The 72,089-nt window shown below is 40.5% G+C and overlaps 1 protein-coding gene and 1 pseudogene across 3 annotated transcripts; both read left to right on the forward strand.

The window, feature by feature from the left end:
• Nucleotides 1-2,934: 2,934 nt before the first annotated feature.
• On the forward strand, nucleotides 2,935-38,651 carry CRCP (CGRP receptor component). Of its 3 annotated transcripts, none has more exons than XM_053929725.2 (6): nucleotides 2,935-3,091; nucleotides 12,883-12,919; nucleotides 14,498-14,596; nucleotides 17,718-17,812; nucleotides 30,570-30,627; nucleotides 36,705-38,651. In XM_053929725.2, the coding sequence occupies exons 1-6, from the start codon at nucleotides 3,084-3,086 to the stop codon at nucleotides 36,852-36,854; spliced, it is 447 nt and encodes a 148-aa protein (XP_053785700.1). In that variant the 5' UTR covers nucleotides 2,935-3,083; the 3' UTR covers nucleotides 36,855-38,651. The 3 variants fall into 3 exon arrangements, with proteins under 3 accessions (XP_053785700.1, XP_053785705.1, XP_053785710.1); XM_053929735.2 differs by lacking the exon at nucleotides 36,705-38,651 and adding an exon at nucleotides 32,940-35,815 and having other exon boundaries at nucleotides 2,960-3,091; XM_053929730.2 differs by lacking the exon at nucleotides 30,570-30,627.
• Nucleotides 23,950-29,524, forward strand: LOC112314704 (DAZ-associated protein 2 pseudogene; annotated as a pseudogene).
• Nucleotides 38,652-72,089: the final 33,438 nt, after the last annotated feature.

The raw sequence follows: 72,089 nt of genomic DNA on the forward strand, positions 1-72,089 counted from the left end.
TGGTCTCCCTTGGAGAACCTGGAGCTTAGCCGTTTTATTGTGGGGCCTGTGGAGGCAATAACCTGAGCATTCCAGAAGGTTTGGCCTTGTGTGCTCATCCTGCACTCAGCTCAAACACCCCTGGCTTTGTGACGCCTCTCTGCCTCATTAGTCATTTCCTCTTCTGCTCCGTCGCGTCTAAACACAACATATTGCAGTTTTTGATATCCAGAGCTGGTTCCTCAAATAGGCGGTCCGGTAGCCAGGCAGGGAGCGTGTATGATTCACATTGGTATCACCACTACCGAATGGGCTCATGAGGTTTGGAGTGAAAAACACATGAGCGTCTTTAGCACTTCTTTGCGGGGGTCACTCTCCTCGGGGGAGGTACAAGGGACTCTCCGCATGAATCAGGCCAGCAGGGCCTGGGATGCTATTTTATTCAAAAAATGTTTAAAGTAAATTAGTTGTTTTTAAAATAATATTTTTCTAATTGAAAAATAATATGCATTGAAAAACATTTTTAGAATTTTGAATACGTAAAGTTAAATGTTAAAAAATTCCCCTTCCTTCTTTTCCAATCCAATACCCACAAACACCAGTAAAATTTTTAAAACAGCTTTATTGATATATAATTCAGATTCCATACAATTTGCCTATTTAAAGTACACAGTTTAGCCCTGGCTGGTGTGGCTCAGTGGAGTGAGCACCAGCCTGTGAACTGAAGGGTCACTGGTTCGATTCCCAGCTAGGGCTGATGTCTGGGTTGTTGGTTAGGTCCCCAGTTGGGGGGGAGGTACCAGTCTAAATTTCTCTCACACATTCATGTCTCTCTCTTTCTCTTCCTTCCTTCCTCTCTCTCTAAAAATAGATAAATAAAATCTTAAAAAAATAAAGTACACAGATCAATGTTTTTAGTATATTCATAGGGATATGCAGCCATTACTACAGCCTAATTTTAGGACATTTTTATTTCCCCCAAAAGAAACTCAATAACAATTAGCTGTCACTTCCCATTGTCATCCCTCTCCCAACCCTAAGCAACCACTGATTAACTTTTTGTCTCTATAGATGGGCCTATTCTTGGACATTTCATATGAATGAATCATACAATATGGGGCTGTTGTGTCTGGCTTCTTTCATTTAGCATGTCTTTGAGGGTCATCCAGGCTGTAACATGTATCAGTACTCTGTTCCTTTTTATTGCTAAATAGTATTCCATTGTATTAATATAGGACTTTTTTTTATCCAATCATTAGTCACTATTAACAGGGTAATACAACTTCTTTACTCTTTTCAGATTGTCTGGGTTTGAATCACTGTTGAACAACTTCCTAGATGAGCGACTTTGGGTAAATCTAATCTTTCTAAGCCTGCTCCTATTTCCTCAATAGTAAATTTTGAATAACAGTGGAATTTACCTCATGTAGTTTCATGGTTGTATTGTCACAGTAATTAATATTTGTTGAGCACTTAATTATATGCCAGGCACATTTTAAGGATTACACAACAGATCTATGATTTTTCAGATTAGGGAATGGAGGTTAGGAGAGGCTAAGTAACCTCCCAAGGTCAAACAGCCCTTAAGAAAATGACGGGGGTAAACAATCACAGGCTGACCAACTGCACCGCCTTCACGACACCGTGGAATAACGAAGTGCTTAGCAAGGACCTTGCAAAGAGAATGAGCTTAGTAAATGATAACTGATAGAACTATAAAAAAACAGAAAAAAATAGTAATTAACTCATCATTTAAAGGTACCTGCCACTTAATGTTTTGGCACATTTCCTTCCAGTCTTTAGAAAATATTTCAAACATACCAAAAAAAAAAAAAACCCCACCAAAAACCCAGAAGATAATAGACATCAAACTCCCACCTGTTTTTTTTTTTTTTTGAAGACATAAAATGTAGTAGATAGGTGGCTCTACCTCTCAAATCCTTTGATATTTTTTTTCCTAATTGTTATTTTTTCTTGGACTATTAGGGCCACACTACATTATTTTCTATCTTTAAAAAACCTTATCTTGAGCCCTGGCAGGATGGCTCAGTTGGTTGGAGCACTGTCTTGTTCACCAGAAAGTTTGACGGTTCCATCTGCGGTCAGGGCGCGTACCTAGGATGCGGGTTCAGTCCTGCTTTGGGCATGTATGGGAGGCAACCAATGTCTCATACCGATGCTTTTCTCTCTGTCTCTCTGAAATCAGTAAATATATCCTTGAGTGAGGATTTTTTTAAACCCTATCTTGAGCATTTCCCCCAACATACCAAATATAATACATTTGACTTTTCATGGCCGCATATTATACTGTATGACTGAAACATTTTTTATTAATTCTCCATTGCTGGACATTTAGTCTATCTCCCAGCAAAAAACATCACTACACGTAATCTTTCTTCAAGCACCAGATAATTCCATTTGGATAAATTCCTAGAACGGTCTGAAGGTCAGAGATTGCCTGACGTTAAGGGGTCTTTACGGTGTACTTGTTTTTGCCAAGTAACGCTCAAGGAGGAATGGGAACAGGGAGAAGTTGGGCTGGTTTTTTTTTTTTTTTTTTAACCCTTTAAAGCGTTTTATTCAATTATAACATACATACAGAAAAGTGGACATAAGTGTACAGCCCACTGAATTTTCAGCAACTGAACACACCACGTACCCAGCAACCAGATAATGAAATAGAACATTTCCAGCAGCGCAGAGCTGTCTCACCCCCTCGGCATCACTACTCTCAGAGATGTCGGCTTTTAACATCGCCAAGGACTACTAACCCGAAGACGTCTTTGGAATATTAGCTTAATATTTTGGTATAACCTACACCACCACAACATGAGCTAAGTCCTGTCTCCAAACGCTTGACAGGCTGAAGTACGGCTGGGCGAAGAGCTTGGGGCTAAACAGAGCAGGCGGCCGGGCGCAGATATCCCGTGGGGTCCGCCAGGCTCCCGGCGTGCAGCGCGTCGATCCCGGCGTGCACCGCGGCGCGCGGAGTCGGCGACCCGGGGTTCGGCGGGGACTGCAGGCGCGGACGGCGGGGGCTGAGCGGCGGCGCGGCGAGGGGCTCCTCGCGTGCCGTCGGCCGGAGGCGGCGAGGCGGGGTCGATATGGAAGTGTAAGCCGTCCAGCGCGCGTTTCCGGCTTCCCGCGGAGGCTCACGGCGGGGGAGGGCTCGGTGCTCGGAACTGGGGGGCGTGGGCGCTGGGCATCCCCCAGTCCTGGCCGGGTGGAGAGGGGGACCGGCCGAGAGGCGGGGGAGGAGACTCGCTCTGTCGCTCCGAGTCTTCGCCCGCCCTCTGTCCCCTTGCCTAGGACGGGGGCCTTTCTGTGCGCCTGCTTCCTTCCTCATTCATTTGCTAGCGTTTCGGAGGTCACCGTGGTGGCCCCGGCCCGGTATGCGAGCGGGGACTTAGAAGGTATAAGTGGCCCTTCTAACTAGATGTGTGTTCACCGTGTGTTAGATAACTTATGGTTCCTATACCCAACATGCCTGGTCCAACTTTATTTCTCCCATCATACCCTTGGATTCAGTGTATAGAGCCAATATTGCAAGTCTTGTGCATAACTTTTCTAAAGGATCTTATTTTGTGTACTGTATCAGATTAGTGTACATCGCCGTATAATGTAAAAAGTCTGCCTATAAATAATGCAGCCAACTACCCAAGTGTCATACCAACTAAAAACACCAAATAAACCTTGAACAGTGAAAAAAAAAAAGGCATAAAGCCTTGAGTTCACCCTGGAGGTACCCAGAGGAGAGAAGGATAAACTTTGCCTGGGGCAGTGGGCTCATGGGGAGCCCTAACTCTTAAAAGGCGCTCCCCATCTGAGGAGGAGCAGTTAAGGGAAGAGGCGGGTTCTCGCGGAAGAAAAGTGCTGGAGCCTGGATTGTGACCACAGAAACCGCACATGGGCTGTGTGTGTGTTGTTCTAACAAGTTAACCTCACACGGTCTTTTCCGTGGTTATTCATTGTACTGCATGCAAATGGAAGTTTTTGCAGCTACTCTGCATTTGGCTTTTTGCATGGTAGACATTAGTTCGTAGGCATGCCTATATTATGTTTGTCTTTGGCATTGATTATTCAACACTCACGTTTTCCTTAATGTTCTTTTGTCTCACGTTTAACAGTTATATTTACTACTGTTTTTCAGACTTAAAAAAACGTATATATATATGTGCCTGAAGTGAAAGCTTTATGAAATAACACTTACTGTATGCAGTACACTCTCATATTGGCAAACTTACTCTGAAAGAGTCAGGAGGCGCCCTGGCTGGGGGCTCAGATGGCTGGAGCATCGTCCCATATTCCAAAAGGTTGCCGGTTCATCTTGGGGCCCGTACAGGGGGCAGCCAATCCATGTTTCCCTCTCACGTTGATGTGTGTGCTTCTCTCTCTCTCCCGGCCACCTCTCTTCTTCCCTCCCTCCCTTCCTCTCTTTCTCTAAAGTCAATAAATATATCCTCGGGTGAGGATTTTAAAAAATCAGGAGGATTTGGCTGGAAATAAATGACAAAGATGTATTATTCAGTGGTCTTAGAGGTTGCTAACTGGAAACACAGGCAAAAACTAGAAGTGTTCCCAAGAAGAAGGAAAAGTTGAGTACTTAGAATAAAAGTCATATCCTTGAGAATAATCGGTCCTGCATTCTTAGCCCTGGGATTGGTCCAGGACTGTTGTTACGGAAAAGCCATTGGTGTCCTTGGGGTCCAGCAGCTTGCTGCCACCCTCTAGGCAAGATTCCAGAGGCAAGGGTTTGGTGATAAAGGAAAGGAATCTTTATTCAAAAGCTTCAAACTTGGAATAACAGCTTTCCACATGCAGATAGTCACTTATGCCTGTCAATTAAGGCTAAACTTTAACTCTTTAGTTTCAGCTTTAATCACTTAAGCCTATCAAATAAGGCTAAACTCTTTAACACCTGAGTCCTATCATTCTCCACTTAGTTTTTAATTACCTTATTTCTGTGGGGTTAGTTACAAACTAAGACAACATAGGATACAAAAGCTACACAATTTTGGGAGAATGGCAGAGCTTGTCCCCTCTAAAACACCCAAAGGAGAATAACCCTGCCACCCTCTGCCAGGTCAGCCAGATCCTAGGCTGTGCCCGGAGCTCCTTTCTATACAAGATACTATACGTTGGGAAAAGGCAGGTAGCTGTAGCATGATCACGCAGGCATCCTGGAGGAAGAAGAGAGAAGTGGAGAGCCCTCTAGTTATTTCCATGGGCTCTGGAGGCATTCAGCTTCTCAGCAAATCCCATCCTAGACTGTTTACCATTGCCTTGGTCAGGTCTTCCTGCAGCCTCACTTTCCTCCCGGGTAAAACACTTTATTGGTTTTCTGTTGTACTTAGAGGAAATCCACATTCCTTACTAGGACCTGTAAGATCCTGTATATGACCTCACCTACTCACCAACCATATCTCTTAGCACCGTCCTCACCTGCCAAACACATTCCACTGGCAGTCAGGTAGTTTCTATAACCTTCACAGCCCTTTCCTACCTCAGGACCTTTGCATTGCTATTTCCTTTGCTTGGTATACTTTCCCCCTTGCCCTGCTCTCTTCTTAACCTTTTGATAGCTCAAGTGAAGTGTCCCTTTTTAATGTTAGATTTCTTTTTCGTTTAATCCAAAATAATCCTCCTTTTTTGTCTCCTATAGCACCTTGGTTACTTTTCCTTTAAATAGTTACCATTTGTAATAATAGATGTATGTTTGTTTGTTTGTTTAGTTCCACCTTCATGAGAGTGTAAGTTCCATGAAGGCAGGGCCATTGTCTGTTCAGTAAGTGCTTAGCATGGCATCTGACACCCTAGGAATTCAGCAAATACTTGTTGAATCAAGTATGTAATACTACTTCATTAATTTAACAGGTATAAATTAGCTAGCCTCCTAATTGCTAGGCATATCAGTTTTCATTTTCCTAAGTGTCATGGTTCGAAGCAAGGGTTTTTTCTCCTGTAGCATTTTTTTTTTACTTCTCCCAAGGAGTCCTTGACTTTTTGAAGCTAATTAAGAATTTCGAAGCTAGCAGTTTATGGGAAAATGACTTTTTCTGAGGCAGGCATGTGATTTGGGAGTAGAAGGCCCCCTGACGTGGCATGGCCCGGAGGCCTGACTTCTAGTGTCTGCCGGGCCTCCAGCAGGAGACGCAGCTTCCGACAGTGTGGTCCTTAGGGTCTTTGGTAGCACCCTGAGTCTCTGAGAGGGCAAACACGCTATTCCTCTGTCAGGTATTGCTAGGACCTGGAGCAAGAAGACACCAATGGAAAACTCCCCTGAGTTATTACTACTATTTTTTCTTCAGTCACTGAGTAAATACCTACTGAGTGAATAATAGACACTCACTAGAATTTTTTTTCTTTTTTAAAAAACAACTTTATCACCCTGGCTGGTGTGGCTCAGTGGATTGAGTACTGGTCTGCGAACCAAAAGGTCGCCAGTTTGATTCCCAGCCAGGGCACATGCCTGGGGTGAGGGCCAGGTCCCAGGTTGGGGGTGTGCAAGAGGCAACCCATTGAACTCATCCATGTATCTGTGCACATCGATGTTTCTTTCCCTCTCTTTCTCCCTCCCTCCTTTCTCTCTAAAAAAAATTTATAACTTCATTGATATATAATTAATATATAAAGAACTGCACATATTTAATGTGTACATTTTGATGAGTGTAGACATATGCAAACCCATGATATGATCACCACAGTCAAGGTAAGTGACATACCCAGTACCTCCCAGAATTTTCTTGTGCCACCCCCACCTTCTTATGGCCAGAAAATTTAACATGCGATCCGCCCACTTAACAAATTCTAAAGGACGCATATTGTGTCGTTAACTACTATAGGCGCGATGTTGTGCAGCGGATCTCTAGCACTTATTCATAGAGCGTAACTGACTCTTCGTACCCACTGAACAGCTCCACGTTTTTTATTGTATTTTTTCCATTGCCATTTAGCCCCTTTACACCCCTTCCCCCACAACTGCACATTTCATATCCAAAAAATGTAAGAAATTCCTACAACTTCAAAGCAAAAAACCCAATAACCTTAAAAGGCAACCTAGGGAAGCAGAGAAAATATTTGCAAGCCATATATGTGATATGCATTGTTCCTTTTTTTAAATTGACTTTATTTTTATTGTTGACATTATTATGGTTATCCCCATTCCCCACCTCCCCCTTTGCCCACTTCCACCCAATCTCGTCTCCCTTCCCTCTGGTCATCCCCACACTGTTGTCTGTGTCTGTGGGTCACGCATCTATGTTCATTGGCTAATCCCTTCACCTGCCTTCATCCAGTTGCCCCTCCCGCCTCCCCTCTGGACAGCTGTCAGTCTGTTCCATGTATCCATGCCTCTGTTTCCATTTTGTTTGTCAGTCAGAAGTGTTTTAAAGTTGAAGAATATTTATGCTTTTATTTGGTTGAATGACAGATTTTTTTTTCCATTGTTAGAGAATTTAATACCCCTCTCTTGTAGCTGATAGGATTAATGGACAAAAATAAGTAATATAGATTTGTATCACAGTGTAAATCATTTGACCTGATTGAAGTTTATGGGATACTATATCCAATTACTGCAAAATACACATTCTTTTTAGTGCACATGGAATATTCATAAAGATCTTCAGTTTTCTGGGTCATCAGTAATTCCTAATAAATTCATTCCTTCCCTCCTTCTCTCCCTCTCTTCCCTCTTTCCTACCCCTTTTCTTTTCTTTTTTTTATCCTCACCAGAGGACCTGCCCATTGATTTTAGAGAGAGGGGGAGGGAGGGAGAAAAACATGGATGTGAGAAACATCGATTGGTTGCCTCTTGTACACACCCCATCTGGGGACCAACCTGAAACCTAGGCATGTGCCCTGATGAGGGATTGAACCCGAAACCTTTTGGTTTATGGGAGGACACTCCAATGGAGCTACACCAGCCAGGGCCCCAATAAATTTCAAAGAATTGAAATAATATGCACTATGTTCTCTGACCACAAAGGAATTAAATAAAACATCAGTAATAAAATATCCATTCAATTGCTAACTACTGTTTTTCTTTTTTATTGAATTTATTGGGGTGACATCGGTTAATAAAATTATATAGGTTTCCGATGTACAATTCTATAATACATCATCTGTATATTGTATTATATGTTCACTACCCTAAGTCTCTTTCCATCACCATGTTTTTTTAAAAGATTTTATTTATTTACTTTTTTAAGAGGGGAAGGGAGAGAGAAAGAGGGAGAGAAACATCAACGTGTGGTTGCCTCTCAATATGTGGTTGCCCAGTGGGGACCTGTCCCACAACCCAGGCATGTGCCCTGACTAGGAATCGAACCAGCGACCCTTTGTTTTACAGGCCGGCCCTTGGCCGCTGAGCCACAATAGCCAGGGTCCATCACCGTTTTTGAATGACAGAATTTAAAAATAAAACCTTTCTGAGTATCATTTGGGAACTTATTTTCCTCAGGTAAAAGGATACAAAAATTTCATAGCAAAATTAAGTATTTATATATAGTATATAAGGTATTTATTTGCCTTGGGATTATTTTTATACCTAGAAAGCTTTGTGTTCACTCTTTTATTCTTGAACTTACTATACATAGTTAGGAAAATGGACTGTATTTATCTCTGTACCACCTTTTTGAAATAGTGTCAGAATTTTGTTCATTTTATAGCTGGAAATACTGAGGTTTAAAAAAGTTAGTTAATACGTCTTACAGCAATTCAGTAACAGGCCTGGAAAGAGGATACTTGTTTGTTAGCTCCCAAGAGAATGCTACTGGTTAAATTGTTCATTAATGTGGATGGCTGTCTGGTTTTCTTGTACCAGACTCCAGTTTTCCAGAACGTGATGTGAATCGATAATATAGGTTGAACATAAGAGAATTTGAGCAATTCCATTCGTCACTGCTTTCGTAAGAGTTAACTGTGTGGCAATGAAAAGCACTGTTTACATGGGCTTCTGCTGTGTGTTTCTAAGGAAGGCCTGCCAATAGATCATTTTGTTCTCTTTCAGAATTCGGTCTTTCAAAGTAGTTGTTTACATCCATTAAATTGACTAGCAAGTTAAGCAAATTTTATAGGTTAAATTTCAAACAGCAAGTCAACTTCAGTCAATTAATGAAGTCATAAATTAAGGAAATTAAGTAATGACTGCCTCCCTGTAAGTACAGGTTTTTAGATGGTTTTTAAGATGCACTTGGAATATTTGCTTTAAACACCTATAGATAAAAATCAGTAATATTCTAACTCCTATGAGAGAATATGAAGTTTTGTGTAGATGGGCAGTTTCTAGAAGCCTGACGCTTGTGAATGTATTACAGAGGTTTTATCTATAGAGCAGACAGTTCCTGCCCAGTAGGGATCAACAGCTTGTAAATCTAATGGATAGGTGAGTCAGTTGAGGGATTCTAGTTACTCTAAGAAACACTGGAGGTGGGGGGTGCATTTTATGTCCTCAGTGATAAGTTCCACTAATGTCTTTCTTTAACCTTATGGAATTCTTTCGTTTTACATTTCCACCTTTCTCAACGTGTTAACTTGGAAAATTTCAAACCCACAGAACAGTTGGAGACAGAGCACCACAGTTACCTTTACACCCTTTATGTAGAGTCAGCATTTGTTAACGTTTTGATGAATAAGCTATTTACCTTATCTCTCTTATACATGCAGCTTTCTCCACACACTCGCGCACGCGCGCACACACACACACACACACACACACACACACATTCTCTCCCCCCCACGCACACACTTAACCATTTGAGAGTTGTAGATGTCATTTTACCCAGTTTTATAAAGGTATGCTCCTTTGTAACTATAATACCATTATGATACCCAGGGAGTTCAGCACTGATGTAATTACTGTTATTAAAATACAGCCTATATTCACGTTTCTCCATTTGTCCCAATATTTCTTTCAGCGCTGTGTGTGTGTGTGTGTGTGTGTGTGTTGCCAGTTCAGGATCCAGTCAAGAATCACACATTGCATTTAGTTGTCATGTGTCTTTAATCTCCTTTATTCTAAAAATAGTTTCCTAGCCTTTTTTTTGGGGGGGGGTGACATTGGCATTGTGACAAATGACATTGATATTTGAAGAATCTAGGCCAGTTGTTTGGGAGTATATTCCTCAATTTCGATTTGTCTAATTATATCTTCATAGCTAGGTTCAAATAAACACTGTTTGACAGGATTGCTGTAAGGGATGTGTCTTTCTCAGTGCATCACATCATCGTTATTGGTGCTGTTAAATAGGATAACACGATTAGGCTGATGTTTGTCAAAGAGCACCGTATCCTCTTCCCAGCAACCTGCCACTTAGTGGTTGTTACAATGACTTCTTCAGGATAAAAACCTCTTTAAAAAATTTTTCGCTCTGTCTGGTGTGGCTCAGTGGATCGAGTGCCAGCCTGTGACCTGAAAGGTCACTGGTTCGATTCCCTGTCAGGGCATATGCCTGGGTTGCCGGCCAGGTCCCCAGTAGGGGGCATGTGAGAGGCAACAGATCCATGTATCTCTTGCACATCGATGTTTCTCTCCTCTTTCTCTCTCCCTTCCCCTTTCTCTAAAAATAAATAAATAAAAGCTTTAAAAAAATTTCCCACTACACTGTTCATTTAGGACTTCATAAAAGGCAGATATTATATACTCATTAACATTTTATTGAATAAAGGAAGGACTAATGTATTGGCATTTACTCTGTTAGCTGAGTTAAAAAAATTATCCACTAATAAAAAGTCAAAAGTAAATCATCTTCTGCCAGCCAGAGTTTGCAGGATACAATACCTGTTTAAACATCCATTGTGCTGCTGGTACCAAAACAGAGATTCAGTAACATAAACACGAGAGCCCCGGCTGGTGTGGCTCAGTGGATTGAGTGCTGGCCTGCGAACCAAAGGCTCGCTGGTTTGATTCCCAGTCAGGGCACACGCCTGGGTTGCAGGCCAGGTCCTCAGTAGGGGGCGCTCAAAAGGCAACCACACGTTGATGTTTCTCTCTCTTTCTCCCCCACTTCCCCTTTCTAAAAATAAAATCCTAAAAAAAATAAACATGAGAGTTTCCCTCCTTTGGATATTGGTTCTAGAAAAGGCTGAGAATATTCTTTGGATTCTTGCATTAACATTATTGACTTGGGCAATGAGACAATAATTTAGAAGAGGCAGGGACAGATTCTCCAGGGGAGGAACTATTCTGCATAACATGAGAGGCCATGATTTCGAAATAAAGTTGTAACAGTGGCAACTGGGATGGATCTGTTAGCTTTGAGGAAAAACATTTGTTTTTCCCCAGCCATTTGTTTCAAGCAGACATGTCTTAGTTGCTGTGTATTTGGGGGCACCCAGGGAGTAGTAACTCAATTTCAAGCAAAGATAGGAGGAAGCCTTGTGGGCTGACTTCCTGATTAAGCAAAGATGACATATGATTTGATTTGTCATTTTCAGTTTAAATGAACCATACCACATATACTAGTTGTGCATTGTCCTTCCTGTGGCTGGTCCCTTTTAAAATGATATTCTCTGTGACCTGAGTGCAGTTGTGGTCATTGGGCAAAGCAGCACTTTTGTGAAATCCCAGCCATTTGTTGAATGACTAGTAGTGTTTGGTAAGCTTCACACGCTCATTTCAGTACAGTGCTGACATCACCGTGCTGACCTCGTGTCCTTGTGTTGACCATGTACTTGTCTTGCTTTATTTATTGACTGGGAAAATCACCCATCTGTTTGACACATGTTTTTGAAATTTTGTTTCATGGTTTTCATCATATAGCCTCACTCCTGGTTTAAGAACATATAGTTCAACCCCATTTTTTATTTTATTATCTTTTAAAATGTTTTATTTATTGATTTCAGAGTGAGAGAGAGGGGGAGAGAGAGAAATATCAATTTGTTTTTCCACTTATTTATGCATTCATTGATTGATTCTTACATGTGCCCTGACTGGGGATTGAACCTGCAACCTTCGTGTATAGGGGACAATGCTGTAACTCACTGAGCTACCTGGCCAGAGCCTTTTTTTCTTTTTCCTAGGATAGGGAAGCCTAGAGGGGTTACTAACTCACTAAAACTGATATGACTCATATACCATATAAGTAGGTGAGCCATAATATGAACCTAGATTTGTCTGATTTTAAAACTGCATAATTATCATACTAGAGTTCCTTCAGACTATTGAAAACAAATACTTTCTGATATGACATTGTAGAATGGATCAATTATCATTTAATGTAGGTCACATTGCTGTGTTCATTCATAAACGAAAGATGACATTTCACCTTGATTAACTGTTACACAGGGGTGCCAGGCTTTTGACCACTGCTTAGCACATGAACTGTGCCTGTTGAACTGGAATAGGAGATGTACTTCTTTGTTGTAGCTCTGTGGAGATCTGCAGGATCTCTGACATGGCTGGAATTCCTCGCAGTGATGCTAGTGTTAAGGATCCCTTTTCCTGTGATTCAGCAGGTGGGCTTGGCTGCCCAAGTTGTTAATAGTTGGTGGAAGGCAGATGGTACTGGGAAGAAGTCAGAGCAGTGGAGTGAGACAGCACTGTTTCTCTGGTTAATTCTAGCACCCTCACACTGTTCATTGATCCCCGAGCCCCCAGCGTTCGTCCTGCAGCTACTGCCCCCTGATGTCTGACTTCTCTTAACTTCTGCCGACATAGTTTAGAGATAAGTAGAGTATTTTAATCACCTACCTGGTGTTGGATGTATGATGTACTATGGCTGCAAAAAGGAAGGTATGCTCTGAAATTGTCCATTACCAGCTAGGACTTAGGACATTTCTCCTAAAGGTTGTAGTCCCCAAATTCCTGAACTGGACTACTGAATTTTGACAGAGAAATTATTTCATAGATATTTAATTAACACACAAGGATATGAACCAGACTGATAATTTACCTCTCTTTTGCAGGAAGGATGCCAACTCTGCGCTGCTCAGTAACTACGAGGTAGGTAACTGAAGTATTTTCCTGTCGGATAGTTTGTTCTTTGCTTCTGAAGATTATTGAATTATTTGTGGTTAGAAATGACTGATTTAATTTGGATTTTCCACTTTAAAACAGGACAGATGGCATCATCTGGCAGACCTTGCAATAAGCTTGGTCAATTGCAGTAATTCAGGAAAGCTGGGAAGACTTTAGTATATACAGTAGGCAGCCTTCCTGTAATCTGAGAATTTTAGATCTTCATTTGGGATGCCTTCATGGGATGGGAGCATCTATTTTGGAACTGTTTCTGTCAGCAAATTTTCTATTAAAAAATATATATGCCTCTTCTTAAATTACCACTTTTTACCTATAAAATAACTTTTGTATATCATTTTGATCTTCATCATAGTCTCATAAGTATTAAAATCTTCATTTTGAAAGTGAGAGCTTTGTTGGCTCACCAATATGAATAATTTAGTAAGAACTAACAGATTGGGGATTTTGGGGCCTGAGGGTTGGGTTTCTGGGGAAAGGGAGGAAAGAGAGAAAGAGGTTGGTGAGAGGGGAGACAAAACATTGTTGCCTACCTTTCATTTTGCCTGGATGTTGTTTGGCAAAACCATCCGGTAGGTTAATTCCAGGTATAGAAAGAACAGTGCATAGATACATTTATTGTCAATTTTTCTATGCCAAAGGCTGAACTCATAAGGACTTGTAGGAGATTCTAGCAGATTTAGGAGACCTAAATCTGTGTGATATATATAGAAGGTGGTAGAATTAACACAGTTGGCCATGTTCCTCTCTTCCTGAAGATTCATCTTAAATGGTTGCTGGTCAAGGAAGCCATTGGCTTTTAGGAATGTCCAGTGTAGTCTCTGCTAAGTGTTTGGGTGTTTTATCCATTGAAGAAAGATTGATTATGTTAATTGGGTCTCATGCCACTATTTTGGAAAATGACGGGCAAGAAATTGCACTGTATCTAGTAATGGTCTATGAATCTATACTTCTCTCAGTTTTTCTGGTATTATCTCTAAGACAAGAAAGACTTATACTCCCCACATCCTCCTCAGTACTAATATACATCTGTTTCTCCCTTGTGGGGGAAGTTTACTTAAAAAGTTCTATAGTATTTTTTCCTTCATTATTATTATTATTATTATTATTATTATTATTTTTGGTATACTATATTTTAGCACTTGCCTCATAATTTCTCTTTCTCAAAATAAATTATACTAGATTTTCATGTTAGAGAAGTAGAATGTACTTTTTAAAAAGATTATTTATTTTAGGAAAATTTACTTTTAAATAATCAAAATATTTTTGAGGTCTGAGGTGATCAGAGATATTGTATATATTGGTAGGAAACATTTGAACTATTTTAAGTGAACTAATGAATTTGAACTATTTTATTTAGATAAAAGAGCATTTTTAAATTGTCACATACTTCTTGAATTCATTTTTGCTCTAATGCAAGACTTGCAGGGGGAGGGTTTATGGAAGAAAAGAGGTACTATTTTATTTAGCTTCAAAATTATTGACCTTGAAATAGATACGTTTCTCAAACTTCTCTATGAAAATCTTTTATATATCTCTTCCTAGGTGTTCCAGTTACTGACCGATCTGAAAGAGCAGCGTAAAGAAAGTGGAAAGAATAAACACAGTTCTGGGCAACAGAACCTGAATACTATCACCTATGAAGTAAGCCGAGGCTGCTGGAGGGTCTCCCTGAACCACCATCGAGGGGCGTTGTTGTAGTCTGCCGATGACCACCCACCAAATCAAGACTGCTATCACCTGATTTGAATAGTTGTACTATAACCCCGTTTTTATTGTGTTTATGAAAGTGGGAAGAGTTTGGCCAATTGCGAGGGTTAGCCAAGTACACAATTAAAGGAAATAGTCTCTAAGACTGTCGTCACTTCTAACACCAGTTTCAAATCAGGGATCCCAAGACTACCCACAGATTCAGAAATTTTCTAGAAGTACTCACAGAACTCACTGTAAGCTAACGTATTCACAGTTACTGTTTATTATAGGGAAAGGGTATGGAGTGAAATTGGCCAAGGGAAGAAGCAAATAGGGCAGATTCAGGGAGAAATAGCAAATACAGAATTTCCATTGTCCTCTTAATGTGGTTGTGTGTGACAGTATGCACAGAATATTGCCAACCAGGGAAGCTCAGCTAAGCTTCAGTGTCCAGAGATTTTATTTAGGCTCTACTGCACAAGAATGGCTGAGTGATTAATTACCATGTAGTTCATCTCAGCCTCCAGGCTGAGTGATACCGTATGACCCAAAGCCCTGTGTTAAATCACATTGTTGGGGCTATCCAGCAATGTAAGGCCCAAGACAAAGATACTCCCATTGTAATAGCTATGACATTCCAAGAGACTAGAGATTACCTCCTAGAAGCTGAGGTCAAAGGCCAGACCTCTTCTTCGGGCAATGCCAATTCCTTATTACACAAAAATGTTACTTATTGTTCTAGAAAACTTAGAATGTACCAAAAAGCATCAAGAAAACAAACAAAAAAGTAATTCATAATCTTGATTTCTAGTGGACATTTTGCTGCATTCTCTTTCATCTTTATGCTTTGTCTTTAAAAGAGAAAGTTTAAGCCATATTTGTTATAGGTGATGTCTGATTTTGTATCTGTCATTTTAATTTGCTTTCTTGCTATTTCTATTCTGTTCTGATTGTGTCAAAATCAAAGAGGATTTGATTTTAATTTCTTTAAATTATCTTTTCAAAGATACTATTAAACTTGAATTTAATTATCACAATTCCTTCTAAGGAAAATAAGGAGGTTAGTACTTTTGTCAGCATTCCTCCTCATTTAGTTTTATTAATTTAACCATGTATTTAAAACCCTGTCATTCATTCATGTTCTTTACATTGTGTAGTTCATCTCTTTCAAAGAGAAAAATATTTATTGGTAATTAGTTTTATAAACAAAAATTAAAACTATCAAGTACTTTTAACTTAATCAGTTTAAGCTTATTGCCACTCCTTAGGTTCTTGCTTTTAATTCATGTGCCTTAAGGACAGTTATTGTGGTACTAAATGTTTTGAGACTTTTTATACCTGAGAATATATTTCTAGTGTTTGTTCTTAATGTGAACAATAACTCATCTAGATGCGGAGTTCTTGGGTTCAGCTTTAATCTGCAGGGCTTCATATGTAGTACTTGGTCTGTTAGTGTTTGTTGTGGTGGAAGAGTGTGAGACCAAACTGGTGTTTGCACTTTTGAGAAACTCTTTACTTAGATGCTGAGGTTACTGTTTATTCTTCAGGTTCGAAATTCCTCTCACATTATGTCTAGGTGGGGTTCCCTTTAAAAAATAAATAAAACTTTTATTTTGAAATAATTTTATTCTTTTATTTTTATTAAAAGATTTTAAAGATTTTACTTATTTATTTTTGGAGAAAGGGCGGGAGAAACAGGGAGAAAGAGGGGTGAGAAACATCAATGTGTGGTTGTCTCTCACATGCCCCCAACTGGGGACCTGACCTGCAACCCAGGCATGTGCCCTGTTTGGGAATCGAATACGTGACCCTTCGGTTCTCGCCGGTGCTCAGTCCACTGAGCCACACCAGCCAGGACTGAAATAATTTCATTATTACAGAAGAGTTACAAAGATGGTGTTGAGAGTTCCCATGTACACTTCCCCTAGTTTTCCCTGTGTAAATCTTACAGAACCATGATCCAATTATTAAAACTAGGAAATTAACATTGGTACATATTATTAAACCAAACAAAAGATTTTATTTAAAAATCAATTTTCCCACTAATACCCCTTTTTTTCCCTGTTCAAGGATCCAGTTCAGGACACCATTTTGTATTTAGTTAATGTGTCTTCTCAGTATCCTTCTAATCTGTAACAGGTCCTTAGTCTTTCCTTGTGTTCCATGACCTTGGTACTTCTGAAGAGTACTGGTCAGGTTTTGTAGGAAGTCCCTTGATTCTGCTGTGACATATTGGTTCGTGACTAGACTGGAGTTAATGGCTTTGGGGGAAGAATACCGTATAGGTAATACAGGATACATGATATCAGGGTCTTATTACCGATCCTGTTAACTTTGATCGCTTGGTTAAGGTGCTGCCTGCCTGGTTTGTCCACTGTTAAGTTGCTGCTTCTCCATTTCCATATTCTGTTAGAAAGGAGTCACCAAGTCCAGCCCATATTCATGGGGAAGAGGATTAGATTTTACATCTTGAAGGGAGGAATATCGAAGAATTTGAGGACATATGTTAAAACCATCACAATAATTAATAAAGATTTGGGGGAAGATGCTTTGAGGCTATGTAAATATCTGATTTCACCTTAAGCTTTTGCCCATTAATTTTAGCATTTATTGGTAGTTCTTCCCTGCAGTAATTATTACTAGGGTGGGACTGCTTCATGGTGATTTATTTCCCTCATTTCTTGTATATTTCATAGTTAGAATTCTTCTGTAAGAAAGAGGTGTTACTTTTTATCTATTTAGTCATTTATATCCATAGGGATTCATGGTTATTTATTTTGTTCTTTGGGTTTCTTGTATTTAAAAAAATTGTCTGAAATATGATAATGTAATTGTCAGATTAAATTTTTTCTTCTTCGTTTAAGATCAGAAAAGTTTTCTTCTAAGCTTTCATTAATTATTCTTTCTCTTTAGGCTGTTGGTTTTGTTTTTGAAGAATTCCTAGTATGTGAAGGTTGAGTCTCCTGAAGGCATTTGTTTTATAGAAGATTTTTGAATCGAAATTTTAGAATGCTAAATTATAGCCATTGCTTTCCCTTTTTCTAATTCAAACTTGCTTTTTCCTTTTTTTTAGACATTAAAATACATATCAAAAACGCCATGCCGGCACCAGAGCCCTGAGACTGTCAGGGAATTTCTCACAGCAATGAAGAGCCACAAGTTGACCAAGTAAGTAAAAATTATCTTAAGTAGGAAAAGTGACCTGTAATGAAAATAAGTTTCCAAAGCCACCCTCAGCAACTGTGTGTTTATACTTAGTTGGGTTTTGAAGTCAAATTAACACTCAATGTGCTTTCTGGCTTTTAGTTGATTTTAGCAAAAGAGACACACACACACACACACATTTATTTGTGTTCCACTTATTTATGCTTTCATTGGTGGATTCTTGTATGTGCTCTGCCTGGGGGTCAAACCCACAACCTTGGTCTATTGGGGCAGCACTCTAACCGACTGAGCTACTCAGTCAGGGCCTCAGTGTGCTCCTTTAAAGTAGTATGATGGTATGGAAGATGAGACAACTGAGCCTGCAATATAGGGATCCTTCTAGAGCCAGCAACAGAACATAGTGGGGTTTTTTAATCTTAGACATTGTTTTTTGGAGTCACAGTTCCATGACCTCTCCCATCATCTCCTCTCAGCATTCAGATCAAATTGGTTGAAAAATAGGGTTCACAAATTAAACTGCTTTTTATAAGTCAATCAATTAAGTCATTTGATATTTGGGTTTGTCTAGGGCGAAAATGGATTGGTAATGTCTGCTCTTCTAGTGCCCAATTATTTTTCTTGGTGGCTTTCTTGAATAAGATAAACTTATAGGAATTAAAATCATTAAGAACCAGATAAAGATTTTACTTGAGAAGAAAACTACCCCTAGTCTTTTAGAATTAATACTAGAACTGATAAATTCTAAAAATTTTTGTCATTTTATTCAGGATAATCAATAATTTTCTTTTGGAGGAATCACTTGGTGCTCTCTCAGGCACAGTTGATACGCTCTCAGTGAACTGAGTGCACTTTTCTCCTTGCCTCTCTTCTCCAGATGAACTCTGAAGACAAATATCTTTCAAATGTGTATACATATGTGTGTGTGAGTATGAGTGTGGGTGTGTGTACATAGTTTGTCTTATTTTTAATTATTAAATACACAGAATATAAAATTTATCATCTTGGCCCTGGCCAGTCAGCTCAGTTGGTTAGAGTGCCATCCTGATACGCCTAGGTTGCGGGTTTGATCCCCAGTCAGGGCACATACAAGAATGAACCAATGAGTGCATAAATGAGTGGAGCGACAAATTGATGTTGCTCTCAATCTCTCCCTCTGACTCTCTCCCTCTCTCTGACTCCCTACCTCCCTTCCTTCCTCCCTCCCTTCCATTCTCTCTAAAGTCAATAAATAAAAATTTAAAATATAATAGAATTTATCATCTTAACATTTAAATATATAGTTTATTAATGTTGAATATATTAACATTGTTGTGCAGCCAGAATCCAGAACTTTTTAATCTTGCAGAACTTAAACTTTATATCAGTTAAACAACTCTCCATTTCCCCTTTACCTCAGCTCCTGACAACCATCATTCTATTTTCCGTTTCTATGCATTTGACTACTCTAGATACCTCCAATAAGTGGAATCATACAGTAGTTGTCTTTTTAAAAATATCTGATCCTTACTGGTGTGGCTCAGTGGATTGAGTATCGGCCTGCAAACTGGAAGGTTGCTGGTTCGATTCCCAGTCAGGGCACATGCCTGGGTTGTGGGCCAGGTCGCCAGTTGATGTTTCTCTCCCTCTCTTCCTCCCTCCCCTTTATAAAAATAAATAAACAACATCTTTAAAAAAATCAACATTCTTTATATATGTGTATGTTTACCATTTTAACCATGTTTAAGTGTGAAATTCAGTGGCATTAGGTACATTCATGTTGTTGTACAACCATCACTTGCCATCCATCCGCATAATGGATTAAACAATAACTCCTCATATTTCCCACCCCCAGGCCCCTGGCAATCACTGGTCTGCTTTCTGTCTCATGAATTTGACCTCATATGAAGGAATCATATAGTATGTGTACTTTGGTGTCTGGCTTACTTCATTTAGCATTGTCTTCAAGGTTCATCTGTGCTGTAGCACATGTCAGATTTCCCTTCCTTTGGAAGATCGTACAGTATTCCATTTTAAGTTTATACCACATTTTGGTTATTTCTTCATTCTTTGATGTGTACTTGGGTTGCTTTCACCTTTTGGCTGTTGTGAATAATGATGCTGCTATGAACATGAGTTTACAACCATCTCTTTGAGATTCAGCTTTCAGTTGAGTATATACCCAGAAGTCAAATTGTTGGAGCATATGATAATTGTACTATTAATTTTTTGAGGAGCTGCAATATTGTTTTTCACAGTGGCTCTCCCATTTTACATTGCCACAGCACCGTGCAAAGGTTCCAGTTTCTCCACATCCTCATCATCTTTGCTGTTTTTTTAAATAATAGCTATCTTAGTAGGCAAGAAATGGTATCTCATTATGGTTTTGTTTTGCACTTTCTTCTTAATAATTGATCGATTTGAGACAGAGAGAGAAACATCAATTTGTTGTTATTTATGCATTCACTGGTGGACTCTTGTATGTGTTCTGACTGGGGATTGAACCTGCAACCTTGGCCTATTGACATGGTGCTCTAATAAACTACGCTACCTGGCCAGGGCCTCTTTTGCATTTCCTTAATGATTGGTGATGTTGAGCATCTTTTCATGTACTTATTGGCTACTCATAATCTTATTTGGAGAAATGTCTGTTCAAAGCCTTTTGCCCATGTTTGGATTGGGTTGCCTCTTTTTTCTTGTTGAGTTTTAGGAGTCTGCATCTTAATCCCTATCAGATATATAATCTGCAAATATTTTCTCCCATTCTTGGGTTTCCCTTTTACTCTATTGCTTGTGTCTTTTGATGCCCATTTAAAATTCTGTAGTCCAATTCATCTATTTTTTTTGTTGTTGTTGTTGTTCTCTGTGCCTTTGGTGTCACGTCCAAGAAATTATTGCCAAATCCAGTGTCATCAACCTTTTCCCCTATATTTTCTTTTGAGAGTTTTGTACTTTTGTATCTTTTGTTTAGGCATTAGATCCCTTTTGAATTAATTTTTGTGTGTGGTGTAAGGAAAGGATCCACCTTCATTCTTTTTCACGTGGATATCCAATTTTCCCAGTGCCATTTATTGAAAAGATTGTCCTTGCAGACTCAATGGTTTTGGCACCTTTGTTGAATATCATTGACCATATATGCGAGGGTTTGTTTCTGGGCTCTTTATTCCATTGGTTTACATGTCTGTCTTTATGCCAGTACTATACTGCTTGATTACTGTAGCTTTTCATTTATTTATTTATTATCCTCACCTGAAGACATGCCCACTGATTTTAGAGAGAGAGAGAGAGGGAGGGAGGGAGGGAGAGAGAGAGGGAGAGAAACATCAATCATTTGACTCTCATATGTGCCCTGACCAGGGACCAAACGTGCAACCTAGGCATGTGCCTTGATGGGGAATCAAACCCGCAACCTTCTGGTTTATCGGATGATGCTCCAATCAACTAGGTCACACTGGGCAGGGCTGATTACTGTAGCTTTGTAGTAAGTGTTGAAATCAGGAAGTGTGAGACGTCCAACCTTGTTCTTTTTTTCAAGATTGTTTTGGCTATTTAGGGGTCCTTGGAATTCCAGATGAATTTTGGGATGGATTTTTCTATTTTTGCAAAAAATGCCATTGGGATTTTGATAGGGATTGAATTGAATCTATATTGCTTTGGATAGTATTGACATCTTAAAAATATTAGGTCCTCCAGTCCACCAACAGAGGCTGCCTTTCCATTTGTTTATACCTTCTTTAATTTCTTTCAGCAACATTTTGTAATTTTCAGTGTGCAAGTCTTTTACCACATTCATTACATTTAGTCCTAAGTAAACATAAATGGAATTGTATTCTTTTTCAGATTGCTCATTGTCATTACGTAGAAGCCACACAACTTCTATGCTGAGTTTGTATCTTGTAACTTTGCTGAGATTATTAGTTCTCACTGTCATTTCTTCATACAGGATCATGTCTGTAAAGAGAGATAATTTTATTGCCTCCTTTCCAAATTAGATGCCTTTTATTTATTTTTCTTGTCTAATTGTTCTGGCTAGAACTTCCACTACTGTGTTGAATGGAAATGGTGAAAGCAGACATCCTTGCCTTGTTCTTGATCTTAGAGGGGAAGCTTTCAACTTTCCAACATTATGATACTAGCTGTGGTTTTTATATATGGTCTTTCTTATAGTAGTTTCCCGCTATTTCTAGTTTGTGCATATTTTAACATGAAATGGTGTTGAATTGTGCCACATGCTTTTTCTGCATCAATTGAGATAATTATGTGCGTTTTTTCCGTCATTTTTTTCATGTATGTTACATTGATGGAGTTTTATATGTTGAACCACCCTTGGATTCCATGAATAAATCCCACTTGGTCATCACGTATAATCCTTTAATGTGCTAGTATTTTTTTGAGAATTTTTCATTAATATTTATAAAGGATATTGGTGTGTAGTTTTCTTGTTGTATCTCTATGTGACTTTGTTTATTGGGCAATCTTGGCCTCATAGAATGAGTTAGGAAGTGTTCCCTCTTTATTTTGGATGAGCTTGAAAAGGATTGGTGTTAATTCTTCTTAAATGTTTGTTAGAATTCACCTGTAAACCCATCTGTCCCTGGACTTTTATTATGAGATTTTAGAACATTAATTTAGAGTCTCCGTACTAGTCTAGAGTAGTTCTGTTCAAATTTTCTATTTCTTCATAATTTAGTCTTTTGCAAGTTGTGTGTTCCATATACATGGTCAGGACCACATTATATATTTTTGTGGGAAGATTACTTGTTAGCCAAAGTCATTATTAATCTTTGGTATATTATAAGCTTTAAGGAGGATTTACTTGAAAAGTTGGGGAGGGTGACAGAAGATTCTCCCTTATTGGAAGCCAGTATAAATTATATCGAATTGAATCAGGGAGGTTTCATGTCTGCACATTACAATGACAGTAACTTCCATTTATGGAGCCCATGTAGGGTTCCATGCATTGACATTCTCATTTAATGATTGGTTGGTTGGTTGGTTGATTGATTTTTGTGAGAGAGAGGAAGGGTGGGAGGGAGAGAGAGAAACATCGATTTGTCGTTTCACTCATTTATGCCATCTTTGATTGATCCTTGTGTGTGCCCTGACCAGGGATGGGACCCACAGCCTTTGTGCATCAGTACGACTCTGCAACCAACTGAGCTTCCCAGCCTGGGCTCTTGTTTAATTTTAATTCTTACAGCAACCTGATGGACTGCTGCCACTACATAGACTCTACTGCCAGTGGGGATATCTTCTTGAGTTTATCACTTTACGTTTGTAGTTTAATTTTTTTCTTTTTGGCTGTCTTTACTTTTGATTCTTGAATGATAAAGCAATGTTATTCTACCTATTATGATGAGGTAATTTCATTCCAATTAACCCCAGTAAATCAGCCTCCACCTCTTTGAGTTATTTTTTTCTCCAAACACTTTTTTATATATGTAGTAAGAAGTTTATTACAAGAATTTGGCCCACGTGATTGTAGGGGTTGCCTAGGGAAGTCTGAAATCCATAGGACAGGCTGGCAGAAAAAGCAGGCTGCAACTCAGGCACAGCTGAAGCTTCCGAACACTTTGTTTTTTAAAAGATTTTATTTATTTATTTTTAGAGAGAGGGGAAGGGAGTGAGAAATGGAGAGAAACATCAATTGGTTGCCTGTTCGTGCCTCAACCACAGGGACTGAACGCGCAACCCAGGCATGTGCCCTGATGGGGAAACGAACCCATGACTTTTCGCTTTGCCAGATGTTGCCCAAAAAACGGAGCCACCCCAAAAGAGGGCACTTCCAAACATTTTTAATGGAGAGGGCTAAGATGCAGGAAAGGTGAATTTCTGAGAGCACCAAAGGTGTAGTGGATTGAAATTCCTTTAGTCTGAATGTTTTTTGACCATTGTTACAGGCTTCAATGTTGATAAAAAAGAGACTTGAACAGGTTATCTTTACAATGGAAAGAGCAGTAGCAGAATCCTCAGTGGTGGTGTGGATTGTTGCCTTTCTTAGGTCCACCCGTATGGCTAATATTTGTGATGTTCGAAGTAGTCAAGGGTGCCTGGTCTTATCTTGTATCTGAAATCCTTTTTTAGAAGTGCATGTAAATGGTTCAGAAATTAGAGGTTAGCTCTGAAAAATAGGCCAAGTTCCAATGGAAATGTTCCTGTAGAACATGAAGGAAAGGAAAGGTGAGAAGAGAGCATGTGAGTGTAGGAGAATTAAGGTTTTGGCTGATTTTTACGTACACTGCCTCACTTAATCCTGACAGCCAACTCCTTGTTTTACAGATGAGCGAACTGAGTCTCAGATTAGTTATGTACAAGCCCCAAATCGGGCATATAGTAAGCAGTAACCCGATAGTGAACTCTTTCATTTTAACCAAAGTATTCTATTGTTTTTCTAAGAAAGCTGGTAAGTTTGTGTATCAAGATACTGGACCCATAACAGCATTGTGATTAACAGAGGGGAAGGGGGGGAGGAGGTAGAAGGGAATAAAGGAGGGAATAAATGGTGATGGAAGGAGACTTGGGGTGGTGAACACACAATAAAATATACAGATGATGTATTGTATCATTGTATACCTGAAACCTATATAACTTTATTAACCAATGTCACCCCAAGAAATTTGATTAAAAAAAAAAGAGATAGTGGACCCACTGGGCCCTTTGGATATACTTGCCTCGGCACTGAGAAGGAGCTTTTTCTTCTGGGGAAAAAGAACAGAACTATTCCCTTCTGACAGGCAAGAGAATATTTCACCCTAGAAATTTGAGTTGCCACTGAACCGATATAAATATTTTTTCAATGTTTTATAATGTCACTAATGTACAAGAAATTCGTGTGTATTGCAGAACATTCCATCACCCCCAGTTATTACCTATCCTTTTATAATTAATCCCTTTCCCTATACCCAGTGCCTGGCAAATGATCTGTTTTCTTTTCCTATAGTTTGGCCCATTCCAGAAAGTCATGTAAATGGCATCATAGTACGTAGCCTTTTGAGTGTGGCTTCTTTCACTTAGTTAGCATAATACGTTTGAGATTTATCCACGTTGTTGCATGTATTAGTAGTTTATTGCTTTTTATTTGCTGAGTAGTGTTCCGTTGTATGGAGGTGCTTCAGTTTGTTTATTCACTCACCAGTTGAAAGACACTTGAGATATTTCTAGTTTTTGGCAATTATGAATAAAGCGACTATAAACATTTTATATAGGTTTTTATGTGAACATAAGTTTTCTTTCTCCTGGGTAAATACCAAGGAATAGGATTGTTGAGTCATACCTCAGTTGAACTTTTTAAGAAACTGCCAAACTCTTTCCTAAAATGACTATCATTTTGCATTTGTCCTAGCAATGTGAAAGAGTTCCACTCACTCCATATCCTCGTCAATACTTGGTATTTTTAGTATTTTTTATTTTTAGCTGTTCTTATTGGTTTGAGGTGGTATCTCATTGTGATTTTAATTTGTATTTCCCTAATAATCAGTAATGTTGAACATTTTCTTCTTCTTTTTTTTTAAAGATTTTATTTATTTATTTTTAGAGAGAGGGGAAGGGAAGAAGAAAGAGAGGGAGAGAAACATCAGTGTGTGGTTGTGTCTTGTGCGCCCCTAATGGGGACCTGGCCTGCAACCCAGACATGTGTCCTGACTGGGAATCGAGCCGGTGACCCTTTGGTTTGCAGACCTGTGCTCAATCCACTGAGCCACACCAGCCGGGGCAATTTGCAAATATTTAATCTATGGTTGTCTTTTCATGCTCTTAACACTGTCTGTCTCACAGCAGAAGGTTTTAATTTTGTTGAAGTCACATTGATCTTTTCTGTTTTCTTTTATGCATCCCTGCTTTGGATGTTATTATATAAAAACTGTCATACCCAAGATCACAAAGACTTTCTCTTATGTTTTCTTCTAGAAATGACCCGTTTTAAGTTAATTTTGAGGCTACAGTGTGAGATGGGGTTGAGATTCATGTTTTGGTTATATATAGACTTTACACTCTTTCAGTACCATTTGTTGGGAAACCTATTCTTTCTCCATTTAATTGCTTTCGTAGTTTTGTAAGAAATCTCCTGAGTCTGTTTATTCACTCCGTATTCTGTTCCACTCACCTATGTGTCTCCTTTTGATCATTGCAGCTGTATAGTAAATGTTGGGATCAAATAATATGAATTCTTCAACTTTATTCTTCTTTTTCAGAATTGCTTTGGCTTTACTGTTCCTTTACCTTTTTATATAAAAATTTTAATTGCTTTTTTTTTTGATCCCCTTTACCCACTTCCCTCCCTCCCCCATCTTTTCTGTATGAGCTTGAGTGTTTTTGTTTTATTTATTTATTTATTTTTTAGATTCCAAGTATAAGAGAGATTATATGGTATTTTTATGGCTGGATAATAGTCATTCATATATATATATATATATATATACACACACACACACACACACACACACATATATATATGTAGAAAAGTCAGTTTTCCATATTTTGGCTATTGCCAATAATGCTGCAGTGCCATAGGGGTACATATATCTTTTCAAGTTAGTGTTTTTATTTTCTTTGGATAAATACCCCAAAGTGGAATTGCTGGATCATATGGTGTTTTTAGTTTTTTAAGGAACCTTCATATTGTTTTCCATAATGGCTTCACCAATTTATTGTACATTATCGCCAGTAGTGCACATGTATACATTTTTAAAAAGATTTTATTTATTTTTAGAGAGAGGGGAAGGAAGAGACAAAGACAGGGAGAGAAACATTGATCAGTTGCCTCTCACATGCCCCGCAACTGGGGACCTGGCCTGCAACCCAGGCATGTGCCCTGCCTGGGAATTCAACCTGCAGCCTTTTGGTGCGTGGGATGATGCTTCAGCCAACTGAGCCACCTGGCCACTTTTAATTAAATGGTTCATTCCTGGAGCAGATGAGTGTATGTACATAAGTTATTCGTGACTGTCAGAAGCATAGCTACAGGCAGTGGTTTTCTACAACTAACCACTAGAGGGAGCTAGCAGGCTTCTTTCACTGTGACTGGGGCCTGGCTCCTCTAGGAGGTAGCCAACCGGTGCAGCCCATTGGAATTCATTTGGCCTAGGTGTCTGGTTATCCAGGCTGCTGCTTGCCATGTACCACCATCAAGACCTGTACCATCTTTTGCTAGCCAGTGCAGTTTACGACAGGAATCAGATTTAGTTACTGCTGATGTGCTTTTTAATTTTTATATCTGAATATCTCAGTAGTTTTTCAATAACTAATAATAAAATAGAACAATTATAACAATACACTGAATAAAAGTTATGTGCATGTGGCGTCTCTCTCTCTCTCTCTCTCTCAAAATACCTGATTATACTGTATGTACAGCAAGGATACACCGGACTGAGGGATGATTCACATCCCAGGCAGGGTGGCGTGGGGTGGAGTGATATTTCATCGCATACTCAGAATGGTGTGCAATTTAAACTTATAAATTGTTTATTTCTGGAATTTTCCAGTTAATATTTTTGGACTGTGGTTGACTGAGGGTAAGCGAACTGTGGCAAGTGAAACTGCGGATAGATAAGGGTTGGGGGGGCGACTGAAATTGAGATCTGAGTGCTTAGGGCAAATGAAGGCATATAAACCTAGATAGACTGACAAAGACCGAACTTCAGTGGGTTCTGGAGTGTGAACCTAGGAAGCTGAAGATCATACCAAACCCTGTGGAGACTGGGAGGATTATAAGCAGGATAATAAGATGGCCAGATTTACATCTTATTTAAATTATACTTGTAGGAGTGAGGATAGATTGAAAAGTGACAGAATTGAAGTGGCTTGTAGAAATGGTGAGGAGGGGCAGATATCTTGGGAAAAAAAACAGAGTAAGATTTTTGTGAGTCTATATGGACAGTGGGTGAGAGGGAAGAGTCAAAGGTGGCCCTCAGGTTTCTGGCCCAAGTGTTGGCTCTTAATAAGATGAGAAATACAGAGAGGGGTGGCTTGTTGGGAGGTATAGTCAGATTGCTTTGGGATGTGTCTGTCACGTGTGTCGGAGCTGTCTAGATGGCATGTGGTTACAGAGGTCTGGAGCTCAACTCACGTAGTATGAAAACATGGATTCTTCGTTAAAGCTTATAGTAGCAGATAAATTTATAAGTTTTGAATGAGGATGAAAGGTGGCACCATGGAAATGCTATAGAGGCAAGCAGAATAAAAGAAAACCTAGAAAGAGGTGGAAAAGGAATAGTCAGAAAGGTAAGAGAATCGGGAAATAATGGTGTTGTGGAAGCCACAAGAATAGATAGTTCTAAGGAGGGAGTGATGGGCAATGTTAGATACACAGAGACAGGACGGAGCAGGACAGAGAAGCATCCACTAGAGTTGTCAATGTGGAGGTCACTGGGCCCTTAAGCAAAACAGTTTGGGGGCTCAGCTGGGGCAGGAGCTAAAAGTGCATTGAGTTGGGAGGTGAAGGGAAGAAAGTAGAGACAATAAAAGTAGGCTAACTGTTATGAAGTCAACTCCCTGACCCCCCCAAAAAATGAGCCCGCAGTACATGTGACTATGATTTTGAGTGCTTAGCATCTTGGGTGTAGGAGCAGAGGACTTGCTTGGTTGGTTTGATTCCGCATTGTGTTTTTCAGGGAGCAGCTATGAATGTTTTTGTTGCTCGAAGACTTGCAAGGTCCTTTTTGTAACTGGGAACAGTTGCAGCAGTTCAGAGCCTGGCAGAATAATGACTGTTCGACAAAGTTCTGTTGGTTTAATTGATTTGTAGCCAAGATATCCACTTATTTAGCTATATCTTCTCTCTATTCCTGCTCTTTCTCTGTTCTTTATTTATATTGTTGGATGATGGTGGTTAAAATGAATAATTTTGTTTTGAGTGAGGATTCATATTTTCCACCCCACTTGGGCCTTCAAAACCTCTTGATGACAATTGCTAGTTCCTTCACCCGATCTCTGCAGCTTGTAGTCCTGTTAACCCTCTCCATATCCAGACCCCTCAGATGCTGACTTTACTTCTGCGTCACTGAGAAAACTATCTAAAACGGACTCAGTTCCCTCATGACACCTCAGATTTGCTTTTCCTTTCCACTTTGCTGTGGTCTTGGTAGAGCATGAGCCCCTTCACTGGAACTTCGGACCTCTGTTTCTTTAAGGGTTTTTCCTTAGATAATTCAGCCTCTCCACATGCTTGTCTCCTTAGTTGGTAAACATGCTCCAGTCTCCTTCCAGAACCTGCCCTTCTCTGTGACACTGAGCCAAACCGGACCCGCAGCCCCCACCAACGGCAAAGGTCATTATCCAGCACAGCCAGCCTACCCTGCATAGCCTTCCGGGGATTCAGTGTACCCTCAGACCCTGCTTCTTCCTCACACGCTACCCTGATGCTCCACCTGCGTACCACAGCTTTATCATCTGAACTTTGTGCACCCGTGGCCTGCCACAGTCAGCTCATTTTCCTGGCTTCTCACTGTATCTTCCCCTGGGCCAATCTGTGGCTTTTGGCCCTTTAGGTTTCACAATCCCCATGACTTATTATGGACTTGTTTCCATCCACCCACCTGGTTCAGCAGTGCTGGTGGAAGGAGGGTATGACGCAGCGCCAGATGTGGAGCTGGGGCTGCTGCCGGCAGCATTCTGCCTTCACCGCCAGGATGCCCTCCCAGTGCTGCTCAGCTTGCAGTCGTGCAGGGAGCCAGTGTCCTGGGAACTCAGGGGAAGGGAGGCTTCTTCATGGGCGGCCTAGATGGTGGCTACACCATGTGGTAAGGAACCAAGCCCACCTCTGTGCCGGGAAAACATGATATAACTTCAGCATGTCTCACAATGTAACTGCTTTAGTTATATTAACCTGAAATTGCAGTTTGTTTAAAAATTTTTTTTTATTCAATTAGAGTTGTCCCCATTTTCCCCCCATTACTCTCCCCTGCCCTACCCACCCCCCACCTTCCACATTCAATTCTCCCTCCTAGCCCCCGCCTCCACCCATTGTCTTTGTCCATGGGTCCTCTGTACATCTGCCTTGACCTGACCCTTCCCCTTCTTTCCCCCGTTAACCCCTCCCCTCTGGTCGCTGTCAGTTTGTTCTTTATTTCCTGAAGTTGAAGTTTAGACATATGTTGTTGGGTGTCTTCAGGCACTTCTTTCAGGCACTTCTCAAACTTAATAAGGAACCATGTAATGGTTGTGCCTCAGAGCATTTTGAGGTAGGGCAAGTATACATTCATAATGTGAGTGGGGAGGAAACAGCCCTAAGGATCTTCCTTTAATTCCTCTGGAGTAATACTCTATCATACAGGTCTTTGCTGTTAGTGATAAGACATCAAATTAGGGTTGGAAGGCACTTTGATCTTCCTAAGAGTTAAAGTTGCCAAATTGTTCTGATTGGTTTTTATTAATCTCCTTTAAGTATTTGATTTATAGCACTTGTTTTAAACAAAACATATTAGTTGTCTGCCTTTTCCTTTCCATCTTTGCCCCCACATCCCACCCTCAACCCTAGTCTTCCATTCCCTCTCCCCAGTCTCCATTGAATCATTGGTGCAGGACAGAAATCCCGTCAAAGACGAATTTTCTTCTCTCCTTTTGTCATTGTTTAGTCTTTCAAAGGATTCTCTCAAATCCCCTCTATGTCAAAGCACAGACCCCTTTTTCTTCTGCCTTTGCACCTCCTCAGACAAAAACGGAGGATGCTTTTGGACCCTCCTCAGGTTGTGTTCCTACATGACAAACTGTCTGTAAACATCTTGGTAAAGAATCAAGATCCTTAGGGGTGTGAGAGTTTTAAGTGCTTTGTACTTTTTTTTTTTGACAGAGCTGAAAAACTTCAGCTGCTGAATCATAGGCCTATGACTGCTGTTGAGATCCAGCTGGTGAGTGAAGGAGGCCTGAACTTGGTGTGTGGTGGGTGGGGGGTGGTTTCTGGGTTTGACACGCAGAAAGGGAGGTGTAAAGACTGACAACAGACCAGCCAGGAACGGACATCCCTTGAAAAGACTGTCAGATCACTCCATGTTGTAAGTGAAAGGAAGCCTCACCAATGTGATCCTAGTTAGTATGGACGTAGGTAAAGTAGAAGACTGGAGGAAATGTAATTCTTTCTATAAGGTTTAGGTCTAGGGTTTGGTGGCTTTTTGTCTCACCTGATGTCCTACACGATCCTGGCCATCGCTTCCCTGTAGGGTGATTGCCAACCCAAATGCTGCTTAAAAACATTACCCTCTACATGACTCTGGTGGAATTCATCCCTCACCCCCCCCACCCCGCCCCACCCTTTGACCTACTCTTCTGGAATTTTTTTGTTGTTGTTAGTGGAGCATATGTGCACTTCCCTCCATGCTCTCTTTCTCCCTCACCCTCCTGGCCCAGTCTCCTAAGCCAGAAACCTGGAAGTCATTCTCTTCCTTTTACCTCATATTCGGTTAGTCCCTGGGTTCTAGTGCTCCTGTCCCTCTTAGTCTCCCTTCCCCTCTGCTCCGCATTACTCCTGTCAGCGCTCCTCGTCTCTCACCGTGGTCCGTGCCTTCGGCCTGTGCCCCTCCGGCCCGTCGTCTACACCTCTATCAGAGTTCACTTCCTAAAACCATAGATTTGTTTATTTGCCTGCGTAAAACCATTCAGAGGCACCCCATCATTAGGACAGTCTGAACTGCGGTCACAGCATAAAGCTTCAGAATTGTGGGAGGCAGGTGGAGTAGGAAGTCGAGATGGCATAAGGAGAATGTGAAATGAGGGCCAGTGACTGACACAAACCGAGTGGTTGCCGTGTGGGCATGCTGCGGTAGTCCCCTCTGGTTGCACAGAGCAAAGAGCATGATTAAGCTACAAACATTAGGCAGTCCATTTAATTGCCAATAAAAAACTTTGGCTGCCCTGGCTGGTGTGGCTCAGTGGGTTGAGCGCCTGCCTGCAAACCAAAGGGTCACCAGTTCAGTCCCTGGTCAGGGCACATGCCTGGGTTGCAGGGCCAGGTCTCCAGCTTGGGGGTGTGTGAGGGGTGACAATCGATGTATGTCTTGCACACTGATGTTTCTTTCTCCCTCCCTTCCCCTCTCTAAAAGTAAATAAATAAAATCTTTAAAAAAAAAACAACCCAACAGGTTTGGCTGGAAACTTAATAAAATGAGAATTTTATATAAACTGTTTCCAAAGTCAGTTTTAGAAGTATTTAGCTCTTTGTCAAATTTCATTCAGAAATGTGTGGAAGAAAATGGCCAAAAATATCTGTGATCTTTAGAGTTGTTTAAAAACAAACAAAAAAGAAACCCTTTTTTTAAAGGGTCATGGGGCTTTTAATTTCTGACTAAAACGTATTGTTTTTGTGTTGTTGTTTCTGCCCTTCAAAATGTAATCAAAATTAAATTAGAAAAATTTCTCCCACAAAGGGTGCCTTTCTGGGTAACTGGCCTTTAAGATACATAAAGATTCCTTTTGGGACCCTCTAAGTCTTATGCTTTTGACTGTGTTGGAGATTCAACTTAGAAAAGAGAAAAAACAAACAAAACGGCAAGAAACTAATTCCTTTCCCTCTGGGTTAAAGATCCCATTGCCTTCCTCCTCCAACTTTAATCGGCAACATATGTTATTCATGGCTGCATGACAGATGGAGAGAGATGAGGAGGATTAGTGCAACCTCATCCCAGAGACCATAGAAAGCTCTTTGGTTAGTTGGTAAGATTAGCTGCTGTTAAGAGTGCCTACTGTATGCCAGATGTGGTGGTAGGGGCTTGGTATGTGTCACCCTGATGGCCTCACCGTAGTCTTGGCTAGTGAGTGGCTGATTTGAGTCTGTGTGATTCAGAAGTCTCACTGTGTCCCTCCAAACTGTATGCTGTTGCAGAAAGATGTGTGGGATACCCTTGGACTCTTCATTCTCTTTTCCTTTCCTTGGTAAAAATTGTGTATGTTGTTTCCCAGTAGTTGGACCATTTCATAGCTAGGTTTTTCCCAGCCTAGTATTTGGCAGTAAAAGATAGCAAATCATTTAACAAAGCTTGTAGCGGTATCTCTTCTCACCAGAGTGGGATAAGAAATTAGGTTTTCACATAGAGTGGAAACTGCAAAGGACTTGAGAATTTCCCCATGTTAACCGTACAGCTGTTTATGCCCCATGGGTCCAGAAGTCATCCTTGCATCTACCATTTGTTAGTATTCAGTTTTGGGGGCTGAAGCGTCTCTTTTTCAGGTGTACCTCAGCCATGATTTGTTGCGATCCTCAGACCCACAGCCTGCTGTCTGGGCAGAAATGAGGAAGCCACCCAGCTTCTGTGACTCTGCCGTCCCCTCTGGAGCCTTCTGGTCTAAAGATAGGACAGTGAACGCCATGGCCTCACAGGCCACTATCCTGAACAGCACCTCCGTCTATGCCTTTTACAATTCAGTGATTAAAATGTCTTGAATTATATAGTTTTATAACTTACGAAACACTGTAATGTATGTTTTCATTTGGTCCTGACCATCATATTACTTTCATTTTATATTAGAGAAAATTGAAATTTGCAGAGGTTAAGTGATCTGTTCTGGGACAAATAGCTGAAAGTGTCCGTGACTGTTAGACTTTGAGGTATTTGAGGAGAGGAGGAGGTTAGGCCTGGCGGCTTAAAATGAGAAGCAACCGTTTTTCTAGTTCATCTGCTGAGTTTGACGGCCCCTGGTCAAAGATTGATGTAATCTTCATAGATAATTAGAAACATTTATCATTTATGGTGATCCATCTGCAAATACTTTGGATTTTTAAATTTCATTTGCCTTTATATTCTGAACAACTTGAAACCTTTGGTATCAGAATGTTGAGATGGTGCTTTGCACTTCTTTGTTTCAGCTCTGTTTCTTACGTGTTGGGAAGAAAAGGTGAATAATATAGTTACTATCAATTACCCTAGTGATCTAAGATGGGTTAGTAAGTTTTTGATTTCTGAAAGTTTCTTTTTGTGTATATTTCATTTTGCTTATGTGGCTTGGGTTTTCTTTCTGTGACTGGGAATCTTGGGTTGAAAAGAAAAATTCCTGACTATAATTATCCCTGAGGGCTGTGTGCTATCAAAGCTGCTCTTGGAGAATTTGGCAAAATAGAAAGCTCATCAGCCCTCTGCCGAGAACACAGCTTGCTAACACCTAATCTTGGTGTCGCGTCTGCCACGGTCAGAGATTGGGAGAAAAGAAGGTAGCCTGTTGAAGTTCTCTCTGTGTGGCTTTCTACAATGAAAGGCCTCTTAGAGGTCACGTAACCCAGATCTTTTAAACCAGTGGACTCAGTCTGCCCTGTGCCTCTCAGAGAGGAAATGATAGAAACCTCCCCATAGTGGCGGCCTGGTGTTCTAGGAGAGCTGGGATGCAAAGTCAAAAGACCTTGCCCCTGCTTGCTCTGGGACCCAGATCAAGTTTCCTTATAACGCTGAGCCTCCACTTATCTGTACCTCATCCTGACTTTATGGGCGGCGTCCTGGAGAAGCTCTGGTGGCAGTGATTCTGGGAAAACCCCTGTAAACTGTGGAGCACTGTACCAATCTCGCTGGGAGGTCGTCCCTGCTGTAACACTAGTTCAGCTCTCCTTCACCCTCTTTCCTGAGGCAGGAAACAGTTCGTCAGCAACTGCACATGCTTGTTATTCATAAACTGGGAGACATTCTTCTCTCAAATGGGGTCATCCTTTCTCAGGGTTAAATCAGATTGGTTGTGTCCCTTCTTCCTCCTCCTTCATTCTTCGGAGAGAGTCTGTGTTAGATCACTGCCTTTTACAGGCCCTAATTTTGCATGTCTGATTTTAAAATGGGCTTTGAGGGATTTTTTCTTCTTCGGTAGAGAAGTTACACTTTATTGAGCCTTTGAATGTTTAGAAAATGGACATTTTATTTCACAGCGTGATGGGCAGTAGCTTCATTGGTTCACTCAGGATCTTCCTCACCCAGGAACACCCAGGATTGCTCTCTAGTTGTGGCAACATTTTTGTACTAAGACAAATGAAGAGAGCAATGATTCGGCAGCAGTTTGCAGGATGATCTTGGATGTGTCATCCGACTTCTGTAGTTTCTATACTGTTATTTGTAAAGCAAGGCAATAGACTGATTTCAGGATTGTTACGCCTAGTGTGTCATCTTTTGTAAATCTGCCGGGATTTCTTTCTAGAATTCCTTTTGGATTTAGTTGCCAGGTGTCAGAGATCGCTGTGGGAAGTGCCATAGAAAGGACACTGGACATTTGTAGCTGAAAAAGCTGTTTTTAATAGACAGCGAACGCCACGAAGTGAATCTGGTTAAACAACTGGGCTGCCTGCGTGCCTCTGAGAGGAGGGCTGACATGTTGTGTTCACTAACATACTGAGAATTAGAGGTGAAGCTTAGAAACTGGCTCGTGGCTGTGGCCGTTGCCTGTGTTCAGATTGCCAGGACCGTGTCGGAAACGAGGCTTTAAGGAGACCTTTGATGAGGCGCGTGTGACTGCTTTCCAGCCGTCACTCACCAGACTCGTGTTCTGCATTCTCAGGAGGTGACTAAGGCCAAGTGGTGTGTGTTGGAGTTGGGTTGACCTGACTTGGAATTCTAGTTTTGCCCCTTTGCCAGGATTGCTGAGAGGATAAAAGAAATAATGGATATGAAGTGTAAGGCGCAGTACCAGGCACATGAGCTCCCTAAAGAGCTGTTAGTGGTGGGGTTAATGAAGATTGGAAAAAATATATAAACCACTTGGCACATAGTGGGCAGTCATCAGATGAGCTGTTGATACAGTTTATAAGTTACAGATGAACTTGTTGTGAAATACACAGTATATAAAGCATCATTTCACTCCCCAGAGGTGTTGTCTTTGCATATACAACATATTCACATGTGTATATTGGGATAGAACTGTTAGGGTTTTCTTTTTCTTTTTCTTTTTCTTTTTTTATTCAGTTACAATTGTCTGCATTTTCTCCCCATCCCTCCACCCCACCCCAGCCAGTCCCACCTCCCTCTCCCACCTCTACCCTCCCCCTTGATTTTGTCCTTGTGTCCTTTATAGTAGCTCCTATAGACCCCTCTCCTCACTATCCCCTCCCCACTCCCCTCTGGCTATTGTTACATTGTTCTTAATTTCAGTGTCTCTGGTTATATTTTGTTTGCTTTTTTCTTTTGTTGATTATGTTCCAATTAAAGGTGAGATCATATGGTATTTGTCCCTCACCACCTGGCTTATTTCACTTAGCATAATGCTCTCCAGTTCCATCCATGCTGTCGCAAAGGGTATAAGCTCCTCCTTTCTCTCTGCTGCGTAGAATTCCATTGTGTAAATGTACCATAGTTTTGGATCCACTCATTTGCTGATGGGCACTTAGGTTGCTTCCAGTACTTGGCTATTGTAAATTGTGCTGCTATGAACATTGGGGTGCATAGGTTCTTTTGGATTGGTGTTTCAGGGTTCTTAGGGTATAATCCCAGCAGCGGAATTGCTGGGTCAAAGAGCAGTTCCATTTTTAGTTTTCTGAGGAAATTCCATACTGTTTTCCACAGTGGCCGCACCAGTCCGCATTCCCACCAACAATGCACTAGGCTTCCCTTTTCTCCTCATCCTCTCCAACATTTGTTTGTGGATTTGTTTATGTTGGCCACAGTGACTGGTGTGAGATGGTACCTCATTGTGGGTTTTTTAAATTTTACTTATTTTATTTATTTTATTTTTATTCAGTTACAATTGTCTGCATTGGGTTTTCCTTTTCTTTAAAGAAAAGTGCTAACCTGCAACTCTCTCTTTTCCCTGACCTATGTTGAGCAGTCACAAATTTCAGTTACCCTGAAATTTGAGCTAGCTACTCCCTCTTGTGGAGCAAAGATGAGGAGAACCTAGTGACCTGAGGTGGCTCAGGGACCAGGCCCTGAACTCTGTGCTAAGAGGCGGGGCTGGGACTGGGACCAATGTGGGGTGGCCCAGCCTAGGAGGCTCATTTGTAACCCCTAGAGGCTTTTCTTTCCTCCGGCAGATGGTGGAAGAGAGTGAAGAACGGCTCACAGAGGAGCAGATCGAAGCGCTCCTCCACACTGTCACAAGCATCCTGCCCGCAGGGCCCGACGCGGAGCAGCAGAAAAATACCAACCATGATGTGACGATGGATGAAGAGGACTCGGCATAGACGGGTACAGCTGGCCCGAGCGTCTCACGAACTTGAAAGGCCCAGCAGCCATTTTTCAGACATAGAAGATTGTTTGTTTAGTTTCACCCTCTCCCCCAACAGACCCGATTTCATGATTAGTTGGGTAAATCACAAAAAATAAGCCTTTCTCAAAAATAAGCTGAAAAGAAATACTTAGCCTCCGGGAGAAGAAACACAGTGAAGACAGGCTGAGGTGGTCAGGGCAGAGAGCTAAAGGAGGGCACAGTCAAAGAGGACAGTGACTGCGGAACCCTCTGTGGTCAAAATCTCTCTTCCCTGGCCTTTGCCACAACTGTGGGGGAGTCTTTTATACATAGCTAGTAACATATTTGCATTGCCTTTGATGGGCTGTGTCCTACTCATTAGTTTTATCCACTTCCCGAGGAACTTCCCAGGCAGGGGCAGAGTGCTGTTGGGATAAGTAGTGAGCTAGGAGAATGCAGCGAGCTGGCTAGAAACTCCCCGAGCAGCTCCAGTCTAAGTGAGCCCCCGAACTTGCCTCACCTTAGAGGAAGCTTTCCCTCAGACACAGCTGAGGTAAGACAAGAACAGGTCTGGCCAGCTATCCTCAGGTCTAAAGGCCCTTTTCCTCTAATAGCAGGGGCTTTATCTACAAGCTCACTGTTTAGTCTTAAATGTTTGGGTACAGCTCCTTCCAGTTGAAAAGAGGCACTTCAAACTGAATGACTGGCAACGGAAATGCAGTGTTGGTTGCCTTTCTGACTACCCTCAGTTTCTTGCCCTGGGCAGGTGCCTCTTGTTAAGACTTTAGTGAGCTTCGATTTGCACAAAGGATAAATTATTTACATCTTTAAAAAGGGCATAATTATGTACCCCTTTTCATAGACACACTATGTAAGAACTGGAGGTTGATTAATAAGAATTTGAATTAGTTGGCTGTTGCAGAGTTCAGTTTTTTAAAATTTAAAATATTAAGATGATTACCATGTGAAGAGCTTGTTAACATTCAAGCATTGGAGGGTTTAGTAGCTCCAGATATGTGGTTGCCTTTGGTCCCAGGAATATTGGAAAAAAGTCTTAACTTCTCACATTCACTTGGCTCCCTGTTTGAGGAAGAAAATGCCCATAGACATTAATTTTCCAAATTGGCACTTGCTTTGTTGTAAATTATACATTTTCAATGCTGCTATTAATTGGATTACTTCCCACTCCCTTGTCATTTCCAGGTTTTCATTTTCTTTACCTCCTCCCCTCTCCCAGTTGTAATTATGTCAGCCCTAACCTTGTCATCGAAGGATCAAGGGAAATCTGCTAACAGGCAGCATTGAATTACAGGTCATTTATTTCCAAATCTTTCTGCAGTATTAGGAATTTTACCACGGGCTGTTGGTTTGTTTATTAGTCAAGGGATACATATTCCCATGTATTATTGTTTCATCTTAACCCTGAGTGTGTTAGACTTTTTTACCTGAAGGATTTAGGGCTTAATCTATTTAATAATAAATTGTTTCCAGGTGACTGCCAACTTGTAATACTTTAATAAATCTTTGAAGAGTTTGCTTTTCTATGGATAAAAATCAAATGAAATCTGATTTAAAGTGTAAAATGTGATTTTTTAAAAAATTCAGTCTACTTAGATCTAAATTCTGTGTTGAAATTCAGGAAGATTTTGAGGTTTTATATTTGGGATATGAATGTAGCCTCATTTTCTGATTAAACCACACAGGGTCTGGAATGCTCATCTTTCATCAGAAACATTTTGTGTCGTATTCCTGTTGCATTAGTAATAAACATTTTAGAAGTGAAAAGTCATAATTTACACAAGGAACTCAGGAGTTTTTAATTTTATACCTTCTGTATGGTTTCAGTTTTTGACCATGTGATTGTTTTATTCTTTAAAAAGAAAAGAATTATTGTTACTAAACAGCCATTGGGGTCCCGCTGCCCTCTGCCACCCTCTAGACAAAATCCCGGAGGCAAAGGTTTGGTGATGAAGGAAAGGAGTCTTTATTCAAAAGCTTCACAATTTTGGAAAAGCAGCTTTCCATGTGCATTAGTCACTTAGGCCTATCAATGATGCGTTCTCCTATTATTTCCCCTGTTAGTTTATTATTTCTATAGGGTTAGTTTACAAACTAAAACAGCATAAGATACAAAAGCTACACAATATTGGAAGAATGGCAGGCCTCAGCTGCACAGGTAGTCCCCTCTAGAACACCCAAAGAATAACCCTGCCACCCTCTGCCAGGCCAACCCGACCCTAGGCTGTGCCCGAGTTCCTTCCCATACAAAATACCGTCCACTGGTAAATACAGACAGCTGCAGCACGATCATCCAGGCATCCTGGAGGAAGAGAGCCAGCCAGAACCCCAGAGAGAGCCCTTTTATTTCACATCTGGCCCATAATTCCATGCACTCTGGAGGCTTTCAGCTTGTCAGCCAATCCCGTCCTTGACTGTTTACCATTGCCTCCGACCACTTCCTCCTACAGCCCTCCCTACTTCTCCCCAGTGATCTGATCAGCTGTCTCTGTATCAGTATGTCCATTTGCATGTTGTTCTTGGCCTCTGTAAGAGTTACTGAATGTGTAGTTGACAGTTAAGTTTTATCCCAAACATGGAGGCTGAAGCCCAGTTCAGTCACTGGAGGAGAGGCAGCACTGAGGGAACCTGGGGCAGGCTCTGCAACATGGCCAGAGAAAAGTCTTGGGATGTCTTAATTAATTGCCAGAGCCAGAGAATGGGAAAGGGAGAAGGGAGGGTAGTCAGAAAATAGAGCTGAGGGCCAAAACCAACAGTGACTGTTCATATCCCTGAATGTGAGACAGGATAGTAAGAAGCTAGGAGAATTCTTAGGCAAGTGGAATGGGGAAACTGAGACAAGAAAATTAAACAAGGACAAACAGTTTGAGCAATTTACAGTCAGCTGGTGAATTGCTAGATCTTGTCTTCTTTAACCAAGGACACTTGAGAGCACATGGTGTATACCTCTCCTCCCTAACGGGGGACAAGCCTCCCTGACCATAAACCACTGTGACCTGGGAAGAGAGGAATGCTAACGCAAATGAAGTGATAACACCAGAACAAAGGGAGCCGGTTTGGAAAGAAGCTGTGTGACTCCCCTGTCATTACCTGCTCCTCTGCATGTTTGTGCTCCCCCTAGGGATTCCCCCCCCCCCAGATTCCCACATTTCCCCTATATAAACTCCCTTCTGAAAGCTCAAGGTAAGGTGGATGGTAGGGAATTAACCTGCCGCTTCTCGGACTGCTAGCTCTGATATTAATAAAAGCACAATTACAGTCCAGTCCCTGTCTCTGCTTTTTCGCTGAGTGGTAACAGGCAGCATGAGCCCCGGACTCGGCTGCCCTCTGGTTTTAAATGCAAGTTGAAATTTTGAATCAACTTCCAGGCCATCCTTTAGCTCTTATCTAGCGAGAATGGAGCCACCACAAGCCACCACATCTTGTTTATGCATGAACTTTGCAGGCTGTTACCCACAACCAATCCAGAGGCAGCAAGTACTTTTTTATGGATTATGCACCTAACCCAGAACTTCTCGATTTACCTCCCAATCCCTTACCTATAAACAGTGTAAATTCTTTCAAAACAACTTGTCTTTCTTCCCTACACTTGTTGTATAAAAGAGCTCTGTCGGCCCCAGGATGGTGGCCATGTTTGTCTTCATCTAGTGGTTTAGCCTGCGTGCCCCAGGACCTGGTGCTTTTTCTGGCTAGCACTGGGCCCAGTAAACCCCTTCAGAAAAATGTTCAGCCTCAGAAGTTGCTGTTTAACAAGCATATGAAGAAGGTAAGGCTTTGAGAACTAATGCCAGCATCTGGTCCAAAGACTGACTAGATAGATTTTTAGGTCTACTGGCCTTTGTTATTCAACTTTCGTAGTCTCTCAATTGTTTTTCTTTCTTTTTTTTTTTAGGGTTAAGTCCTGGTTTCTAACAGATTTTTTTATTTTTTTGTTATCTGTCAGGAGGGTACTACGGAGCTTTTTTAAAAAAATAAATTAACTCCAGTTAGATTTTACCAAGATAAAAGAAGGGACCCCCCAAAACCCAGAATTATCTTCTGGAGGGCTGCCCCTTGTAGTACAGGTTTCCCCACTAGGTGAGAGGTCTAGGAACCCATCTGTATCAGTGTACCAGCTGGTGGTGGTGTGAGAGGTTGCGTTCGGCTTCAGTGATTTTTTTATTTTTTTGAGGATTCAGTGCTTTTGCCCATTCCATGATGAGTGATTTATGAGTGTACCTGTCCACACCTTGCTGAGTGTGCAGCAGGTTTTGACCCAAAATGGCATGACCCCCATGCTCCATCCTCCCTATTCACCCAATCTTGCTCCTGAATAACTTTATTTCCTCAGATGAAAAAAATCCTCAAAGGGAAACATTTTGCTTATGTGGAAGAGGTGAAAAAAAGAAAACCAACAAAAAACGGCAGAAGCACTAAAAGGCATCAAAATCAAGGAGTTAAAAATGTTTTCAGCAGTGGAAAAAACTTTGAAGGTGACTGAAGTTTAAATGTGTAAGAATAAATACACAGTATTTTAATGAATAAATTTTGGTTTTTTGGGCCCCCCTCATATATAACGTGCTTCTTTTTGCTTGGAGTATGACCCACTGCCACCTCAGATGACTTCCCATTGATTCAGGACTCATAACATATTGGGTTCCATTTACCTAATCAACCATTGTGTAGCCATACCAGCTCTCAAGAGCTTATATCAATACTTTAGTCAGAGGTGAATAAATTAATGCTCCAGTATATTCTTCGTTGTCTTTTTTCTACCCTCTAACCAATTTAACACCATTCATGTAAATTGATTATTTCTCAGTGAATGATAAACTGGACCACATACCCTTAAAAAGAAAATCAACCTTATTTAATTACACAGTGAACAAAGGGGGAAAAATGGAAGCAAAACTGCCTAGAGATCCTTATATATATATATATATGTGTGTGTGTATATATATTTAAATATATAATTCATATACCATAGAATTTACCCTTTTAAAGTGTAATTCAGTGGTTTGAGTATAATCACAAGATTGTACAACCATCACTACTACCTAATTCCAGAGTGTTTCAATCACCCCCACAATGGAGAGCAGTTACCTCCATTCCCATTTCTTTCGTAGCCTCTGGCAACCACTAACTTACATATTTATTTTCCATGGATCGTCCTTTGGATGTACCTAAAAAGTTATGAAGCCCAAGGTCACCTAGATTTTCTCCTCTGTTATCTTTTGGAGTTTTAGAGTTTTACATTTTACATTTAGTTCTATGATCATTTTGAGTTAAGTTTTGCAAAAGGTGTCTATGTTCTTTTTTTGCATGTGAATATTGTGAATGTCTGGTTTCCTCCACCATTTGTTGAAAAGGCTATCTAATCTGTCCTTCATTCAGTCGCTTTTGACCTTTGTCAAAGATGAATTGGCCATCTTTGGGTATATTTCTGGGCCCCCTTCTGTTTTATTGACCTATTTATTCTTTCACCAATGTCACACTCTTGATTATTGTAGCTTTGAACTGTCTTGAAGTCATGTAATACCAGTTCTTTGGCTTTGTTCTCCTTCTGCACTTTTCCCATTAGCATTCTTAGGATTCACTGATACTTTTTAAATAAAAAATTGTATTCACTTACTTTTAAAAATTAATTTATTTTAAAATACATTTTTTCATGATTATACATTCAACCTTTCAAGAACCTGCAGATTTGTTTCTGTCTTTGCACTATATTTTTTCTTTCTTATTGTCACTGTATTATTTTTTGTCCCTCTACCATTTTTTTATTCCCACTACCCTCCTCCCACCCACATTGACAACATCAGCTTCTCTATATCTATGTGTCCGCTTTTATTTTGTTTATTCTTTGGGGTTTTTAAAAATTCCACATATACGTGAAATCATACGGTATTTGTCTTTCTCTGACTTGTTTTACTTAGCATGATATCCTTTAGGTCCATCCATCTTACAATGGCAAGATTTCATTTTTTATTGCTGTATAGTATTCCATTGTGTATATATCCACATCTTCTTCATCCATTCTATTGGTGGGCATCCAGATTGCTTCCATATCGTGGCTATTACTAGTAATGATGCACTAAGCATAAGGGTGCATATATCTTTTCAAATTAGTGTTTTTGTTTTCTTCAGATAAAGACTCAGAAGTAGAAGTGCTGGAATGTGTGGCAGCTCTGTTTTTAATTTTTTGAGGCATCTCCATACTGTTTTCTGCAGTGGCTGCACTAATTTATAATCCCACCATCAGCGTATGAGGGTCCTTTTTCTCCACATCTTCGCCAGCACTTGTTTGTTGATTTGTTGATGGCAGCCATTCTGACAGGTGTGAGGTGATATCTCATTGTGTTTTTAATTTGCATTTCCCTGATGATTAGTGATGTTGAGCATCTTTTCATATGTCAATTGGCCATACATCTGTATGTCCTTTTGGAGAAGTGTCTATTCAGGCCCTCTGCCCATTTTTTACACTGGATTGTTTGTTTTTTACGGTGTGGACAGTCTTCAATAAATGGAGCTGGGAAAACTGGATGTCCAGCTGCTAAAGAGTGAAGGTGGACCCTTACCTTACACCTTCACTCAGAGTGGATCAAAGCCCTAAATGTGAGAGCTAAAACTGTAAAAATAGGGGGGAAGCTGCAAGACATTGAATTTGGCAATGGTTTCTTGGGTATTTTTGATATGCAATATATTACTTTGAAAAATATTAAATGTATCTTATTTTGCTATTGTGACTAAGGTAAATTCAGATTTAGAAAGTATCTATTGTTGTAGCTTTTATTTTAAAAGTGGTTCTAGGCGTATGAAATACGAAGATAATTTAGAGTATCTCTGCTTTTAATGGCACTTATGAGTCCACCGAGAGATGATATGCAGGCTCTAACAGTACAGCTTAACAAATACCAAGAGAGAGGGAAGCAAACTTACTATGGAAACAAATTTGGAGAGGCATGTAACGTGGAGACTGCCCAGGAAGGAAACAGGGAGTTGCGCAGAAATCTGCATTGAATAAATAAATCCTGTGAACTGTTTTAAGTGTGGAGTGGGAGTTAGCCATACTTTATGAATTGAATTGTTTTCCCCACAAAAAAAGATAGTTTGCAGTTCTAACCCCCAGGACCTCAAAATGTGACCTTATTTTGGATGTAGGATTTTTTACAGAGGCAATAAAGTTAAAAGGGGGTGATGGGGGGGCCCTTATAAAAGGGGGACCTTTGGACACGGAGACACAGAGGGAAGACAGCGTGCAGAAGATGGCCAAGGACAACCAAGGAGAGCGACCTGAAAAAAGCTCTCAGGAGGAACCGATGCTGTTGACACCTGTAAATTGGTGAATGTAACTGATTCTGGGTTTCTAGCTTCCAGAACTCTGAGACAATATATTTCTGCTGTCAAGTAAAAATTAAAAAATAATGAAAATCTAAGCACTTAATCCTAGCAAATGGCCCCCTATAAAATGTCCTACTTTATTAGGCTCTTGCACAACTCTCCATTTCAGCCAGTGGGTTTACTCATTCATTAATCAACACATTTTTATTGTGTGTCTACCATGCAAGCCAAGGGCTGGGCAGTGAAGATGAGATGTGATTCTGTCATCCAGTGTCCCTGCTTTTCGGAAGCTTTGTGCTAGGGGGAGAGATGCGAAATGGCCAGTTTCACAGTTTGTTGTTTAATTGCAACTATGGTTAGAGGTAGAAATGAGATGCACTAAGAGAGAGAACCGAGAATCTGAGTCTGGGAGAATCAGGGGAGGTCCTCTCGGAAAGTAATGTTTGGACTTGAAGGATGAGTAAAGTTAGCAAATGAAAGAACATTCCTTGAAGATATTTTTGTGTTTTCCCATGTCTGTGTGTTTGTGTATCCTGTGCCATCTGCTTGTACTGCGTGCCTTCTTCAAGTATCCAAACTCTGACTCAAGATCTGGCTCCTATCCTCTGCTGAAGTATTCTCTCCTCACTAAAAACTAGACAAGTTGGTTGGGTTTTGGCTGTAAGCTATGCAGGGCCTTATGATGTTTTTGCAATTCTCACCTTGCCCTGATACATAAATCTAGAAGTTACCCTTGATTCCAACCTCCATCCAACCCATTAGTAAGGCACTTTTGTTTTAGTTCCATGCAGAAGTTTTTGAGAAAGCAACAATTAGAGGACTTGGTTTAAGTAATCTTAATCTTTTTACCTTTGTTAAATTGTAAAACAAAATAGATTAAAAAAACCCCACATTAACATAAATTACAGGAGATGGATTATAAAGAGAATTTATATTATTATTTATAGCTTAATGAGTTACAAAAAGAATATCCTTATAACCACTACCCAGATCGAGAAATAGAACTACCCAGCAATACCACTACTGGGTATTTATCCAAAGAAAATAAAACCACTAATTGGAAAAGATATATGCACCCCTATGCTGATTGCAGCATTATTTACCATAGCCAAGATAAGGAGGCATTCTAGGTGTCCAATGAAAGACATTTAATGGAGAAAGAAAATGTGTGTATATATATATGTATGTGTGTGCGTGTATATATGTAGTCTGTCCAGAGGGCATCCAGCCAGGTACAATGAAAAATAGAGACATTTCTTAAAGAAGATACAAGATCCAAGAAACATTGTACATAGGACAATGACACCTCAGTCCCCTTCAAAGTAGGCACCTTGGGACCTCATGTAGTTCTCCCAGTCACCATCAGCTGCCCATCTTATTTTCCTGAATCTAATTGACAGTCTGTAATCTCTTCTCTTTCAAAGGTTATTTTAGTTTTGGGAAAATCCAGAAGTTGCAGCGCACCAAATCTGAGCTGCAGGTTGGCTGAGTCACCTGGGTGATCTGATGTGCCAAAAAACTATATGAGATGTGATGCATGAGCAGGCATGTTGTCGTGATGAAGCTGCCGATCACCAGTTGCCCAGGGATTAACCCACTATGTGCCCCAGCTGTGGCATTCTGAATCATCCCAGTCGTTTCTGCAGAGGAATGTTCAAGCTGAATGCAAAATTTGAAGCGAATTCATTGCTCTACTTGCTCAGTCATTTTGAATGCAATGGCTACACAGTACACATGCTTACTCCTTGGCATCTACCGCCCCCACAGACTAGTACAGTAAAGTCGTCATTGTTCATGCATGTGCATTCCAGTCCACTCTCCTTGGCTGCCTGGTTACCACATTGATGTCATGCTAACCATTTTCATCATATTAACAATGGCTGGACTTTTTCTGGACAGCCATTGGAATGGAATATTATTCAGCAATAAAAAAGAATGAAATCTTGCCATTTGGCACAACATGGATGGACCTAGAGGACATCATTCTAAGTGAAATAAGTCAGAGAAAGACAAGTACCATATGATTTCACTTATACGTGGAATCCGAAAAACAAAACAAAACAAATGAACAAAATAGAAACAGACCCATAGATACTGGGAACAAGCTGATGGTTGCCAAAGAGGAAGGAGGGGGAGTGGGTGGAAGGAAAAACAATCAATTAGCAGAGGAAAAAAAATTTTTTTAAATCCTCACCCGAGGATGTGTTTATTGATTTTTAGAGAGAGAGGAAGGAAGAGAGACAAAGAAACATCGATGTGAGAGAGAAACATCAATCAGTTGCCTCCTGCACACATGCAAAGTGGGGATTGAACCCACTATGTGGCCCGACCGAAAATCGAACCTGCAATCCTTTGGCGCTCAGGACGACGCTCCAACCAACTGAACCACTTGGTCAGGGCAAGGAAAAAAATTTTTTACAAATGAATACATGTAAAATACCTTGAATTCAAGGTAGAAATAGTGAGTCACAAATTTATATTTCTAACACTTTCAGTAGTGTTATAAGATTTTGTTAGATCGTAGTACGGAAACTTGTCCACTAGAAACCATTATTGAGTTTCCAGTACTGTAGTCTAATACAGAAATGTTCTCTAACTAGGTAAGATCTAGGCTGATTTCCTTCCTATTAAGACCTAGCACAGGGTAGTTTATTAAAATGAGAGTGTACGAGTAGATAACATTTGTCATGTCATTTACTAATTAATTATTGTGAAGCACTTTCGACTTCATAGCACACTATAAGTCCTGTTGCTAAAGAAAAAAAAAAAAAAGAAAAGAAATAGAACTTCGCCAGCCACTCCACAAACTCTCCTTTTGCTTTGTTCCAAATATAGTCACATTCCCTCCACTGAAAATATCCGCAGTTGTGAACTGTATAGTAACAGTTCTTTGGGTTTCTTTAGTTTTATTACTTAAGTGTGCATCTCTTAACCACAACCGTTCACATTTTGAGGAGATGGCTTTTCAGCCTTAAACATTCCTGGCATGAAAAACTGGCAAGAAGTCTATTTAACTTTTAAAAAGATTTATATGCATCTTAAAGAGACAGAAAGTATTTGGAATTTCAAGTTTTCTAAAGGGAAGCCTGGGTAGAAGGAAGGAGTGGGGGAAAGCTCTCTTTTTCTTTAAGTTCCAGGGAAATTAAAAACACTTTTTTTAATGTTTATTTACCCTCATACCCAGGAATAAGGTTCACGTAGGGCAGACAAGATAAATGTTTAAATTCTTTCCCTTTATTTACCTATTTTCAATACAATGAATTAACTCCTAATTATCCCCCAAAGGTGACCAATAAATTTTGCTTGTTTTAAGTATCATTATCAACTCATGTCCTTAACCCATTATTGATGAGTTTTGAGCTATGCAGTTACCCTTAATGCAGTTCAAATTGTCCTATGGCCATTGGGAGCCTCTTCAAAGTCGGCTCTTGTGTGCTTTTGACCAACTGGGGACGTCTCTGAGAACTACTTTCAGGTCTGGCGTGAGAAAGAGGTACAGGCCACCTTGTCCCTTTCCTGCCCTGAAATCACCCATTTCTTCAACAGCTCTGGTTTCACGACCACATTGGCACTGCTACTAATTGGTCATTATTTCTAGGTCTTTTTTGCAGTCAGTCAAGAATATATATGTTTGTATATATTCTCTCTCTATATATAGACATATAAATATATATATTTATGTGTTTATATAAATACATATATGTTTATATGTGTTTATATAAATACATGTGTCTATATAGAATATATATATATGTTAATATCTCTCCAGTTTGGGTTATGTTATGTTCTTCTCTCTCATTTTGGTTATCTGAAACTTGTCCTTCAGTATTTTTCAGGAAGAGCCCATGGGGGCAATATCCCTGAGCTCTTGCGTGTTTGTAGTAGTATGTGCTCTTTTTACTAGAAAGTCAGTTTTGCTGGGTATAAACTCCTTGGGTCATGTTTTTGTTTCCTTGAATATCTTAAATATATTACTCTAATTTCTTTTGGCATCAAGCATTGCTGTTAAAAAAATCTGGCAACATCTTCATTTTTTCCCTTTTATAGCCACTTGCTTTTTTTGCCCTAGATGCCCAAAGGATTTTTTTCTGAGAGCTAACTAAATTTACTAGATAGACTATGTCTTGGTAGTATTTGTTTGGGTCAAGTATTCCTGGGCACATAGTATGTATATAGTTTCAAATATTTCTTTCTTAAATTCAGGAACATTTTCTAAAATTTTTATTTTACATAATTTCTTGATTTATTACATATTTTATATTAAGATATATACCTTAATTTTTAAATATACACTCTTTTTTCTTTTTTCCTTTTTTATTGTTCAAGTACAGTTATCTCCATTTTCCCGCCACCACTTTCCGCCGCCCTTCACCTACCACCACCTCCCACCCTCAATCCTTCCCTGCCTTTGGCTTTGTCCATGGGTCCTTGTACATGTTCCCTGATGACCCTTCCCCTTCTTCCCCACGTTATCCTTCTCCTCCTTCCCCTCTGGTTCCTGTCAGTTTGTTCTTTATTTCAATGTCTCTGATTATATTGTGGTTTGTTTTGTTCATTAGATTCCACTTATAGGTGAGATCATATGGTATTTGTCTTTCACTACCTGGCTTATTCCACTTAGCATAACATGCTCTTGATTGTTACATGTGTTCTGTTTACTTGCTTCAGAGGTTTATGTACTCTGTATGGGCTCTTTGCCCCTTCCATATTGTTCACTTTCATTCAAATCATTTCATGCTCGTCTATGATTTCTTTACCATTAAATTCTTTTCTTTCCTTCTATTTCCCTTAAGACATTTTATTCTGTCTTCTAATTTAGTCTTTGTTTTTTCCCTTTTAGTTTTAGTTATTTACTCTGAGTTATTTCTTGAGTTTTTCTAATTTCATTTATTAGAATGAAATTAGAAAATTCCATATTTTGAATGATTTCCATATTTTGAATGATTTTTAGCTGATTTAAAAATAATAATTTGAGCTGTTTTGTGGGCATGTATTTCTGGCATGCTATAGTTATGTTATGGAAATATTATCCCACTCCTTTTCTTTTTTTAAATAACAACTTTATATGGGATTTGACCTCAATAATTTTCTAGTATTTATTTGTATATGAAATTAGTTTTTTGGAAGTTTTAGAAGGAGTTGTGTGGTTGAGGATGGTTTTTCTAACTTCACAGAGTCCCCTTTTTTGTTGTTTTCGTATAATATTCAAAAACATGGTAGCTTACTGACTCTGTTCCCCTCTCACGCTTTTATTTAGACCAAGGACTGGACCAATGGCCATCAGTGTTTGTAAGTAAAGTTTTCTTGGGACACAGCATTGCCTGTTCACTAACATAATCGCTGTAGCTTCTCTGAAGCTAAATCAGCAAAGTTGAGGAATTGCAACATGCACTCTCCAGTCTACAAGCCAAAAATATTTACTGTCTAGCCCTTTAGGATGCCTGATTTAGACCTTTTTTCCTTTTGTCTCTATTCTTTTCTCTAGTTTCTGGTCTGCTCAACTTTGATTTTATTCTTACTAGTGTCTTCTCAGTGTGGGGCACAGTCGTAGAAGTGAGCCCCTCCAGCAGTTGGAGCATTCACAAGGAACCATATTGTTTCAGACCTTAGCACACCTTGCTCACATTTTAAAAATTGTGGTAAAGGGATTTCCAGTCAAGATGGAGGCGTAGGTAAACACACCTCATCTCCTCACACAACCACATCAAAATGACAACTAAAATATAGAACAACCATCACTTAGAACCATCAGAAATCGAGTTGAATGGAAGTCCCAACTATGGAATTAAACAAACCACATCCATCCAGACTGGTATGAAAGGTGGAGGTGTGGAAACGTGGAACAGCTGATTCCACAACCACGTGTGGTGGATAAAAATTCAGGAGGGATATCTCAGGAGCAAGGAGTCTCAGCCCTACACCAGGGCCTTCATCCCAGAGTTCCGGTGCCAGGAAGGTAAGTCCCCATAACTTCTGGCTGCAAAAACCAGCAGGGATTAAGTCAGTGGAAGAAACTTCTAGAGTCCCAAGTAGTTCCTCTTAAAGAACCTGCCCACGGACTTACTCAGAGTCACTCCCTCTGAGCTCCAGCACTGGAGTAACAGCTTAAAAGGCACCAGTGGCATAAAGGGAGGAACTGAAGTGGCTGGCATCAAGGCAAGAGCTGAGAGACAGCTTTCTCAAAGACAGAAAGGTGGGCAGAAGCCACTGTTCCTTTTCTGAACCCTCCTCCCACATAGCCACAGAGCCAGAAGGCAGGTGCCATGTCTGAGACTCCGTCAACCTGGTTAACAGTGTTAGCCCCACCCTGGGGATCTCCTGAGGCTCCAACTTACAGGCCTGCTCAGGCTGTTAACAGTAGCTTTTCCATATGAATGGCTAATCTTGGCTCATGCTTCACAACTTTCTAGATTATCTCAAACAAACAACAGCTGGCCTCAGTAAGTCTCCAGCCCCAAACCCCTTGCTAAGTGGCCCCTGGCCCAGCACTACCAGCAGCCAGCATAGGTTCACATGTTGACTTTGCCTGGGAAACTCCAAGCCCAGCACAGGTAGCAGCCATGTTCAGATTGCTTTGTAGTCATGCAGGGTGGCCCCAGGCAGAACACAGGTGGGGGATGATCTTGGCCTGTACCACCAGGGAAACCTTAGACCCTACACAATCAATGGACAGACCACATCGGAGCACTACCACCCTGCCCCTGCACAGCTGATTCTCCACAGAGGGCGGAGGTTGGTGGTGGTCACAGCCAGTCCTTGCAGCTGACTGGCCTGGGAAAATCCATCCCATGACATGCCAACAGCAATCAAGGCTCAACTACAAGAGGAGGGTGTACTCAGCCCACATGGAGGGTGCACCTCGAGTACCCAGCTTGGGTGATAGGGGAGGCTGTGCCACTGGACCCTACAGGACAGCTACTAGATTAGGCCGTGCTACCAAGACAGGGAGTCATAGAGGCTCTGCCTAATATACATAGGAACACACACAGGGAGGCTGCCAAAATGAGGAGACAAGGAATATGGCCCAAATGAAAGAACAGATCAAACTCCAGAAACAGAGCTAAACAAAATGTAGATAAGCAATCTTTCAGATGCAGAGTTCACAACACTGGTTATAAGGATGCTCAAGGAACTTAGTGAGGACCTCAGCAGCATAAGGATCCAGACAGAAATGGAGTTAACACTAATTGAAATATAGAACAATTTACAGGGAAACAACAGTAGAATGGATGAAGCCAAGAATCAGATCAATGATTTGGAACATAAGGAAGCAAAAACAACCAATCAGAACAACAAGAAGAAAAAAGAATAAAAAAATGAGGATAGTGTAAGGAGCCTCTGGGGCAACTTCAAGCATTCCAACATTTGCATCATGGGGGTGTCAGAAGGAGAAGAGAAAGAGCAAACAATTGGAAATCTATTTGATAAAATAATGAAAGAAAACTTCCTGAATTTGGTGAGGGAAATAGACATGCAAGTCCAGGAAGCACAGAGAGCCCCAAACAAGATGGATCCAAAGAAGCCCACTCCAAGACACATCATAATTAAAATGTCAAAGGTTAAATAAAGTAGAATCTTAAGAGTGTCAAGAGAAAAGCAGTTAGTTACCTACAGGGGAGTTCCCATAAGACTGTCAGCTGATTTCTAAAAGAAACTTTGCAGACTAGAAGGGATTGGCAAGAAATATTCAAAGTCATGAAAAGCAGGGACTTACAGCCAAGATTGCTCTACCCAGCAAATAAAACTATCATTTAGAATCAAAGGTCAGATAAAGAGCTTCCAGAACAAGAAAAAACTAAAGGAGTTAATCATCACCAAACTATTGTATGAAATGTTAAAGGGACTTATTTTAGAAGAAGAAGAAGAAGATCAAAACTATGAATAATAAAATGGCAATAAATACATTATCTATCAAGTTGAATCTAAAAAACAAACTAAGCAAACAAGAAGAACAGAGACAAAATCATGGATATGGGGAGCATTTTGGTCATGCCAGGTGGGAGGGGCATATGGGAGAATGGGTGAAGAGGTGAGGGGATTAAGAAGTACAAATAGGTAGTTGCAGAATAGCCATGGGGATGTAAATTACAGTACAGGAAATGGAGTAGCCAAAGAACTGATACACATACCCATGGACATTTAGGAAGCTGTGGGGATTTCCTGACCAAGTGGGGGTGCTGGGTGGAGGGTGGCAAAGGGGGAAAAGTTGGAACAACTGTAAACAGCATAATCAAAATATTAAAAATAATATAAATAATGGTAAAACATATATAACCTAAACTTTATCATTTTAACTGTTTTTAGATAATAATTCAGTGGCATTAAGTATATTCACAATGTTGTGCAACCATCATCAGTATATATATCCAGAACCTTTTTATTATCTCAAAGCGGAACTTGTACCCATTAAACAATTACTCCCCATTTCACCCCTCCCCCATAACCTCTACTCTACGTTCTGTCTCTGAATTTGCTTTTCTAGGTACCTCATATAAGTGGAATCATACAGTGCTTGTCCTTCAGTGTCTGCCTTATTCCACTAAACATGTTTTAAAGACCATCTGTACTGCAGCATTATCAGAATTTCATTCCTTTTTATGACTGAATGATATTCCACTTTATGAATATACCACATTTTGTTGGTCTATTCATCTGTTGATAGACACTTGGGTTGTTTTCATGTTTTGGCTACTATAATAATGTTGTTACGACCATTGCTACACAAATATCTGACTCCCTGCTTTCAATTCTTTGAGTATACGTCTCAAAGTAGAATTGCTCAATTATTAAATAATATAATTCTATTTCAACTTTTTGAGAAACTGCTACAGTGATTTTTCCATTTTTCCACATGGCTGTACTGTTTTACATTCCCACCAGAAACGCATATGGATTCCAATTTCTCCTCACCTTACCAACACTTTTTTTTTTCTTGGTTTGTTTTTTTTTTTAATAATAGCCATAGTAATGGGTATACAGTTGTATCGCATTGTAGTTTTGATTTGCATCTCCCTAATGATGAATGATTAATGATGAGCATCCTTTGATGTGTTTATTGAGAATTTGTGTATCTTCTTTGGAGAAATGTCTATTCAATAACTTTGAGTTGCATTTTGTTGTTGTTGAGTTGCAGGAAGTCAGTTCTTTCTATATTTCATATATTAATCCTTTATTAGATATATCATTTGAAAATATCTACTTCCACTTGTAGGTTTCCTTTGATTATTTTCCTTTTTCCCAATTAATTAGTAATTTACAGGGAAATGCTTAAAGATCCTATGAATACCCTCTTCCTCATCAAGCTTTCGCTTGCTAATTTAAGTATTTATTAATGATTCTTTTTCAAATCAGTGACTGCTTTTTTGAGCACCTACCATGTTCCAGCTACTGCTGTAGGTGGCTAACGTCTATTATTCTACGTCACAGATTAGGAAACAGAAGTGAAGAGGTGAGACAATGGCACAGAGACTCAAAGCCAGCAAGCAGTGGAAGTTGGAAGTAGACTCCAGAACTGTCTGCTTCAAGTGCGCATGTTACAGGTTGGGAAGCAAGTGTTAGCTGGAAACTTGGGACTCCGAGCATCATGTCTATTGAGCAACCTGTTTCTGATGTTCCTTCCCGTGCTTTCCAAACAACCCCCGACTTAGAGAGCGGGTAAGGCAGGCAGACTTCAGGGCTGTGGGCTGGGACAGGCTGGATGTGTTCTGCAGTCGGCCGGCAATTCCCCACGGACAGTACCAGCTACTCAGACTGATTCCCTGTTTGCAACTTCATGTGCCACTCTGTGTCTGCAGTGCCCTGCAGGTATGGCTGGGTCAGTAGCTGGGTTCACAGAACCAGAAGGCCCAAGCTGTCCTTTCACAGGGCAGGGGATAGAAGGTCAAGACCTTCTATCCTGGTCTTGATAACCTGGCAGGTTCTGGGTTAAACATCCCCATTCTTCCCTCTTGTGGGGCCTTAGCTGAAGGGACCAGAACATAGGCAGGGTGGGGCCCTAGGGCCGAGAGCCAGAGGCCTGAGTCATAGGGATACCAAAGAGTCAGGGCCAGGGCAAGACACGCTGAGCCAGAAAACCTGGAGGAAGGCCATGATCTGAATGCTGGGAGGCGGGAGAAGTCACCAGATGCAGGCAAGGTCACAGGAGGGGATTACAGTCAGTACTGGAGCGAAGAAGGAGCTGCAGCAGGTCAGGATCACACGAGGCTGCTATAGGAGATCCTGAACCTGTGTCGGACATCGCCAGTGCTGGAGGCTCGTTCTCCGGGGCTGACAGTGGGCTAAGCCTGGTAGACTGGCCCAGGCTGGGGATGTACAAAGCCAGGAGTGTGCATTACTTGTGGGCGCCCTCCTGGATCAGGCTTTGCAGTGGACATTCACCTCTTCAGTCACAGCTGGACGTCTCTTAGGCTCTGCAGGTCTCTTCCCACCTCAGCTGCCTGGGGGTGCAGCCACCTAGCTCAGCACCTCATTTGCTGTGATTATTCAGTCCGGCCCAACCCTTGCTTTGGATGAAAACTGCATTCTTCTGGAGCTTTACTCCGAGAGTTTCCATATAGTGGCTCTTTTCTCTTTAAACTCTCTGGAAGTAATCTCAAACTTACAAAAATAGAAGCGGCACAATGTAAAAATACAGATTTTCCCCTGAACCATCTTAAAGTGAGTTAAGTAGACCACGGCCATTTACCCCTAAGTAATTCCCTGTATACCGCATTTTGCCATGTATAGCGTGCACCCACGTTTTTGGCCCAAACTTTCAGGAAAAAAATCTTTCATTTTAATTTAGTTTGTATTTATTTATATTTAGAAACAAAACCAATTATCATATTCCAGGGTATTTTTTTGCATATCGATATCATTATTGCTTTCTAGACTTACACTTTTAATGCATAAGCATAAACAAAAGATTTAAAAACATTTATATGGATATGAAATTAGTACTACTCATGTATAACATGCATCCTTATTTTTTCCTCAAAAATTTGGCCAGATATATGCACCATACGTGGCAAAATATGGTAATCATTGCTGTTTTTTCTCCCTTGCAACTAATAAGCAGCATGTGGAGACCATGCAAATATCGTGTTCTTTATCAAAACTGACCCAATTTAGCATCCCCTGATGATTGTTGCCTATGCCAAACTTCTCAAATAGTGACTTGCTAGCTCCAGTACTCCTCCATGCTTTCTATTCTGCCCTCAGCGTTCTCCTGTGAACGAGAGAGCTTCTCCCATTTATGTATTCATACACTCATGGTACGGCCTTGTGAATTCCTATTTTTTTCCATGGTTTACAGTTTAATACGTAATTATTCTGGTGCTTAAATTGCCCCATATTTGCTAGTGGGAACTCCTTTGACCTTTCTCATTTTTAAAAAAATTTATTGATTGATATTTAGCACTTCCTTACTTTCTGGTATAACAAGGAATTCCAAGCATATTTTGTACCAGCCCCGGACTCAGTCATTCCTCCCAGGAGCCTGATCCTTTCAGTGGTGAAGGTATTCGAGATCAAGTTTGGAGTAGTAGGTGTCCTTATTGCTACTGAAGTGTCCTTGCTTTTTGGCTCTTTTAATGGACAGATCTAGGAAATGTATGCATGAATACACACATGTACATGTGTGCACACACTTGTATACTCATAAATAAATACGTGTGACACAAAACATGTATATACATATTCATACATATCTTTTAGAAATCATGAATTTTCACTGATACCTCCTCACAGGGTTATTTCTTGCCTTCCCATTCCATGTTTGTATGCCTCTTCTTCCTCAGGGAGAATCCTGGCCACGAAGCATAGCAGTACATTTGCTCAATCCTGTGTTACATCTAAAACAGTTTATTGTATCTAAAATGGTTTCTTGGTTGTTTCCCACATCATTACAAACAGCAGACCTACTAAAAAGAATTCAGGATTTGTTTGTAATTCTTTCCCCTCGTCACCACATCTCTGTCCCCAGCTGAGGGTATGTCGCGTCAAATATTATTGTGTTCCATTTAGTCAAATTAGTTTTTTATTTCTTCTTTCAGTGTGGTTATAGTACTTACTTGAAATACAATTGGTTTCATTGTTTCAGTTTGCTTTCAGTTTTAAGTTGTCTCCTTTCCATTCTTGTTGACTTAATTTATATTTGGATATGTGGAATATACCCATACTTTCAAACTATACAAAAAGGTATGTGCTCAGAGAAATATCACTTCCACCTATTCCCCTCTAACCCGTGTGGATAACCAACTCCATTATTTTCTCATTTATCCTTTTCGTGTTTTATTTTGTGATGTTTAGCAGTTATAATGGGTATATATTTATATTTTCCCTTCTATCATGCAAAAGATAGCACACTATTACATGTATGGTACAATAAGAAATACATTTGATCTCTGTTCTCTGTTCCTGGCACAGAGCCTCTTGAAACTCTTGGAATTTCCTGAGGGATGGGAGTGTCTTTAGTTACTCATAAGGAGGGCCTCCTCCCCTTTAAAAGGATTTTATTTATTTATTTTTCGAGAGGAAGGAAGGGAGGGAGAAAGAGAAGGAAACATTGATGTGCAAGAGAAACATTGATTGGTTGCCTCTCGCACGCCCCCAGCTGGGCACCTGGCCTGAAACCCAGGCATGTGCCCTGACCAGGAATCGAAGGGATGACCTTTCATTTTGTGGGACGACACTCAACCCACTGAGACACACCAGTCAGGGCAGGAGCCCCTTTTTGAGCACACCTGAGTTTATGCTAATGAGGTGACTTAGTGTGTGTGGGGCCCTCAGATGGCCTCAGGGTAGATCACCAGAAAGAGCAAGTGATTAGAAGTTTGGAAATTTCAGCCCCACCCACTGACCTCCTGAACCATGAAATTGGTTAAGCTTGCTGGGTGGTGACTGTACCCACATGTCAGGACGGTGGTGCACCTCAGTCCATGGGAACAGAGGCTCCTGTGCTTGGGACCCTGTGGACCTCACCCTGTATACCTCTCATCTGGCCGTTCATCGGGATCAGTTATAATAAACTGGTAAACATAAATGTTTCTCTGAGTTCTGTGAACTACTCTAGCAAATTAATCCAACCTGAGGAGGGAGGTGAGGGAACCTCAGATTTAAAGCCCACTGGGTGGGCTTTACCTGGTTCTCTGCTCAGAATATCACAAGGGTAAGTAAAATCAAGATGTGGCTGAGTTCTTACCTGGAGTCTCTAGAAAGAATTCACTTCCAAGGAAATTCAATGGCAGGATTCAGTTCCTAGGACTGAGGTCCCCGTTCTCTTGTGGGCTCTCAGCTTCTAGTGGCTGCCCCCCATTCCGTGCCACAGGGCCCTCCATCTTCAAACCAGCCACAGTGGCTCAAATAATTCTCACTTGGAATCTTTCCGACATCCGTCAAAGATAAACAAAGGTGGACACTAGTTAAAGCGTTAAGGACAGATTTTAATCAGTAACAACTATTGCAATAGGGAGAAGAGTCCAACGTGAACTGAACTCAACTTCAATCTGTACAGAGGAGATGAGGTTCTTAAAGGGAGAATGTGGTGGAGTGATGGGAATGAGGGCGTAAGCAGGGTTCGAGTAGTGTCAGGGAAGTGAAAAATTGCAAAGGGTCTGTTAGTGTAAATCAGTTAGGCTGGCTATGCCTGCTAGTCGACAATTATTGAAGTTAAGATTTTGTTCTCCCAGAAAGACTGGGAAAGAGAGACTCTACTCTCAGGTGTTGGCTGAAACAAATAATTAATTCTGTTGGCAGGCTTGAACTTTCTTGCGCAGGCACTTCAAGGGGTATAGGGTCATCCTAGGGATGTGGCCTTGAGCTGTTGGAAACTGTTAGTGTTTGTTCAAGTCTTTGTAGGCCAAGGTTAATGCCTAGTTCAAAAGAGGCTCAGTGAGCATGGCTAGGCCTGACTGGATAATGTCCCTTTTGCCATGTAACGACACATAATCATGGGAATAACAGCAGGGGGCTAAGTTTATAGGAACCATCTTAAAATTCCCGCCTAGCAATTGTCCTGGTCAGCCCAGGATGAGAGGTCTGACCTGTCTGGGGCTCTGAGCAAAGCCACGGCTCACTCAGTCTCCGGTTACCATGAATGGGAAGAGCCTTAGGATCCAACAGGATCTTTCTTTGGCACTTACAGTGTGGGAACAGTGATGAAGGCTACATGCAATGTCTTAGAGAATGAAGGGGAGTGGCCCCCTCATGAATTAACTTGAGCAAAGGAGAACATCTGTGTGGCCAAATCCTGTCTGTGCTTTTGTGCAAGAACATACACCTACTCACATGGCCTTTAATGCTGGCTTTGCTTTCAACCTTCTTTGAATGACTTTGGCCCTTGCTTTTGGAAGCCGTGCCAGGGTGAGTGGCTGGTAGGAGCACAAGCTCTAGGTCGGATGAGTCTAGACTCTGCCATTTGCTATCTTGGGACCTTGAAATTACTTAACTTCTTTGTGTGTTGATTTATTTCTTCATTTACAATTGTGAATAATAATACTAGTTACTTCCTGGGATAGCTGGGGGATGGAGTGAAATCATGTTCATAGAGTGCTAATGCATTTCCGGCACATAGTAAATGCCCAACAAATGTTAGCTGTCTGGATTTGTCACTCTGTCTTGCTCATTTGTAGCTCTGTACCCCAAGTTCTTTTTGGCTTTTCTGTGGTCCTTAGTGTTAGTCTCTGGATTCTCTCAGCACAATGGCTCTTGGCTCCTAAGTGTCCTATCCTGGAGCTTGCCCTACTTTTATACCTGCTAAGGGTAGAAGCCTAAAAAGAAAGTACCCTGCATCTCAGACGTCTGCTTTACGATAACCAAACAAACCCTGGCCAAGTAGCTCAGCTGGTCAGAGCATCGTCCTGATATGCCAAGGTTGTGGGTTCGATCCCCAGTTGGGGGACATACAAGAATCAACCAATGAATGTATAAATAAGTGGAACAACAAATTGATATTTCTTTCTCCCTCTCTCTCTAAAATCAATAAATAAAAATGTAAAAGTAAAGATACCCAGACAAGAAGCAACCTTCTCAGAAGCTTGCATGGCACTGTCTGCTTAACTCAGTCCCAAATTCAAGTCTCAAGAAAAGGCATCTCTTCTGTTTATTATTATGTAACAAAATACTTCAAAACTTGGTGGCTTCAAATAACCATTTTATTTTGATCGTGTTTTTGTGAGGCAGGAGAGGGCTTGGTTGGGTGGTCCATCTCCAGCCCATGTGGGGGCAGCTGGGCCTGGAGGATCCACCTGCAAGATAGCTTCTTCCCTCCCATACGGAGCACCTGCACGCGCTGCTTCATCCTCCAGGACCTTCAGGATGCTCGTGCTTCCCACAGCATGGCTGTCAGACTTCCCACCTGCCTCCCGTGGAGTGAGCATTTCAAGAGCTCCAGGTAGAAGGCCTCTTATGAACTATGCTCAAAGTTCTAGAACATCATTTCTGCTGAATTCTTTTGGATGAACAAGACTACAAAGCCAGATTGGTTTCTAGGGGAGAGGAATTACATTCCACCTTTCAATGGGAGTAGCAAAGAATGTGTATGATCTTTAATCCACCACAGCCTCTGATGAGTGGAAGCTAAATCCCACCTGGAACCTGCTGCAGTGAGGCCCGGGAAATGTAATTTTAGGATTTCTAGTCCCTGCAGCAATAAGGAGGGTGGGGCCCTGGAAGGAGGGTGAGGCAGTCAGTCTCCTGTACGTGCACTGCGGGCTCTCAGTATTCAGTCGTGTCGTAGTAATCAGATCCTGTAACCACCTTCCCTTCATCCTTGGCACAGCGTCCTTGAGTTCAAATGTCATTGGAGCAGTCATTCCCTCAGTCTAACCTGTCCTCTAGACCATGGTTTCATTTTTTTTTTTTACTGAAACTCACAGCCAAAAAAAAAAATACAGCTTATATCAGTACATGGACCTATATATATAATTGAAACAAAATTTCATGAAACAATCCTTATCTTTACCATGTGTGATGTCCTTTTGTAATTTTCTCTTCTATTGTATTCTATTTCTTGGAAACAAAAATGCTGGTTGTGTCACCACTAAATTTCATGACTCACTAATGAGTTACCACTCATATTTGAAAAGTACTGCTGAAGACTTGGATCTCTACATTTAAATAGAGAATCAAAAACTGAAAAGAAAGAAGTGAATCAATAAGAAAAAATTATGTAAAAAAGAAAGAAAAAATTATGTAAGAACAAAAAAAGTCCTCAAAATAAATTTACTTAATTCAACAGAAGTGTAGTGAACTATATCACTGTTTTACAATTACTCATTCCCTTCCCTATAAGGCAGTTACACATACCAGCATCACTAAGTTCCATTGTGATGCTCAGCTGTGTGACTTCTTTGGCCTTTGGCATGTGAGCAGGTGTGGCTCATATCACGTCTGAGCAGACACTTTAAATGTCAATGCATATTTTGGCTTGATCTCTAGTAGTTCTGCCCTCTGCTATGGGACCAGTGTGTTCCAGACAGGTCTGTTCCTTCGGCCTGCATGTCAGAGTGAGAAAATACATGGAGCCAACGTGCGGCCTACCCTCAGCCTCCAAGTCACGTGAGAAACAAATATTTGTTGTTACAAGCCACTGAGATTCAGTGTTGTTTGTAACTGCAGCAAAAGCTGACTGATTTAAGAGATGACTTAGTGAACAACAAACAAAAACTCAAAGCACTCTTTTGAACATTTAAACAGTACAGAAGTATATGAAGCAAAAAGTCCTCTTCCCCTTGGCCGACTCCCTGCTCCTTCAGGAGTCACCTTCGATGGCATTTTGGTGCATATTCTTTCAGAGAATGACAATTTTTAAATGGCTGTTTTCTAATTTTAATGCGATAAACCGAGTACATAATTTTTCATAAATAAAGCTTTATTAAAACACAGCCAGGCCTCTTGTTTATTTATTGCTTATGGATGCTGTCACACTAACACAGAGAGCTGAGTGTTGCAACAGAGACTGTGATGCCAAACATATTTACTCTCTGGCTCTTCACAGGAACAGTTTGCTGACCCTTGATGTAGGTCTACTAAATGTTAACATTTACCATTTTGTCACGTTTGTTTAATTTCCCTCTCTTTTTAAAAATAAATTTCTTTTATTGATTTTAGAGAGTGGGAAGAGAGGGAAAGAAGGGGAGAAACATAGATGTGAGAGAGAAATATCAATCAGTTTCCTCCCACATGCACCGGCCTGGGGACGGAACCCACAACCCAGGCATGTGCCCTGACCGGGAATCGAACCCATGAGCTTTTGGTCTGCAGGACGACACCCGACCAACTGAGCCACCCTGGCCAGCACTGATTTTCCTCTCTCTTATATATGGATTATGGATTTTTTCCTAAAGTACTTAAAATGAACTGCAGATATCATGACACTTTTATCTCTGTATATTTCAGTATGTGTCTCCTAAGAATGGTACTCCTCTCCATAAATGACATGATAATTATCACACCCAAAGCATTTAACATTAATACAATTCTATTAACTAATAATTAAATTTCAAATGGTCTTGAAAATGCCCTTCATAGCCTTTTCCCTCTCAATTCAGTATGTAATAAAGATTTTAAATGCATTTAGTTATCATGTCTCTTCAGTTGCCTTTAATTTTAGAACTTTTCCTCATCTTTGTAGACTCTCATGAAACAAATGTTTTTGAAGAGTCCAGGGCAGCCTCTCAATTTGGGTTTTTCTGTGTTGTCCCCTGGTTTTAGATTCAGGTTAATCATTTGTGGCAAAAATCCTACATAGGTGATTGTCGGGAGGCTCATCATGTCACTTTACCCAATTATTTGTGATGTTTTGTCACCTGTTCGTATATTGTCTGCCAAATTTCTCTGCTGTAATGGTCATTTTTCTTCTTTCTATTTAATGGGTGATCTGTGGGGAAATTCTTTGAGCTGTGTGAATAATGTGTTTCTCAACAACTTTTGCCCTGAGGTTTTAGGCTACATGGATGATTCTTTCCTGAATCAGTTTGGTCATGGAAGGTGTAAATGGTCATCAATATATTTTTAAATTGTCCTCAAGTGATTTTAAAGTACTGCGGGGGTTGGGAATCACTAGACCAGTGCTTCTCAATCTGTGTTTACAAGTTCCCTGGAGATCTTATTAAAATGCAAATTTGGATTCGGCAGGACTGGGGCGAAGGTGAGGTTGAGCATTTCTAACAAGTTCCCAGTTGCTGCTGGTGCTGCTGGTCCGCATGGACCACACTGCATCAAGGGGTCAGTTAAACTCCAGACAACACCTACAATCCATTCTAGATACAATACCTGTCTTCCCTAATATAGTTTTATCTAGTCTATCAGTCAAGATTCTCAGTTACAAACATCAGAGCACATTCTAACTATTCCGCACAGAAAAAGCATTTATTAATGGACATTGGGGAGCACTCAGAAACTCTTGGAGCTGATCTCCCAGGAACAGTGACCAGACCACGTTGTAAAGCTGACCTAAGGAGGAAACCGTATTTCCACTGCCAGGCGCTGAGCCCGTCTGCACTGATGCCAGGGATGCAAACCAACTGTACCCACAGCTGCCACCAGCACCAATGGCACACGTGCCTGGAACTCAACCTCAGAGCTACTGCCAGTCCTCAAAGCCATTGTTGTTGTCCTTCATCAGCAAACAACTGCCACACAGAGCCCAGTTTTTCACGTTGTTTATTTGTAAACTAAAGTTTCTTGTAAGTATGTTGGATTGCTGGAGCCTAAGTCACATCCCTATTCTTTAGATGCAAGGGAGGCTGGGAAATCACATTTTCTGGCTTCTCTCTTGGGGGATGGGGAAGGAGCAGGATTCGTAAGACAGAAAATACTTCAGCCCTGACTGGTGTGGCTCACTGGATTGAGCACTGGCCTGTGAATTAAAGGGTCGCCGGTTTGATTCCCAGTCAGGGCACATGCCTGGATTGTGGGCCAGGTCCCCATTAGGGGGCACTCCAGAGGCAACCACACATTGATGTTTCTCTCACTCTCTCCCTCCAGTCTTCTCTCTAAAAATAAATAAATAAAATCTTTAAAAAAATGCTTCAAAAACGCAGCTGTGAAACATGAGTAGTACCTGATTCTTTGAAAGAATACGTGTAATGATTGCTGGGAAATCTATGAAGAATAAGAATAATAATAGAGACTTTCTCTCTTATATGGAAATTATACATATACTTTTGGGGGGAAAAGGGTTCAGTACTCACACTTTACATCAAAATTAATAATAGATAGATTAAAGAGTTACATTGATTTTTAATTCACTAAAATACTAGAATAAAATAGAGAATAATATGTATCATATTTCATGGTGGAAAGGAGCATTCTAAATTTAATAATATTGGAATAAGTCACAAATAAGAAATAACTTTACTTGCATGAAACAGAGCTTATATACTTAAATAAAATCAAAGATAATCATATGGGAAACATGTACAATAAATATAATAGGTACAGAGGTAATACTTTAATATATAAAAAATGTACATACATTGAAAAACTGCTAAGAACCAATAGGTAAATAAATAAAGGATATAACTAGACAATTCATCAATAAGAAAATACAAATCACGAAAGACATATATTAACTTTCAACCTGATTAGGAATGGGGGGAAAAAAGCAAATCAGCACACGGATATCATTTTTAAAAAATTCATCAATAGAAACAGAAACAGACCCATAGATACAGAAACAAACTGATGGTTGCCACAGGGGAGGGGATTAAGAACTACAAATTTCCAGCTGTGAAATAAGTCATAGAGATACAATGTGCAGCACAGGGAATAGAGTCAATAATATGATAACTATGTACAGTGACAGATGCTTACGAGACTTACTGTGATGATCACTTAGGTTACACCCAAAACTAATATAATATGGTATATTAAGTATAATGAAAAATGAATTTTAAGAAAGATTAAAAAATATATTTACTGATAGGTTGATATAAATTTTTAACAAGAATATCCAGTGTTAATGAGAAAAGAAACAAATGGATTTTTTCACACATTGCTTGTATGAAATAGTCCTATTAGAAGCAAAAGGACACAATTTTGGCATTCAAAATAAATAAGGACCACAATTGCCCTGGCTGGTGTGGCTCAGTGGATTGAACACTGGCCTATGAACCAAAGGGTCACCAGTTTGATTCTAGGGCACATGCCTGGGTTGTGGGCCAGGTCCCTAGTAGGGGGTATTCGAGAGGCAAACACACATTGATGTTTCTCTCCCTCTTCTTCTCCCTCCCTTCCCCATCTCTAAAAAAGAAATAATAAAATCTTTTAAAAAAAAGGACCATAACAGATTGATCCATATCAAGAATATAGTAACCTAACCATTAATAATACTAAGAAAGAAAAGTAAAAGGTCATCTTTTGACATTTCTAGGATATCAAAGCATTCTGAACATTTCGTAAAGGAAGGAAATAATTAGCATTTATTCTGCCTTTTCTTCTATAATTTAGGATACCCAAATGTTTGATGAAATAAAGTTTTTATTTTATTTATTTTTTGAATTTATATAAGAGTTTATTTGAACCAAACTGACACCATATGCCAGGGAGCAAGCTCTCAAATGTTTTCAAGAAAGTTCTTCTTTTAAAAGAATTACAGCAAAGGAATTATAGGGTTAAGAAAAATTTCTATTTGCAATCTCTAATGAAATAATAAATTTAGTCAGTCATCATCAATGACTGACTGAAACATTAGGTGGAATGTTGGTGGGAACTTTATAATGGAAAAACCAAGCTGACCCTACTGGTCAATCTTCACATTGCCCTAAGGATGAACAAATGTTCTGGCCTTTTGCTGTGATGCAGTAAGAAGCATACCATCCCCATTGAAATACTCTTGCCCTCACGTGACCCCCCTTCAAAAAATAAACTGGTTGTATTAATTTTCTATCTATATGGAATATCAGAAAATATGGAAGCTAGAGAAACGTGTTAAATATCATAAGGATGCAATCAACCAAATCCAGTTTATGGGGAGTTTATAGGAGCAATAAGTTAAGACATATATCAACAAAAACCTACTTTATATTCTGATTTTAACAAATCAATGTAATTTCAAACCATCAGGGAAAATTGGTATAAACAAAATTGTGGAAGACATGAATGTATTTTTGTTAATGCTCTTAGGTGTAATAACGGAATTGGGCTTATGTTGCTTTTCAATTCTTATCAGTTAGAAATACATACTAACTATGTGTAGGTTAAATAATAGAGTAAAATAGTTTAGGAAGAAAGTGGGGCTGGGGAATAGATGCATGAAATAAGAATGGCAAAATATGATAATTGTTGGAGCTGGGTGCTGGTACATAGGATACACTGCACTCCTCCATGTTGAAATTTTTATAGTAAGAAGCTAAATAAAATAAAAGACTTTCACTCTGACTCTGTAATTCTGCTCCCAAGGGTGCATTCTTAGAAAATAATCTAAAACATAGGAAAAATTGAGAGAAAGCTAAGATGGAGGTCTAGGTAAACCCAGCTTGCCCCATGCACAACCACATCAAAATTACAACTATACTACAGAACAACCATTATTCAGAATCCCCAGAAATCGAGCTGAATGGAAGTCCTACAACTATGGAATCAAAGAAGAATCATAGTAAGACTGGGAGGATAGGCGGAGATGCAGAATGGGCTGGTTCCACATCCATGTGTGGCAGATAAAAATCAGGAGGGACATCTCAGGGGCAAGGGGTCCCAGCCCCACACCAGGCCCCCCAGCCCAGGGTTCTAGTACCAGGAAGATAACTCCTTATAACTTCTGGCTGTAAAAACCAGTGGAGGTTGAGGCTGTGGAAGACAGAGGCTTCTGGATTCCCAGGCAGTTAGTTCCTCTCAAAGGGCCCATGCACAGACACACAAACTCACTCCCTCTGAGCTCCAGCATCAGGGCAGCAGCTTAAAAGGCACCATAGGAATTGAAGAAGGAATTCCTCGTCTGGCATGAGGGTGAGAGCTGAGGGGTATGGGGAACCATTCCAAGCGTAGGAAATGTGGCCCAGCCCCCACTTGGAAAAGCCAGTGGGGAACGAGGTTGGCGGGCAGGATCCACGTCCATGGATAGGTTCTCCCATGGGAAATCAGGCCTGCATTGTACCCAGTCTCATACCTCACTGCTATGAGACTTGCTTTTGCTAAAACTCCCTCACCCTGAATTGAGGCAGCAAATGTTTACTGAGTATCTTTAACTTCCTAAAGTCTGTGCTAAACTCCCAAGTATGGAGTGTGACCAGTTTCCCCCTTGAGCTGTAACATCCTTCTCTTTTAAGTAATTAGCAGTATTCTGTCCATTGTTGTCCGTAAAAGGTAATCACCTACAGTGAAAGGTAATCACCTACAGTGAACCTGTGCATAGTAAATGAGGACCATCCTCGATGTTATGTGCCCAGAAAAGCAATAAAAGCCTGTCCAGGCAGGGGTCAGCTCTCTCTCTTGGGCTCTATAGCCCTCTCGCCCTCTCTCACTTAGAGAGTGGCCATGCCATCCCTTTTTCTCCACAGGATTTCTGTAGTCCATGTGTATTTGTCTATTGCATCCACAACACAGGATCCTGCCGGCTGGGATCCTCATCAGAGGGGCAGCTTTTTCCCAGACAGAAGTGCTGGCAGAGGCCACTGGTTCTTTTCTGAGCCCTCTCCCCACAGAATGGGCAGGTGGGCCCCATACCTGAAACTCCATCAGCCTGGCTCACACTTTCTGCCCCACCCTGGTGATTTCCTGAGGCTCTGTGACATCCAACTTTTGGATGCACCCAAGCTGTTTCCCGTGTCTTTTCCATATGAATGGCTTGTCTTGGCTCATGCTTCAGATTTCCCAATCCTCTCAAACAAGCAGCATCTAGCCTCAGCAAGCCTGGTACCTCTTGCTAAGTGGCCCCAGGCCTGGCACGAGCAGCAGTTGGCCTCAATTCACAGCTTGGCCTTTCTTGGGCACCTCCAAGCCCAGCATAAGTAGCAGCCATCTGCAGATCATTTTGTAGCTTATGTCAGTAGTCCCAGACAGAACACAGGTGGTGGCTGACCTTGGCCTGCACCTTCTGGGAGGCCAGAGCCAGTGTACCCAGTGGAGAGCTATAGACCATGTCAGAGCTCCACTACCCAACCAAAACTCCAGAAAAAGGACTAAACAAAATGGAGACAAGCAATCTACTGGTTGCAATGTTCAAACACTGGTTATAAGGAAGTTGAATGAACTTAGAGGAAGAGCAGATGAACTCAGAATGCACTTCAACAGCATAAAAGAGGATGTGGAAACCATAAAAAAGAGCCAGTCAGAAATGAAGGATACACTAATTGAAATGAAGAATAATTTACAGGGAATCAGCAGTAGAATGTATGAAGCCAAGAACCATATTAGTGATTTAGAATATAAGGAAGAAAAAAACACCCAATCAGAACAGCAAGAAGAAGAAAGAATCCAAAAAAATGAGGGTAGTGTAAGGAGCCTCAGGGACAACTTGAAGCATAACAACGTGCACATCATGGGGGTAGGTGCCAGAAGGAGAAAAGAGAGAGGAAGAAATTGAAAACCTATTTGAAAAAATAATGACAGAAACCTTCCTTAACTTGGTGAAGGAAATAGACATTGAAGTCCAGGAATCGCAGAAAATCCCAAACAAGGTGAACCCAAAGAGGCCCACAAAGAGAGAATCTTAAAAGCATCAAGAAAAAAGCAGTTAGCTACCTACAAGGGAGTTCTCATAAGACTGTCAGATGATTTCTCAAAATAAACTTTGCAGGCTAGAAGGAACTGGCAAGAAATATTTAAAGCAATGAAAAGCAAAGATGTAACACTAAGATTAGTCTATCCAGCAAAGCTATCATTTAGAATTGAAAGACAGATAAAGAGCTTTTCAGACAAGAAAAAGCTAAAGGAATTCAGCGTCACCAAATGAGTATTATATGAAATGTTAAAGAGTCTTCTTTGAGAAGAAGAAGAACAAAAATATAAACAATAAAATGGCAATAAATACATGTCTATCAACAATTGAATCTGAAAAACAAAATAAACAAGCAGAACAGAAACAGAATCATAGATACAGAATACGTTTTGGTGGTTGCCAGACGGAAGAGGGTCAGGGGAATGGGTGGAAAGGTGAGAGGATTAAGAAGTACAAACTGGTAGTTACAGAATAGTCGTGGAGATGTAATGTGCAGCATAGGGAATATAGCAGCCAAAAAATACATATGAATGACTCATGGGCATGGACAACAGTGTGGGGATTGCCTGAGGGAGTGGGGAGGGTTTGGATGGAGGGGGCAAAGGGAGAAAAATTTGAACAACTATAATAGCATGATCAATAAAATGTAATTTTAAAAATAAATAAAATATAGAAAAAATCTTTAAGCATAAAGATATCAATCCCTCCAATATTACGAGTGCCAAATGAAGAACAACCTAAATAGGAGAACAATTTTGTAAACTAGTTATGTTTTTCATGGGATTATAACGTGGCTGTTAGAAACAGATGTTTATGAGGAGTTGTAATCAAATGACAAAGCGCTTATGTTAAAATATCAAGTGCAAAAAAATAGGTCACAGGGTTTTATATAACTCAGTATATAAGTCAGCTTTTGCCATGTAACAATTCCAAATTTAGTCAGTTAAGCAATAAGCGCTTATTATTTCCCTTGTTTTGTGTATCTGGATGTTTTGTGGCTGGGTCTGGATAGTCTGGAATGACCTTGCTCACATGACTAGTGGTTGCCCGGCTAATTGGTATAATTGCCTCATCTGGGACAGTTTATCTCTGTTTCATGTGATCTCTCATCTTCTGAAAGGCTTCTCATCACAGTTTTATGGTTCCAAAGAGCAGCAAAAACAAGCATCAAGGTACAAGCACTTTTCAAGCTTGTGCTTGTCTCACATTTGCCCATGTCCCATTGGCCAAAGCAAGTCAGGATAAGCAAGCTCAGAGTCAGTACGGGAGGGCATTAGACAATAGCTTGGATAGAGCTGTGATTTTTTCAACCATTTTCATCTTGTGGCACATATAAACTAATTACTAAAATTCTGCAGCACATTGATATATATATATATATTTTCTGCTCTGAGCAAAAAAATAGGTATATATTGATTCAGTCACACAAGATGGCTCTTGTGTTGGCTGTTGTCATCTTTTTAATTTGACAGTCTAAAGGAAAAGAGGTCAGTGCCCTGATTAAATAGCCAGGTGTTGCATGTTTTAAAAATTCATGCAGCGCACCAGTTGAAAATTGCTGGGATAGAGGAAAGTATAAGCAAACCACAACCTTTACTGCAAGAATCTACTTCAAATATGTCCTTATTTATGATTTTTAATAACTACCTTAATAAGGCCAAAAGGAATTATCAAACTGTTTTTTAAATTAATGTTAATTAATTTATTTTTAATTACAGTTTACTTTCAATATTATTTTGTATTAGTTTCAGGTTTACAGCATAGTGGTTAGACAGTCACATACTTTACAAAGTGATCCCCTCGATATTTCCGGTACCTCCCTGGCACTATACATATTGTAGTTATTATAATATCATTGACTATATTTCCTATGCTGTACTTTATATCCTCATGACTGTTCTGTAACTACCAATCTGTACTTCTTATCCCTTCACATCTTTTAGCCAGTCTCCCAATTGTCAGAGAACAGACCGATCATCTGCTGGCAATGACCAGTCTGTTCTGTGTCTATGAGTCTGGCTCACTGTTGGATTTTTGTTTTTGTTCTTTAGATTCCACATATAGGTGGAATCAAAATGTTATTAGTGGAAGACTCTGAGATATTTTTCATTTTTTGGATATTTTTCATTTTAATATTTTGCTGTATATTCTAAACTATTTATGGTAAGTATATATATATATTTTAGCATTAGAAAAAATAAAGTTAGAAGGAAGAGAGAGAGAGAGGAGAGAGACAGAGAGAGACAGAAAGACAGAGAGAGAGAGAGAGACAAGGAAGGGAGGGAAAGAAGGAAGGAGGGGGGAAAGGAAGAACTTCTGACACTGATTATAGTTGCGAGGCTGGTTGTTTTCCAAGGGCTAAATTTTCCAGAAGAGTGAAACTGGGAAGTGCAATAAAATCTAAGTGGCCTCTTTCTTCTTGCTCTCTCACTCCTGGGTTGTTAGATGCGCAGAGGGTCACAAACAGCATCCAGTCCAGTTCTTGTCTTCAGCATCCATTGGAAGAGACTTCTGCCCAGAGCTTCTATGTGTTAGGGCGTTGGTGTACCCCAGGGCTTTGGATGGACTTATTCCAATCCAAGCTCCAAGGCTGGAGAGCTGTGCTGATAAAAGAATCCTTTAGTATGGAGCTGAGGGTGTGGCAAATGCACATCTATAAAATTTCCTCCCAAAACATCTCTTTAAATCCAGCTGCCAACCTTTTTATACCTTTGTTGGGGCAAGGACTTGAGATTCAAGTAACTCCTGTTCAAAAAAGTTATAAATTCTATAAATTCTATCTGCATTTGGTTTCAACCTCAGAGCCAAACACATTTTGTTTGGACAATTGTCTGGACAATTCTTTGTTGTGGGGGCTGTCCTGTGCATTGTAGGATGTTTAGCAGCATCCCTGGCCTCTACTTACTGTACAGTTAAACCTTCCCCTTCCCCAGTTGACAACCAAATGTGTCCCCAGACATTTCCCATTGCCAAATGTTTCCTCAGGGTGGTGGGGGCCAAATCCCTCCAGGTTGAGAATCACCTGGCTACTGAACGTATAGATCATGGAACAGCAGTGTATTTATCACCAGGGAGCTTGTTAGAAATGTTAACTGTCAGTCCCCACCCCGGGCCTGCTGAATCAGAATCTGCAATTTAACACGAATTGATTTGTATGCTCATTAAGATAAGAGGACTGTGACTTGGGTGGTGGACACATAAGACAATACACAGATGATGTATTATGTACCTCTGAAACCTATATAATTTTATTAACCACTGTCACCTCCATACATTCAATAAGAAAGAAAAAAGATGACAGACCTGGTCTAGCACACCTTGTAGAGGTAGCTTCTAATGTGTTTTGGTGACTTGGGTGAAACTGACATTTTTAAAATAAAACAAAAAGTAATCAAAGCCATGGTCTGGCTCCATTGACGCCATGTTCCTTCGCACTGCCCCTTAACTCAGGGCATGCACTAGAGTCTCCATAAACTTTCTCAATACACATGGGTCTGGGCCCCAGACTTTCTGATTCTATGGGTCCAGAATGCAAGTCTAGGGTCTGTGTATTTTGAAATGTCTCTCTGGTGATGTGCTCCCAGGTAAGAACCCTTGATCTAACAGTACTGGGCACTTAGCTGCCTCATACCAGATCAATTATTCACATTGCAAAATCTCCTGCAATGAGTAATTGGATTAAAAAATGAGCCATGGCCCTGTTTGAAAAGTACAAGGGAAATAGGGTCATATTTGGATTCTAGAGGTGGATTCTATTCTGTGGCCTCCAAACCTGGAGGATTGTGGTCTCTGGAAGTGGCCAGTTGCTGAATCCACCCCGTCTTTTACCTGGAGCTGCCCTTACTTTCATCATATCCTGTGTTGCACACACCTCTGCTGAAACTCTGATCACCAAGCTCACATGTAGCTTTCCTTTCAAGAATACCCAAGCTTGCTTATTTTCCTCCGTGGCCTCAAACAAGAATGGCTGGAAAAAGTGACAGGGCAGGGTTTCTTGGAAAGCAATCTGGCCTGCGTCAGCATTAATGATTAAAATGTGTCCTCATGTGGTTATTCCCAACAGAAAGCACATTCCTAAACTATTGTAACTCATCGTTTAGAGATTCTACAGTTACTTTCCTCAGTTCTTGAGGTTTAAATCCTTTTTGTCCTAGAGAATCAGACCCAGACACCACTGACTGCAAGTCCTATAGATATGTATGTATGTATGTATGTATGTATGTATGTATCTAACACTTATCATCTCTCTCCCCTTCA

This window comes from Desmodus rotundus, chromosome 1 (assembly GCF_022682495.2).
Source record: "Desmodus rotundus isolate HL8 chromosome 1, HLdesRot8A.1, whole genome shotgun sequence".
In the NCBI taxonomy this organism is placed as follows: Eukaryota; Metazoa; Chordata; class Mammalia; order Chiroptera; family Phyllostomidae; genus Desmodus; species Desmodus rotundus.

What these genes read in the sequence shown, in the direction of transcription:
- CRCP (XM_053929735.2), top strand. An exon ending in AAGAGCCACAAGTTGACCAA is followed by an intron (nt 17,813 to 30,569) that starts GTAAGTAAAAAT and finishes TTTTTTTGACAG; the next exon opens with AGCTGAAAAACTTCAGCTGC. An exon ending in CTGCTGTTGAGATCCAGCTG is followed by an intron (nt 30,628 to 32,939) that starts GTGAGTGAAGGA and finishes TCTCTTTTTCAG; the next exon opens with GTGTACCTCAGCCATGATTT.